The sequence below is a fragment of the Hibiscus syriacus genome, unplaced genomic scaffold, assembly GCF_006381635.1.
Source record: "Hibiscus syriacus cultivar Baekdansim isolate YM2019G1 unplaced genomic scaffold, ASM638163v2 tig00111356_pilon, whole genome shotgun sequence".
Taxonomy (NCBI): domain Eukaryota; kingdom Viridiplantae; phylum Streptophyta; class Magnoliopsida; order Malvales; family Malvaceae; genus Hibiscus; species Hibiscus syriacus.
This window is the reverse complement of record NW_024063068.1, coordinates 919706-991794: the sequence shown is the minus strand read 5'-3', so window position 1 is coordinate 991794 and position 72089 is coordinate 919706. Positions and strand designations below refer to the sequence as shown.

Here is a 72089-nt window from a genome sequence, read left to right as displayed (position 1 = left end):
TTGGTAGAGAATTCTTATAGAAAATTTTCTAAGTAAGTTTAATGAATTTATATTTCCTTTTAAGGTTGATGATGTTGAAGCGGTTTTGGGATTGAAATATGAAGGGATTACTATTTAAGAAGTGATTGAAATGGAGGATTGGAAAGAACTTGCTTCAAAGTATAAAATAAAGAGTAAGGTTTCATATGTACAAATTGAGGGAAAAATAAAAAGCGGTGATTATGATGGGGATGAACTTAAGGTAAAGGTATTTTTGTACATTGTTAGAATATTTCTTTGTCCAATGGGTGATACATGCCTGAGGAAGGACGATATGAAGTTGATTTGCACGAAAGGGTTGAAGGGTAACTAAATAAGGCAAAATTTGTCCATGAAAAATTGTTAGATGGAATAGTTAGCTTTCAAAAGCTTAGAAGCCACATATACCTAAAAGGGTATATAAAAATATTAGAGGTAAATGAGTATTAAAGATATGTTTGGTTATGATAATTTTTAAATATGACAATAAATTTATTAAGTTCATTATAAATGCATATTCTATTGTCTGATTTCTAGTAGGATACTCCAAGTGTGCCAACATAAAAAATATGTATTGCCACGCATTCTTGCATGGGGCAAGGAAGATGTGGTTCGAATAATGAAAAATTTTAAAATGGAAAAGAAAAAGAAGAAAGAAAAGGTAATAAATTTAAGATTGTGATATTAAACATTGAAAAACTCGTTTAATATTGTCATTTAATTTTGAAGGTTTTTTTTCATATATGACGAGAAGTTTGAATATAATGATTTTTTAAGGGGGTGGTATGCATGATAGATGTTGGAGAAACTTGAAGTTGTTATGCTTGAGTTCTTGGAGATTAAACAAGTTGTTTCTGATTATTTTGATAGACAAGTCAGAATTAAAAAGGTGATTGAGACCCTCAAGTATGAAAGAAAAGAGTCTGATGAAAAATTGGATGAAGTGTTAAATGAAGTTGGTGAAATTAAGAGTGACATGAATGAAATGAAGAGTTTTGTTGTTGAAATTAATGGTAAAATGAAGGAGAATATGAGTTATGTTGGATCAATAGAAAATAAATTCATTGATGGGATTGATGATTTGAAAAAGGATGGATTGGTGATCGAAGTTGGTGAAATTAGGGTTGAAATGAATAATATAAATAGTTATGTTGGATCAATTGAAAATAAATCTGATGGTTTGAAAATTTTGATAAACAATTGTTGGATGAAGTGAAGAAGCCAAAGGAATAGTCCAAAGGTAATTAGATTAAGGAGATGGATTCTGAAATCGGGACACCTGATAATGTGATTGATGAGATGGATTATGGTTGTCTTGCACCACAGAAGAAGAAAAATGTAAGATAATTGACAAAAATTCAATTTTATATTGTTTCTCATGTTCTGGTTAACATAAATATAAATTTAGGTTGCACTTGGATATACAAAAAAGGTTAGTGGCAAAGCAATGGTTCTTGGGATGGAAACATGAAAAATTCGTAAGACTCGAAAATGACGAAGAAAATGTTATGTTAAGACATTAAATACTAAAATTTTAAACAATAGTTGCATAAGTACTTGTATTTCTAACACCCTCAGATCGATACGGGTGATAATTTGATCCAAGGTGCCCCATTAGGGCCACAGGAGTGACCCACTCTGAAAATATAGGAAAATAAGACTTCAATCAATAAAATTTTAAAATCATATAATAATCTCAATATATAAATATGTCCAGACATCTTTTTGATATTAAAAGGAATTCTATAATACAAAATATAAAAACAAGTTTCACACTCTAATATGAAAAAAAATTGTAACCTAAAAAAAATTGTAACCTACATTCCCCTAATTACATGTGCCACACTCCACATCCAACGCTAGAGGAACTCTCAAAACTGATGTCGATAAAAGCACATAATCATTTCTTTCAACCTGAAATAGTAAGTCATAGAGTGAGCTTTGGGAAAACTTAGTAATATAGAACTACTAAAAGATGAAAAATGATAAACAAATATACGGTAATACATGAAAGTTTCCTTAGTGATACATGTATCTACAAGTTCTAGAAAAGTATTGAAAATTTATTAATTGATCATCAAAGTAATAGTCAGGAAGTATCTAGATCGGAAGAGTTAGACAAAGATAGATTTGAGAGATTTAGTTGAAAAGTTTAGTATGTTCCATCAGTCCAAAGAAAACATACATATAGTTCCAAATTGTAAATATTTCAGTAAAACAAACTTTTAAAGAGATGACATATTTTAGTTTAAAACCACATGACTGCCCTCCATCTAAACACCAGAATGTGTAGGTTCTCCTGAACCATACACCCACCTTTACACCCGGTAAGGCCCTTATACTTATAGCATAAGGGCCTGCGATAAGGACTTACCCTGTGAACAAAGTAGAGGAGCCTACAGTTAGGGCTTACCCTGTGCACAAAGCAGAGGAACTATTGTAAGGACTAACCCTGTACACAATTCCGATGAGCATACAGAAAGTTTTTACAAGTCATAGACTAAGCCTAAGGCACTCCCTCTAATAGTAAGCAGCCCCACAATAGTAAAACGATAATATAAAGAAAAACATGATCCAGATTTATTTTGTATTAGAAAACAGAAATCATAGTTTTTTTTAATTCAAATAAAAAATTCATATGTTTAAAATAAGAGAAAATATATTCGTTTTTAAATCTCTAAAAATATTTAGATGGATATGGAACGCGCTAGAGGGCTCAATTTATTTCTTAGAAGTACTTGATAATTTTAAGAAAAGGGAGGTAGAACTTCATATAGATATCGATATGATTTCATAAATGAGATCTCTATTAAAAGGGATTTGATAACTAACATATGAGTTTAGAAATTTATGGTCAAATACATTAGGACCATTTAGGATTCAGATATCTCATAAGGGTGCTCAAAAACTATGACCCAAAGTTTTTCTAGATTTCAGTGTTTAGGTTTGTAGGGCATTTTAGTCACTTTGATTTTCAAAGAAATCTTGGTAAGACGACTTAATAATGATCAACTATGATTTATAGTATTCGAATTTCTTACAACTTATTCGTTTCCCAAGTCAAATCGAACTAGCAAATCCCATTATTTTGGTACTTATCAAGAGTTTTAATAGGAATGCTTCACAGATGTCAATTCCTTAATATGACTGCACTATGAAGTTAAACAATTCACCTTCACAAATCTTCCTTAAACGAATCCCAAGGAGACACAAACTGTTTTCATAAACTATTCATCCTTATTCTTGTATAGTAAGAGTATTTTGAAAGGCTGGTATACTCAGGTCGTACTCAATTATCCTTATGGCCCTTCAACGTTTAAAGTGTTACTGGTATTTTAAGAACTCGTCCAAAGTCATGAACTTAATCCAAGTTATGAGGGTATTTATGTTATTCCAAAACTCGAGGATATTTCAGTCATTTTAAAGCTTAAGGGTATTTCGATCATTTTTAATAAATTCAGTCATATAGAGTGTTTTCAGTAAAATAGTCTTTAGGTGTTACCCGAGAATTAGAAAATTTTTATCATGTGCCTTCTAAGAGGTTAGAAAATGACTGTCAAAATATTTTGAAATAGATCAGGAATTTAACAAGTAAATCGATAGTCTTATCATACCAAATCATAGTTCTTGGGTTAACTGCACTATAGAAGCAATATGCGCCCTTTTAGAACCTTATGGGTACTTTTTTCATTTCTCATCTGAATTAATGGTATAAGAACCCTTAACAGGAAAAAATCAAAATATAGTTTAGAGGTTAACTTTACTCAACTTAAAATTTATACTAGTCCTCTAGTTCCTTATACAGGTCATTCGAGTCTAAATTAGTTTAATAATATAATACAAAAAATCAAAGTAGGTTTAGAATAATCAAGCATAACACATATCCAACTCATATTTATTTATGCACTGACCAATTACCAACATGTACATTAAAGCATGCATAGGATAGTAAAATATTACCTCGATTTTTCTGCTACATCGATCAGTTATTTAATACCACCCGATCACCTTTAAACTTGAATTCAACATTTCATAATATCTTTGATACATGACAGAATGAATTCCATCAAAAACATAGCTGAAACACAAAAATTGGATTGAATCAAAAAATAAAATGACAAAAAATAGCTTACCAACTTGAAAAATGGACCCCAAAAATGGACCTAGAATGCAAAAAACATCAAGTTAGGTGATATCAGAAAAAGTCAACGCCCGATCAACGCTTGATAAAAGGTAGTTAACAAAGGTCAATGGCTCAGCCTGGGAGCTCAACTTGACTTAGCAACTCAGCTCGGTGGCTTAGCTCAGCTCGACGACTCAACTCGGTGGCTTAGCTCGGTGACTTGACTCAGCGATTCGTCTCAGATTGGTCAAACCAATTCAGAACAATCTAACCAGTTCAGTAGACTCTCTAGGTGATAGATGAAGCCCCCATGTAGAGGGTGACTCTTAGGACGCGTGCGACGACTACATTTATCAAAATTTTACCAAAATTTGCAGAATAGAAATTTGAAGGTTCAGAAGTCTCTTAACGATATTGTTTTGCTATGAAGAATGGTGGAAATGCCAAAATCCAAATGACAGAAAATTTGTTCTTGTCACCCCTCCTCACATCGGTGACATTAAAGATTTCGAGAACACCGACCGACTCCTCACAACTCCGGGAACACCATGGTGTCAACGATATCGATGACAGAGCTAAGATCAAAGGCAAAACATTGTTTATAGTTTGTTGGCTAAAAGTTTCCAAAAAATGAAGAAATGAGAGAGGGATTTTGTACTTCCATAAATGGAAAGTTTTAGTTTTTGGGGTTTTAAACCCGTAGTTCGGTGTTTGCTCCACTGTGATTGTCAAGTCAAAGACATTGTGATGAGTTGAACCCTTTAATTAGTTCAATGAAGACTAATGTCAATAAAGTTGAATTCAACTAGCCAAAATGGCAAAAGAAGTTTTTGAAAAAGAAGACATGTTATAGTCTATTTCACACATGTACACACAGAAATCTGGTTATTAGATCTATGTTTTCACACTGCTTTATCAAGGATTTCAAAGAATTGAAATGGAAGTATTCTAGAAGGTATAGTAACCGTTATGTTAGATTGTGTCATTTTGTATGTATCTAGTTAAAGATACCAAGTCAAAGAAAGTGAGGTATGTGACAATGTTCACAAAGAGAGAAAGGATTGACATCTAAAATAGATGTAACCATAGAAAATAGGAAAGTTGTCCTGAAACCAAACTAAATTTTGGATACTTGTCAAAGAGCTATAATTCTTAAACATTAAAGAATTATTGATTCTTTTGATATTCTTTGAACTCATGCTTATGATTTGATTCTATTGTAAACCTGTAAGAAGCAATACTTTACAAAATTCTTTCATTCTTCGATAAAGAAAGGAGGAAAAATATTTTCAAACAGGACAGTCTCAAATGAGGAAGGTCCTTAAAGCAAGTTGTTGCCTATTCTACCTCTATTAAAGAAAAAGAATGAGCAAGGCCAGAATGATGAAGAATTTCACTTTCTTGAAAGCAAGTGGTACAATAAGCCAAAAAGTCTGGAGAATAGAGCTTGTAACAATCTCCTATGACATTATTAGCAACTCATCAAGAAAGATTATCCTATTTAAAAGGCACACTTATCTCATGCTGATGACGATAAGCATCACCAGACAAATTAACTTCCCTCAGCCACCAATCCATTTCCCTTAACAGATCCTCCAATCACAGAGTTATAAGTCCCATTAGTTGTATTATGGGAATGAACAAGTCCACTACCTGCACTATGGTTATACTGTGATACTGGCTCAAGTTTTGATACATCATTGATGCATATTTCATGTCGATCATTTTCCTTGTCAGGATTATATTCATTATGTCCTTCAAAAGATTGCTGAACTTGAAATTGAGAACTTATAGGTACAAAATAAGACATTGGAGCAGATTCTATACTTGAAGGCCTTTCATATGGGATAACTTTGGTTACAAGATTCCAAAAGTAGAGATAACCAGTTTTACTATCAACTAAACCTTTCCATGGTTCGAGAAGAGTGGGATATGGAGGTGTGTATCTTGGAGCAACAGAAGAGGCAATCGTTGTAGCAGTCAATTCAAGAAAAGGCACCAACAAAAATCCTCGAGTCCATCCCGGTGATGTGTATTTCTTCCAGTAAGGTTGTTACACGGGATACCACCGACAACAAGGTCAAATCTGCCAAATCTACTCATTAATTGCTCCAACCAATCATCATTCGGTTCTTGCACATCTGCTTTCAAAGGTATGCTGAGCCGGTAGAGGACCGATCCACATGAAAAAACCTTTAAAGCACCGATCCTAGATAAAAGAGACATGACTTTGATACCCTTGGGGAATATGTCTCTTAAGATCGAAAGATGATAAGCCATTGTGTCGGCCTGTAATAGATTACCAAGCGATTTATACCACTCTATCCGACTAGATCCTTCCAGATCCAAAAAATGGGCACCACATTCAAAAGAGGCACATATCTCAGACATTTTCGTCAGAATGATTGATTACTTCTTAAGTTTGTGACAACATGAAGAGAATCCTTCAAGTTACTTAACAACAATTGTTTTTAATGATATCCAAATGAGAGCATTCAAGATTAACAGATTTGGGGCACAAATAGAGCCACGAGTACCCACAATGGGGCATTATTCAAGTTGGACCTCTTGGAAATCATGAGATTCAAAGCCAATGAACACTGAGAATAAGCTTTACAGTTTAGAATGTTGAGACATCTTGAAAGCCCATTTCAGACATAAATGATCCATGTGGGCATTTTGAAAGCTTACATCAGTATGAAAATTTGGGACATTTTGAAAGCTCGCATCAACAAGAAGAAAATGCTAGGGCATGCTGAAAGCCCATTTCAAACAGAAACAGGAATGTTTAATGCATTCTGAACGTTCATATCAGTAAATGTTGGGGCATGCTGAAGGCCCATATCATCTTATGGAAAGATCATAGAATTGAGCAAATATTTCCAAAGAGATAGAAATATATGAAGAATAAAAATGGCGAAATAGTGACAGTCGAGCTGATTATACATAATTGCTTTGTTCATCATACAGTTGCATTATTCTAGTGATTCGATGCTGACAAGCCCAAAGAATCCCACTTGTGGTCTCACTGAGTTTTATTATTAAGTGACGTCCTACAAAAAGCTCCGAACACTATACAAAGAGCTTCACTGACAAGAAATCTGGGCAGAAGCCACAGGAAAGGATTAATGTGTTATCAAATGTTTTACAAACATCTGGGCAGAAGCCACATGAAATGATGAATGTGTTGTTAAATGTTCTACGAACCAGTGATTATGGTGTTAAACCAATGTTGCAATCATATGGTATTTCCATTTGTTGACCCAAGATGAAGTTTGACTTCTTTAACCCCAAGGTTAGAAGTGACATATGATGAAGATTTCTTTCCACAGAAGGGGAGCTGAAATTTTAACAACAAGAAACTAGTGGAGCCAACTAAGATTGAACAATAGGTTGTTATTAAACATCTCTACATGATATGGTCTGAATGATTTTGTTCGAGATCCAATTAAATGTGGAGACATGAAAAGAATTAGGATAAATCCTCCTCGTGATGTGTTTCAAGAGTCAAATCAGAATAGACACTGCTCTCCTAATTAATATCTGCTGAGTTTGGGCATATCTACATCTACATTCTTAAAAGATAATAGATTCTCTTTTCAAATATGAAAGCTTTATTGGATTTCTACACAAGTCCAGACGAAGAAAGCTGATGAATTATGATTACAACAAAAGTTCCATAAATGAAATATTTCTTCTAAGACTTTAATTAAACAAAAAAGACAAAAAGATACAAGTTGATCAAATGGTTCTTCAAAAATATAGCATAAGTTGCTACATTGATATCGTAAGGTAACCATGGAAATAAATGAACAAGTGAAGGAAAACCGAGTTCACCACTTTGAAGTCAAATGAAGATTGCATCAACATTCATGCATTAATAAGAACATCATTTGCATAATAGACAATGCATTACATTGATACATTTGATTGCATTCAAATGTGAAGTTTTTACAGATCTTCGTATGAAAAAAAGATTCATGATGAAAAATACCTTACAAGAAGAAGGTAGAATTCAAAATCTCAAATGCAGGAATCACACAAACATCTGAAGAATAGATGGATGCAATCCATAGAAGAAGTATTATTTTGAAATGGGGCATGTTACCCAATCAACAAGTTATTTTGAAAAATGAGAAAATGATTTCCAAAGTTTCTCATTTAATATTTTCTGAAAATGAAATTGTTGAATAGTAAGAAAACGATTTCCAAAGTTTCTTACTTAGTAAACTATTTCCCACATTTGTAAGACCTTCAGTGCATGATGTTTTCAAAACCTTCGGGTTATCTGTAAGACCTTCAGTGCATGATATTTTCAAAACCTTCTGGTCATCCATAAGACCTACAGTGCAGGATGTTTTCAAAGACTTTGGGTCATCTGTAAGACCTACAGTGCATGATGTTTTCAAAACCTTCGGGTTATCTATAAGACCTACAGTGCAGGATGTTTTCAAAACCTTCGGGTCATCCATAAGACCTACAGTGTAGGATGTTTTCAAAGCCTTCGGGTCATCCATAAGACCTACAATTTAAGATGTTTTCAAAACCTTTGAGTCATCCATAAGACCTACAGTGCAGGATGTTTTCAAAGCCTTCGGGTCATATGTAAGACCTTTAGTGCAGGATGTTTTCAAAACCTTTGGGTCATCCATAAGACCTACAGTGCAGGATGTTTTCAAATACTTCGGGTCATCTATAAGACCTACAGTGCAGGATGTTTTCAAAACCTTCGGGTCATCCATAAGACCTACAGTACAGGATGTTTTCAAAGCCTTCGGGTCATCTGTAAGACCTTCAGTGTAGGATGCTTTCAAAGACTTCGGGTAATCTGTAAGACCTACAATGCATGATGTTTTCAAAACCTTCGGGTAATCTGTAAGACCTACAGTGCATGATGTTTTTAAAACCTTCGAGCCATCTGTAAGACCTTCAGTGCATGATGTTTTCAAAACTTTCGGGTCATCTGTAAGACCTTCAGTGCATGATATTTTCAAAACCTTCGGGTCATCTGTAAGACCTTCAGTTCATGATGTTTTCAAAAACTTCGAGACATCTGTAAGACCTTCAGTGCATGATGTTTTCAAAACTTTCAGGTCATCTGTAAGATCTCTAGTGCATGATGTTTTCAAAGCCTTCGAGTCATCTGTAAGACCTTCAGTGCATGATGTTTTCAAAGCCTTCGGGTCATCCATAAGACTTACAGTGCAGGATGTTTCAAAAAGCCTTCGGGTCATCCATAAGACCTACAGTGCAGGATGTTTTCAAAAAGTCCTTCGGGCCATCCATAATACCTTCAGTGCCGAATATTTGGAAATATCAATTTATCTCGCTTGAGATTGTTTTTCTTAAAACATTTCCAGAAAGAGTTCATAATCCGAAGAACTCGTCTAAAGAGGAAAAAGGAGTTCATAAACTGATGAACTCATCTGAAGAGGAAAAAGGAGTTCATAATCTGAAGAACTCGTCTGAAGAGAAAAAAGGAGTTCATAATCTGAAGAACTCATCTGAAGAGGAAGAATGAGTTCATAATCTGAAGAACTCGTCTGAAGAGGAAAAAGGATTTCATAATCTGAAGAACTCGTCTGAAGAGGAAGAAGGAGTTCATAGTCTGAAGAACTCGTCCAAAGAGAACAAAAGAGTTCATAATCTGAAGAACTCATCTGAAGAGGAATAAGGAGTTCATAATCTGAAGAACTCATTTGAAGAGGAAAAAGGAGTTCATAATCAGAAGAACTCGTCTGAAGAGGAAGAAGGGGTTCATATTATGAAGAACTCATCTAAAGAGGAAGAAGAAGTTCATAGTCTGAAAAAATTATTCAATCTTTTGTTTGATTCTATCACAGAAGGAGATAGAACAACAACAATATTTCCATTCTAATCAATAGAAGTCGAATGAAAAAATTATTGTCTTTTCGTCTTTTCTCTATTCTTGTTAACACAAGAATGAGCAAAGAGGGGCAGCTGTAGACACTAATTTTCCCATTATTATTATTATAAATATTATTATTTTTAATATTCTTATTCTTATTATTATTATTAATTATAAATAATTACAAACCCAACAGTAAACCGATGCCCGTTTTACAAATCCCGGAGCCCAAGCCCAACTCGATCCAGGCCCAGATGTCCCAGTAACACTTAAAACTCATTTAGGGTTCTACTAGGGTTTTTAAACTCTAGCTCCTACGTTGCCGGTGGGATTGAAGATGAACAGTCGCCGCTCCACTGCCAGATGGTCCAACCATCCACTGCCGATGCCTCCACTGCCAGGTGCCTCAGCCAGCTTATGCCACACCCCGTCGAAGCCTCCAGAAGCGCCACATCACCACCCACATCGAAGCTTTAAGGTGAGTCACCACATAGTTTGGTGATTAACCAAAGACCTCCCCAATATCCGGTCCGAAGGGCGTACGTGGTGGCCTATAAATATGGCCACCGATCCTGCCAAGAAAAGAAAGAAAGAGAGCAATACACCAACAACACACGAACCCAACAGCAAAAAAAGCAAGCGATGAGCAGAACCAAACATCAACAAAGAACCATTCGAAAGCAAGGAAGAAAAGAGAGAAGAAATATACCATGTAGGAGCCTCCAAACCGCTGTAGAATCACCGAAAAAAGTCGAACGTAAAAACCTAGATCTACTAATATTAAGGGGTTTTTAGGAGAAATAAAGGCCATATTCGACTTTAGCTTGGGAAGATCTATATCTTGGGGGTAATATTGTAATTTCTGGCCACCATTTACGGTGGTCGGTGACCGGCCGGTGTCTGGTTTCCCTCCGGCGAGGGAAACCTAGAGAGAAGGCAGAGTGTTCTCTCTTTAGAGAGAGAACCAAAAGAAAGAAAAGAGAGAAATGGCCTTTGAAGGCCGGTTATAGGGTATTTATACCCTTATCAAAATGACACCGTTTTGATGAGGATATGTGTGTAATTTCCCGCGTGGGTAAACTACTTCCGCAGCCACTCCAAGTTTGTACTCTTTACAATTTAGTCACTGCAATCGACTTTTAATCATTTCAATTTAGTCTTTAAATTTTATTTTATTATATTATAGCCCTTAACTGTATATATATATATATTTAAGGTAAAATATTTATTTATTCCCTTAAACTTTAATAACTTTTATTTTGATCCCGAATGAATTTATTATGGTTAAATTACACTGTTAATCCCCATGTATTATAATAATTTGAATTAGGACCATAAGTTTTATATATTTTGCAATTTAATTCTATAGTTTTGATTTATTTTATTTTGGTCACTATTTAATTGCATTTTATTTTATTATTGTCCTTTGTTTTTCAATACTTTAAATATAGTACTTTATTTATTTATTTGTTTGTTTGTTTATTTTTTTTATTTATGTTTAATTCACTAAATATTTACATGAAATACAATATAATAATTTCATAATTTGATTAAATAATAATATTTATTTATTTTTAAATACTCAGAAAGGGCGGTCTTAAAATCACTAGTTGTCATATTCTGGTATTTTAAAAATAAATAAATATCATGCTTACTTCATTTGTATTTAAATTATTATCATATTCTTTTTAATATTCATTTATTTTTTAATATCAAAGAAATGAGATGTCTTAAAGCAACTAGATGTCCATTTCAGATATTTTTAAATGAATAAATATTTTATTTATAAAAATCATTTTATATAAGTTTTTCTTTAAAATTATGCGATTAAATCTAGAATAAGATTATCATAAATTAAATTTATATTCAAATTCTTAAATTCTATTATTAGAGACAATTTATAATCGACATGAACCAATTTTGGGCGTTTTGGGGGTACTAATCCTTCCCCAAACGTAATTGAACATTAATTAGGGATGGCAAACGGGTACAATTTTGTGGATTATGCACCGCACATGCTCCAATTGGGGCGGGGATGGGTATAATTTTAGTGGGTAGTGGGCGGGTAATGGGTTTGAGACCTTACCCGCCCCGCATCCGCCCGCCCAACTAAATATACATTAAATTTTGGACCATTATGAATTTAAGTGTAATTTTAGAGACTAATTTATAAATCTTAATATTGTATAAGATATAACTTGTAATTTAACAAAATATTAGGGATAAGTTTATGCATAATTTTTTTTCTTTCAAACCTCTCATTACTGCGCCGATCTTTCAAACCCCTGGTCTCCACTCTCCAACTTATTCAGGTACGTTTCTTCCCTTTTTACTTGAAATTTAATTTTTGTAAAAGTCATTTCCGTAGTAATTTCATTTTAAGCTCCTCTGCATTTTATTTTAATAGTTTAATTTTTATTTGCTTGTACTGATTTTTAATTATTTTTTAGATTCATCTCAATGTTTGTTTTAAGCTTAATTTCTTAATGTTCTGCAAATCATTATCTTGTGACTGAGCACCCACGTTTTAGGCTAACAGAGTCAGATCATTGCTTTTCAAACCTCCATTTTTAACGCCACTGAATAGAATTAAGCCCCATATATAGTTATCACCGATCGTTGGCCTGAGCTTGAAGTACGAAACAATACACACATATATGATGCATCCCCTATTCTCATATTTGGTTGAAATCATCATGCATTTATTGAAGAATCATTGTTGTTGTTGTCTTTTGTCTATTTGTGGCTGTGTGATTAATATGTGTTAAAGTTGAGATTGATAGAATTGGATGTCTTCTATATGAATTGGTGGATGAGTATGGATATAGAAATGGTAAGAACCAAGAAAGTAGAGAAAAACCAAATCTGTTGGCTTTTTTAATACCGAGGGCAAAGGAACAATGTTGAACGAGTTTGCTGAATTTGTAGAGCAAAATAATAATGCAATTTTAGAAAAATCCAATTTGGACAGGTACTTAGAAACTGTCAACATACCATTTGTTGATGATTTTGATTTTCTTAACTAGTGGAAAACAAATGGAAATAGTTATCCAACTCTCCAACAAATAGCAAAAGATATTTTGAGCATTTATGTCTCCACTGTTCCATCAGAATCTGCATTCAGTACAGATGGAAGAGTAATTGGTCCTTATCGTAGTCGAATACTTCCGGAGACGATTGAAGCATTAATGTGTGCTCAGAATTGGCTTTGGGCCGATATTAAAGGTAATATTATTATTTAGTTTATATTAGTTGTCAAATTGTGCTTACTTATCTTATTAAAGTTTAGTTACTAACTTATATTAGTTTTGCTTTCTATTATATATGTAGGTAGTAATGAATTTAAATTGGAGCGCTCTCAATTGGAGGAAATAGAGAATGATGATTGTAATACTGGAGTATCAGATGTCATAGGTATTGCCTGAAATTTGAGAATGTCGTGCCAAAGAACAAAAATATTCGTGCCCGGGCGAAAACCGGTTACGACAAGTAGGATTCTGGAGTATGGAGGTTTAGCTCTGATCAAGCTAGTAAATCCTTACGGACCTAAGGAGACCCTTGGGTAGGCCCATAAGCCCCAAGGTACTCCCTTAGGGTGGCTCTTTTGCTATGTGCTTAGGGTAAGTCCTTATGGATGCAATTCTGAGGAACTATAAATGGTGTTCAGTTGGAGAATATTACTGTGTTTTTTTAAAATATGTGTTAAACTAAAAACATTTTTAAAGGATCTATATACGTTACTCTATTTTGTTGGAACACACTAGACATCCTATTCCGATCTCCTGAAAAACTTGGTTCTCTGAATGTTTCCTCTAAACTGAAATATTGATGTCTTTTACTCAAAGAAATAATAGTGGAACCTCGGTTCATCCCAAAAAACATGTAGACGTCTAAAATCAACAAGGAAATTTTATTACTTTCCATTTATATGCATTTCCTTCAGCATCGCTTGGTAGTTCTGTATTATTGAGCTTCCCAAAGCTCACTCGTTTACTCATCATTTCAGGTTTAAAGGATTGAACCAACGTAGCTACCAACATCAATAAAGGAGTTATGCCGGCGTTGTTTGCGGAGTACGGTGCATGTGATTAGAGGACATGTAGATTGTATTTTGTTTCTACATCCGGGTCTGAAAACCTGTTTTATTATAGATATTGTTAAATTATACTTTTAAAATATAAATTGTTTTACGATTTTACACGCTGTAATCCGAGATTTTTACAGTGGGCCACTCCAGTGACCTTAATGTGACACCTCAGATCGGATCGGGTCACCTGTATCGGTCTGTGGGTATTACAACAGAACACATACATTTTAAAGTACATGTTAATAACTTATTAACATATGCGTATAAGGGTAGAGAATTTCAAAAAAAAAAACTTTCAATTTCATAAGATCCTTATTCTATTTCATAAGATCCTTATTCTATTTCATAAGATCCATATCAGCCTTAACACTTCAAAATTCCATCATTACTTCATATTATAACTTCAATTCTCTCAATATCCAAATCAAAGAACAATTTACATAACCATTTTTTCAATTTCACAATTTAACTATCAACATGAATTCTTTTTGGAATTTATCCTAATATTTTCATAATATTCAAAATGGTCTCTTTCCATTTAACCTTGAATTAAGCTTCCATCAATTCATTTAAGCATTGTACATCAATTGCAAATCAATTTCCACAACAAATCCATTATTCCTACACATTTTGAATTGGTCCCTTAACCTTTTTCATGCTTCTGAATTGATCCAAACAACATTCTAAAGCTTGTACAATCATCCATTCATCATGTCAAACCTTAAAAAAATTCACAATTTTCTTTCTAATTTTCTTCATAGGGTCGAATGTATAATGGTGTCTTAGACATGACTTCCAACTTGATTTAACTATTCATTTACAAAACTAATATACATAACCTTTTAAAATTACAAATTAATCCATAAACTTTTTCTATGTTTATACTTTGCCACTAAACTTTCAATTTATTCATTTTGGTCACTAACCAAATTTTTGGGATATTACTTTATTGCATTGGAAAACAAACCATAAAAGAATATCAAGCTATTGAAAAATCACTAACAAATCGCAAATTAGAATCAAGCGACGTGAGAAAACTATCTACGAACATAAATTGTGTATCCAAATTCAATCCAATGATCCAAAGCAAGGAAGATCAACATGATAACAAATAAGCAACACCTTAATCAATCGTTACGATGTCAAATCTAGTTCTGAGAAAAAATAAACGAAAATAATAACCAAACGACATGATATATTATCTAAATTTATGACATTACATGTGATATATCACCCAAAGTGATGACATGATATATGTCACACCATTAATTAAATACATGTGAAAATATTACAGTAACATATATTGACCGTTAATAATTAATGATTTTCATCTAAAACAAATTTATTTAACCAAAAATTAAAATGTTAAAAGTTGATATTTTGAATAAATAAAAGTGAGAAATAAAATAATTATTTATACAAATATTCTATCATTATATATATGTAAAAAAAAAAAAGGCAACGTCACCTACTTCGTCTTAGGGTTTTCAGTCCACGTGGCATTAGAATCTAAAAATTTCGTTCGTGTTCTCCATTTTAGATCGACGACACAAAGCCATAGAAAGATTTCCTCTTTTCTTTATCCCATGAAGGGATTTTCGCGCCAAAATTAAGCTCTGTCATCACCATGATCACAATTCAACCCTCCTTCCCTCTCAAATCCCCCCTCTTCCTTCTTCTTCTCTCCCTCGCCTTCCTCCATTTTAAACCCTCCTTCAACCCGACCCGGAACCAAACCCTAGCCCGTAACTGTACCCACAACCGAACCACCCGTAACAACTACCTAATCCGGTTCACCGACTACAAATCGGCGTCCGATCATCGTTCCTACTTGGAATCCAGCCTTCGATCCGATGGCTGGGACTGGATCGAGAGGCGCAACCCGGCTGCTAAGTTACCCACTGATTTCGGGCTGCTTTCGATTGAGGATTCAGTGAAAGAAGCCGTGGTCGAGGAAATTGAGAATCTGAGATTTGTTAAAGATGTGAATGTTGATATGAGCTATAACAGGGGACTACTTGCTGGTGGTGCTTTTAAGAATGGGCAAAAACGACCCGGAAAGATTTTTACTTCGATGTCCTTTAGTGAAGAAAAGCATTTCCACGTTTCGGGTTTAAGTAATTCATCGATTAATTGGAGTCGCCATCTTTTGATGCAGGTAAATTCCCCCAAAGTTGAAATTTTATTTTCACGAGAATTTTACAGAAGAAAGATATGGAATACTTATGTTGTCATTGCAGAGGTCTCAAGTTACTTCCCAGTTCGGAGCAGATGCCCTTTGGCGAAAAGGGTATACTGGTGCTAAAGTCAAAATGGCTATTTTCGATACCGGAATACGCTCTGATCATCCTCATTTTCGAAACATTAAGGTATATATATGTAAGTGGTAAAATGCTGTTCTTTAGAAAGCAAACTTTGGTATCGATGAAGTTTGTTAAAGTAGTTTGACATTGACGACCAATCTTGTTTTACCGAGCTAATAGTGTGGCTTTCAATTGGGAACTTTAATATTCACTAATGGATCAAACTTTTCAGGAACGTACTAATTGGACTAACGAGGATACTTTGAATGATAATCTCGGACATGGGACCTTTGTGGCTGGTGTTATCGCTGGTGAAGATGCAGAATGTCTTGGTTTTGCACCGGATACTGAGATTTATGCTTTTCGAGTTTTCACTGATGCACAGGTAACGCATGTTGGTATTAAATTTTTCTTTATTTTGTGTTGTGATTGGAAGTTGGCCCCTGACCCTTAAAAATCTCACCTTTTGTGTCTCCTTGTTTCTTCTGCAATCTATATACTTGTCTGTTTGAAAATGACTAGGATGAACGACAGATATCTGAAGCTCTTTTGAATTGCTTATTACTAGAATAATAGAATTACAAGACATTTCAGCTGAGAAACAGATAATGACAATACCCTAGAATTTTCTTTTAACATTTGATTTATTCTATAACGTTTGGTTCGATTGTGAGAATTTTGTCCTCAGCTTATTGCAGGTGTCATATACATCCTGGTTCCTTGATGCTTTCAACTATGCTATTGCAACCAACATGGACGTGCTAAACTTGAGCATTGGTGGACCGGATTACTTGGATCTCCCATTTGTGGAGAAGGTACCACTCCCGTGGCCTGTGGATCTACTGAGGCTTATGTGTCAAACATCATTTTATATTTTTTGTTTTGCAACTGCAAAATTTCAAATAAAAATGTTGGTTTTCTGTTTCGCTATTTTGGATGTTTTTTGACTTTGGCTAGCTTTTCTAGCACATGGAAATGCTTCAATCATAATGCTTTAATTCTTTATTTAAGTTTGTTGAATTTTTCTGCAAGATTTTTTGTCTGTGTTTAATCCATGTACTTGCACCCATAAATCTATACCTCTCTTAAATTATCATTCAAGTTTTAGTTTCTCTTCTAATACTTTACATTTTGAAGGAGATTGCTTGTCTTATTTGTACATTAATTTCCAAATAAGGAAGGGCCACTTGTGGTTTACCCACTTTGGTGGTGAAACTTGCAATATTTATGTACACATACACTTTACCATATGTTCTTCTTCTTCTTCTCTCTCTCTCTCTCTCTCTCTCTTAAATATTATGCATCTGAAGACGTTTCGGTTGATATTTGTTGCTTTATGGATCTTCAGGTTTGGGAAATAACAGCCAATAATATTATTATGGTATCAGCTATCGGAAATGATGGGCCACTTTATGGCACTTTAAACAATCCTGCTGACCAAAGTGATGTTATCGGTGTTGGTGGCATCGACTATAGTGACCACATAGCTTCATTTTCTTCACGTGGCATGAGTACTTGGGAAATTCCTCATGGGTAGCATATCCTTCTATTCTACAAGATTAACCATATTTAGTATTTTGTCCTTATCCTACTTGGTTTTGAATCATTAAATAAGTATGTTATATTTGTGCCTCTCTTCCTTTTCTTCTCTTTCTTTTTAATGCACTAACTTTTCCAACCCATAATCACGTTCTCATTTTAAGAAAGAACGAAAAAAAGCAAGAGTGTCTCTCTTGGTTCTTGACTCAGTTTAATTTGCTCAGGCTGCATTTGCATTGTTGACTTGGAATTTCTTATCAGTGCAAGCCTTCTGCTACAATTTTTTATCTTAAAGTGTTCAGGTCTAGGGATTACCATATGTAACTTACCCCTTCTCATTACTGATCCTATAAAGTTGATAAGAACCTAGGGTTTTATCAGAAGGGGATTGGGAAAATTAACAAGAAAAAGTAAATTTTGATCACTTCGAAGGGATCAACCTTCAAACATTTGCCAAAAGGCTTTTTGTGGAGTATATTTTATTGCTTGAGAGAAATAGTCAAGAGCATTACATATTCGTAGGGTTTATAATCCTTGGTGACCAAGAATTAGAGTTCTTGAACAAGGAAATAGTAAACATTTTAAGGAAATTAAGTATTCTAATATGAATTCATAAGATGAAAGAATAAATTATTTAAAATAGTAAATCCCTAAAATCAACAATTCTATCAAAAGTCTTCCAATTCTCGTTCTCATGTTGGCTATTTTTCCTTTTCTCTATGATTAACACATGGAGATTTAACTTGGTTAATCCCCTTCGCAGTTACGGTCGTGTCAAACCAGATGTTGTGGCTTATGGACGGGAAATTATGGGATCTAAGATCAGTACTGGATGTAAAACCCTATCAGGCACTAGTGTGGCAAGTCCTGTGGTTGCTGGTGTGGTATGCCTGCTTGTTAGTGTCATTCCTGAGAACAAACGAAAGGAGATTCTGAATCCTGCAAGCATGAAACAAGCACTAGTTGAGGGTGCTGCTAAGCTTGCTGGTCCTAACATGTATGAACAGGGTGCAGGGAGGGTAGATCTGTAAGTTCACCCATTCATGGGGCTTCTCCCTTTGAATATTCAGAATAATATCTTTTTGAATCTATGTAGTATGTAAATAATTGATTATTTTTATTTCTTTTTCAGATTAGAATCCTATGAAATCCTCAAGGGTTACCAACCTCGAGCAAGCATATTTCCTAGCGTTCTTGATTATACAGATTGTCCATATTCCTGGCCCTTTTGTCGGCAGCCACTTTATGCTGGTGCCATGCCTGTGGTATTCAATGCTACTGTGCTGAATGGAATGGGTGTCATTGGCTATGTTCAGAGTCCACCGACATGGTATCCTTCAAATGAGGAAGGAAATCTTCTAAGTATTCGCTTTACTTATTCAGAAATTATCTGGCCTTGGACTGGTTACTTAGCACTGCACATGCAAATTAAGGCAGAAGGTGCACATTTTTCCGGAGTGATTGAAGGTAATGTAACTGTTAGGATATACAGTCCTCCAGCTCAAGGAGAGAGGGCTGCCCGAAGTAGTATTTGCATTCTTAAGTTGAAATTGAATGTGGTTTCAATTCCTCCACGATCAAAACGGGTTTTATGGGATCAGTTTCACAGTATTAAATATCCTCCTGGATATATTCCAAGAGACTCATTGGATGTGCGGAATGACATTCTTGATTGGCACGGGGATCACCTGCATACAAATTTTCACATTATGTTCAACATGTTACGAGATGCTGGCTATTTTGTTGAGACGCTTGGTTCTCCTCTAACATGTTTTGATGCTAGCCAATACGGGACTCTTTTAATGGTTGATCTTGAGGATGAGTACTTCCAAGAAGAGATTGAAAAGCTCAGGGATGATGTCATTAATACTGGGTTGGGATTGGCTGTTTTCGCTGAGTGGTATAATGTCGACACAATGGTGAAAATGAGATTTTTCGATGACAACACAAGGAGTTGGTGGACACCAGTAACTGGAGGTGCAAATATTCCAGCACTAAATGATCTTTTGGCTCCATTCGGGATAGCTTTCGGGGATAAGATACTGAATGGCGATTTTACTATTGATGATGAACAGAGTCGATATGCATCTGGTACAGATATATTGAGGTTTCCGAGAGGTGGGTATGTACATAGCTTTCCTTTTTTGGATAGCTCGGAAAGTGGGGCCACTCAAAATTTGTTGCTGAATTCTGGCATGAACAAGGTGATTAAACATAGATGGTCTTTAAGTTATTTCGGTAGATGTGACGTTTTCTCTTTTAATAATCAATGGTTTGCAAAAATTGAAATTTATGTCCATCTATTGGCATATGCAGGCAGACTCACCTATCCTTGGATTGCTAGAAGTCGGTGAAGGTCGCGTTGCTGTATATGGAGACTCCAACTGCTTAGACAGCAGCCATATGGTTACCAATTGCTACCGGCTTCTAAGAAAAATACTGGATTTCACTGGTTCAAATATTAAGGATCATGTGCTTTTCTCGAAGTCTGCTAAGCAAGATACGCCATTGTATGAAGATGACAACCACTTATCGTCTAGAAGAACTGACGTAAATTTCTCTCTCTATTCTGCTGTGATTGGAAAGGACTTAATCTGTCGGTGCGACTCTAGATTTGAAGTATGGGGAACTAAAGGTTACAATTTACACATTAGGGGAAGAAACAGAAAACTACCAGGCTATCCTGTTATTGATTTGGGGGGAGGCTTAAATTCAACTGTTGATACCATGAAATCTAGGCATTCCAAGTTTACAGAGAGAAATAAGGACAATTCTTTCGGAAACAGGTACTTGGGCGAGGTAAGAAGCAGAAGATTTGGCCTAACAGATCCATTCTTTTTATATCTTGAATCTAAAGACTCATAAACTTACCTCTCATTTTCGCAGCTGGATATGCCGGAACTAGTTGCTAGTCAGTGGCTTATACCTGTAGTAGTTGCAATTACAGGTTGGTGAACGTCTTATATATACATATACACGCATATATAGCTTCTTGCTTTTTTTGGACTAGTATTAGATTAATGTCTCTTCTGTTCTTCAGGCATTGTACTGTTCTTGAGCATTTGGCGGATTCGACAAAAACGAAGGAGACGGAGGCGATCCAGCTCTGCTTGGTCAGCTAATCTATAGTTAAGGGGTAGGTTTTTTTTGAAGCTAGGTTTTATCTTCTCATAAATTTGCTAATGTACTGTTTACAGTTTTGACATCAGCAGGCACCACACAAGGTAATCTTGAACTCATACATGCAGTTTAGTAACAATTTTCACGGCTTGTATCTCTGTGTGTTTGTCTGTGTAATGGAAATGAAAGAAGGAAAAGACTGTATGTTAAGCTTCAATTCAAGTACATTGACAGGGAAGATTTAACTACAAATGAAAGGAGGAGCAAATCTGATATTAGCATTTAAGCTACAAATAAAAGAATCAACCAAATTGTATCCATTGTTTACTAGTTGAGCCCGGAAGGGTTTGAACCTCGTGCTCCGCTCGGCTTACTAGTCGAGCCCAGAAGGGTTCGAACCTTATTCTCCGCTCGGCTTGCAGTGCTCTCGACTAGCACCAGTGTCCAATGCCATCCTCATTGACTCTTCTATGTACAGGTATTGTTGCTATGTCCAGGTTTTGTCCCTTCACTAAGATCAGACGATGATGCATCTTCTTCTTAAGTGTCCCTACTCTCTGTTCGGTTACAAATTTTGGGTCAGTAACAATGAATGGAACATGGAAGAAGTAAATTATTAGTTCTAAAACTATGGTATCTATGTTATTCGGATTCAAAGGATCTTTTGTGGGTCTTGCACAACCAACTTACATTAGTGAGATGATTCTTAAGCTAAAATTATAAATCCAAATAAACTTTCATTAGAGTAACAGTTGTATGAAGATATTGACCTTTTTAATTCTAACTCAAAGTAATCCCGATTATGAAACCTTGATCTGAAAAATCTGAGGTTCTAATTAGGGGTGCACAAAAAATCCGAATATCCGAAAAAAATATCCGAAACCGGTTTTGGGAAAAACCGGTTTTTTTTTAACCGGATCGGATTTTTTTAAACCGGTTATTTTAACCGGTTTGGAGAAAAAAACTCAGATCGGTTTTTTAACCGGATAAAAAACCGGTTTGAAAAAAACCGGTTAAAAAACCGGTTTTTATCCGAAAAAAAAACTGGTATGGGTTTAAAAAACTAGCCGTTAATATAGCCGTTTGTGACCGTTTTTTTCTTTAAAAAATTACTATTTTACCATCCTAAACATGTATAAATAGGTTGGGGATGTATTTGGTTGATTACAACTTTCTCAAATCTTATTACACAACACTTAAACATCTCTCAAATCTTAGTTTTGTAATTTTTTATTCATCATGAGTAACACTGTTGATTCTTCCGTCGGGGGAAACCTTGAAGTCGTGAGAGTGATCGAACACACTCGAAACAAAGATATTTGGGATCACTACGATTTATGTGAGATGTCAAATGGCTCGAGGAGGGCGCGTTGTAAACTTTGTCTAAAGTTTCTTGCATCGGAAGGAAACACAACGTTGAAGAACCATTTGACAAAATCATGCAAGGCACTTCGCTCAAGATCGGATCCTAGTCAATCGAATCTTACACCGCAAGGTGGTGTTTTTGTTTACGACAACGAAAAATTACGAGAAGCGTTTACAAAGTTCGTGATTACAAAAGCATTGCCGTTCGACCATTTTGATGATGAAGATTTCACGACAACAATTCAACAACTAATGCAACCACGTTATACTCAAGTAAGTCGTACTACCCTTAGAAGAGATGCTATAAAAATGTGGCGTACGGCGAGGGAAAAAATGATTTTAGGATTCCAAGAACACAGTTATGGTGTGTCGCTTACATGTGACGTTTGGAGTTCCCCTCATAATATCGGAAATTCTTTTTTAGCCGTTACGTCACATTGGTTAGATCAAGATAATTGGCAAATGATGAAAAGAACAATCGCGTTTGAATTATTCGGTGAGCCGCATACCGGTGCTAATTTATTTACACTTTTAAAACGGGTAATTTGTCTTTATAAATTAGAAAATAAAGTTTTTTCTATATCCTTTGATAATGCATCGAATAATACAAACGCGGTTCCAAGATTGAAAATATTACTTTCACCGATTTTAGACGGTGCGTTTTTTCATACCCGTTGCGTTGCACACATAATTAATTTATCCGTGCAAGCCGGTTTGGAGGTTATTGAGCCAATTAGATTAGAATTTAAAACAATGATAAAATCGATTCTTTGTAACAACAACAAAAGACTAAATGATTATAAACGATTTTGTAAGTCTGTTAATAAAAAAGCTTTGGGTCCTAATTTGGATTGTCCAACTCGTTGGAACTCAACTTGGATGATGATGCATACTGCCTTAAGGCAAAGGGAAACATTGCAAACATTTCACGATCGGCTTTTCGAGAGGGGTCATGTCCCAGACATTTATCCGGATTCGAGTTGGGAAACTATAGCCAAAATAACCGATTTGCTTGAGGTTTTAAAAAATGCAACAACTTTTTTATCCGGTGTTTATTACCCTATTAGCCCGTTGGTTCTTAATCAAATATTTTTGTTGGCTACCCGACTAAATGACTTTGAATTTGAAACCGAAGTTTTTCAAGAAATTGGCTTTGCAATGAAGGAAAAACTTTTAAAATATTTTAAGGAGATTCCCCCCATTTTTACTTGTGCCGCCGCTTTAAACCCAACGTTAAATGTTGGTGGGGTTGAAACACTAATTGAACAAATTGCGTTTGCTTTTAATCTAACTGATGATGAACCCAACTTTGTCCAAAACCAAATAAATTATTTTAACAAATGTTTTCGAGACATGTTTGCAATTTATTTAACTAAATACGGATCAAGTAGTGTAATACACGATCAAATGAGAATGAATGCAGAATCATCTAGTAGACGTCCAAGTAACATAAATTTGAATCTTTTTAACACTCTTGTAAATTTTCAATCCAAACGATCACGTACTACCACCCCAAGTAGCGAGTTGGGAAATTACATGTCATGCGATTTTCTATCAAAAATGACATTTGAAGAGTTTGAAAGTTTGGATATTTTGGCTTGGTGGAAAGAAAAGGAAGCACAATTTCCGATTCTAGCCGCCATGGCCCGTGATTTACTAACCGTCCAAGCTTCTACGGTAGCTTCGGAATCCGCTTTTTCTGTTAGTGGCAGGGTTATATCACAACGGAGATCAAGACTAAGTCCCGAGTCGGTGGAAGTATGCATTTGTTTAAAGGATTATTTGGATAGAGCGGCTCGTAAGCAACATATCACCACCCTAGAAGATGCAATTGATGCCGATTTGGAAGCAAACTTACACATTGAAGAAGTCGAACTTGGAATATCCCCTCCAAACGAAGAAGGCGAAGATGATGAAGAAGAGATGGCAATGTAGTTTATTTTATAACTTTATTTCAATTATCGTAAACTTTGTTTCAATTATCGAACTTGAAGTTTTTAAGTATTTGAATTTATCGAACTTGGAAGTTTTTAAGTATTTGAATTTATCAAACTTGGAAGTATTTAAGTATTTCAATTATGTTGAGTTAATTAAGTATTTCAATTAAGTATTTGAATTTATCGAACTTGAGGTTTGATGCTTTCTCTTTGATTCTCTTTTGATTCTAGTTGCTTGATGTTTCTTGTCTTTGATCAATGACTTCTAAGCTTGCTTAAATACACCTTGAATCACTTCTGAACGTTAGTGATAATTAATGAAGATAATATAGCCGTTTAAGTGTGAAAACATTTAATAAAAATGCTTAGAGCGTGGGGGAATCGGTACCCTCTCATAGAGAATCGGTTCCCTAAGTGTAAAATTCAAATATTTCGACCGTTGAATAGGGGGGAATCGGTACCCCTATGGGGGAATCGGTTCCCTCCGAGCATTCTGGAAATCTCGGAGCCAAACCATTCAGTGAGGAATCGGTACCCCCTTGGGGGGGAATCGGTTCCCTATGAGCAATCTGGAATATTAAAATCGGTTTTTTTATAACCGGTTTTTTAAAAAAACCGGTTTTTTTAAAACCGAAACCGGTTACACCGGTTAGGATATCCGGCCCTCCAAACCGGTTAGAAACCGAACCGGTTATTTTATAAACCGGTTTTTTTCTATGGGAAAAAACCGGATCGGATAAAAACCGATCCGGATCGGATTGAAATCCGAATTATGTGCAACACTAGTTCTAATGTAGCTTTAAGTGTGAGCGTTCGATTGAGTTGAGTTAAAAAATTTTGAGATTCGAGTTGATGAATCACATCTTATAAGTTGAAATTAACTTCAAATTTTTTCGAATCGAGTCGAGTTATTTGAGTTTTTATACAAATTTAATTGTAATTACTGATATTATTATGGCACATATCGATTTCAATTTTTTGTCTTTCTTTAACTATATATGGTACATATTAATATTATATTTTGAAAGAATTGATGAAAGTATAAAAGAGTCAAGGAATTGATAGGAAAAAAGAGTTTGTAAACAATTGTAATCAAAAGACTAAATTGAATAAAATGCAAAGTTGAGGAATTAAATAAAAAGGTACATTATATATATCATATTCTTTCCACATTATAATGTTATTTAATATTATATTTTGAAGTAATTGATGAGAGTATAAAAGAGTCAAGGAATTAATGGGAAGAAAGAATTTGTAAACAATTGTAGTCAAAAGATTAAATTGAATAAAATGCAAAGTTAAAGGATTAAATAAAAAGGTACATTTTTAGGGAAAATGAATTGAATTTATATAGGTATTCTATAGCGGTATTGGAGCATATGGTTCAAATCTGATAAAAAAAAGACTTAAAATGAATGATGAATTGAAGAAATAAAGAAACTATGAAAGTTAGGGAACTAAATTGAAAAATAAAAAATTTGTTATGAAAAAGAGGAATTGGGAGTACATATGTATTTTATGATAGTTTACGAGCACGTGGTTCAAATTTAATAAAAATTGACTTAAAATAAATGAGTAATTAAAAATAAGGAAATCAAAGTCTAAATTGTGAAATTATCAAAATAAATAGTCAAATTTTCCATTTTTTAGTGATTCGGAAATTTAAAATTTCAACTCAACTTGAAGTCAAAAATCGAATTGATAATTCGAATTGACTCTAATAACTCAAAGTTTAAAAAAAAAATCGAGTCTAATTGAATTTTACTCACCCTTTGTATAACTGAAATAATAAACGAACTAAAGCTGAAATTAAAATCAACTCAAAATGATATAAAAGTTTATAACTCAAATTAACTCGATCTAGATTAGTTGACTTAAACACATCCAAGTCTATATAATTAACAAGATTATGTTTAAGACGTGCTTAGATAGTAATCACGGTGTAAATGCATGAAAATGCAATTATCATCTTAATAATTTTAAGAGAGAGTAATTAAAAGAAATTATGGTTTTTAATATATATTTAAATAATCAAATATAATTATACTTTTTTATAGAAGCAACCAATTTTACACAAAATAGGAAATATCTCAAATTATAATAAAGATTTACAATCACAATCGTAAATTAAGAACATAATTAGGAAATCTTCCTATAATCATTGAAACAAAACTATTAACTTAAGATCACATAAGAACAATATAAGGAAAGATTAAATCTAGCCAAGAAACTTGAACAAAGATAAATACAAACATATCTGATGGCATCGACAAATGAACCACAGAAGGGGATCAAGCTATTGAAAGACCACCGACAAACCGTAAATCAGACTCGAGCATCGTGAAAAGTTATCCACAAAAGCAAATCGAGTATCCAAATCCAATCCGATAGTCCAAAGCAGAGAAGGTCACAATATATCAAATAAGCGATATCTTGAACAGTCGTGACGATATCAAATCAACCCTTAGAAAAAAATAAATAAAAAACGACCAAAGAAATTAAAAACATGCCAAAAAGCATAAGAGAACGTGTCATAAAGGCTGATGAAAACGTGTACACAGGCATGCTTATTGAAAATTAAAAAACAAAAGACAATAAATATACGATATATAAAAGAAAAATAAATAAATATTAAAGTTGTTGCTGACGCCGATCAACAAAGACAAAAAAATAACAACAAAGATGAGCGACATATCAATGAGAGAAAATTAGATTTTTAGGGGTTTTCTAAATCTACTAAAATATAATTATACTTAATTTAACGGTATTCGTACGTTAATTATTATTATTCAAACACATTATAACAGTGTAATTATTCGGTACACTCGAATCTAATTAAATATTTATTTCCAAAAGACATCATAATATATATTTTTTATTAGTGTGAGACGATTTTAAAATAATATTTGTTCAAAAGACATTCAATAATTTGACAATAAACAAATAATCTTTTCTTCAGACGTTATGCTTGAATTTGAAACCTTTAAAAATAATAATGATCTCTTTAACTATTGAGTTTACTTGATTCGTGTAACATAATAATATTATTATTATTTTATTAAGAAGAAAATACATAGGTTTCCAACTACTTAGACTATTGCTAGAATCTTCCTCACAACAGTCTTGAATCTCTACTGGAATCTGATTGTAAATTCGTAAGCCTTCAGGCAACCTCTAAGCTATTCTCGCCATACCATCAACAGCTCGATTAGCTTCCCTTGGCACATAAAAAATTTGAATACATCATTCGCGCCTCACCATCTCCATTATATGCGGGGCTATCATAGTGCATTCTCTCTGTCCTTCTCACCACGAAGTATATTGACTGCCTCCATGCTATCGGTTTCCACTATCAGCCTTCGAATATTGCAATCCCATGCCATCTAAAGACCTATATAAAGTCCACATAATTCAACATCTAGCACCGTACAACGTCCAATACCCTTCGACAATCCCGTTATAACACCCTATATCCGAATAGGCCTAAAGTGTCACATTGGACTACCGAGGCAACCCTTGATTTCCAAAACCTGCTCTTTTTCTTTTAAAACATACTCTATGGTATCATAGAACATATAAAACAGTCATTAAAACATTTTACAAACCAGAGCTCCATGACACATAATTTAAAATCTAAATAATACATCTGGATGTTTATAACTCGAATACATAAGTAAAGGTTCTATGAATACATATACTCACTAAAGCTGCAGTACAATACTCTAAAGGAGATGCTAGAAGTCCTACTGCGACAGTGCTCCATAAACTGCTCCAGCTACTAACCTGCCAACAGAAAACATCCGAAGGCTAAGCTTACAAAGCTTAGCAGTATAATCGCTAATCTAGAGCAGCACAGGAATTTCATAAATATAAGTGTTCTAAAGATTTGGTACTTAGCAGTAGGCACATACATGATTTTGATCAAGTGCTACTTACTTATTAAGGCTTAACTGATTTTCACTGAAATAAGGGTCACATGCTTCCCTTAGTCCTCGGACAAGGGCCTCGCCATGAGTACGCCACTATCGGGTCTCTACTCATAATAACTCAACTCGGCATTATCTAAATGACTCTGACTCTGTTGTGCATTTTCTATATGCAATACTAACTAGTATTTGGTCTCATAAAGCCATCAAGCACTAGCAACTGTGTATATCACATTCGACTAACCCACCCCTCGCGAGTGTTAGGCCTTGCGCCCAAATTAGTCGTCAAAGTGCCTCGCACACTTACTATGACTCTGTTGTGCATTTTCTATATGCAATACTAACTAGTATTTGGTCTCATAAAGCCATCAAGCACTAGCAACTGTGTATATCACATTCGACTAACCCACCCCTCGCGAGTGTTAGGCCTTGCGCCCAAATTAGTCGTCAAAGTGCCTCGCACACTTACTATGGTGTATCCGGGTAAGGACTTCAAACCTGCAAACCACCCCTCATAAGTGTTAAGGCCTCAAAACATAGTTAGTCATATAAGTGTCTCATGCACCTGCTTCAGATGTTTTCGGATATCCTATACCACTAGACGATCGTCACCGTCTGAACTAGACGAATACGACTATACATGCATACCTAAGGCCCAGAGGCCACACAAAACTGACATCACTAACTGACTTCTCGTGAGTGTTCGGGCCTCGCGCCCTCACTAGCTCTTGAAATGCCTCGCGCACTGACAAAGCCCCACTAGGAAAACTAAGGTAACTTGGGTATACCTTAACATAAATAGATTCACTAAGATGAGGTTATTGTTATTTAATACACTGCTCCATTCTATTCACTCGCTACTTAATGGTATTTTAATCATTCTCTGCCTCTAGTGAAGTCTCTACACATTCTCGGGGTTTTACGATGTTTTTGTGGTTGTTGATCATTGGTTGTACCATCCGCTAGCCTGATACCTGACTTGGGTTCAACACTGGGTAGCGACTCTAGTCACCCTTATTGAACTTCCTTTAAATATCCCTTGAATTGAAAGGGCGACTTACACCTCCTAGGTTCACTTATGTTCTCGAAGCCTAAGCTTTCTGCTATTTCTGCATCTAACTTGCTCATTGTGCCACTGGTTTGTACATTCCCCTGCAACGATCATCATTCTTAACTATTTGTATACGTGCTCGACTAAAGATATTTCAACGTATTTCGCTTAGTATTGTTGTATCCATTGTAACCCACCTTTAAACATCTTCCTTAACACTTATTCTAGTATTTTACACATATTTGATCTCATTTATGATCATACTATGGGTCTAGGTCCTCCCGGGCAACATTTTAAGCATTTTTGGACATTTTGGGTAAGGGTTTCGAAACCACCTTAGGGGGTTTTGAAACCATAGTGAAAATTTGCATTCTAGACAAGGGGTTTCGAAACCAACTTGGGGGGTTTCGAAACCTTTGAAGTAGATTGCCCTATTTATTATGAGAAAGCTCTCCAAATCACTCTCATAACTTTTCCAAGGTTCCCAAATGTTTAATAAAGCTTATGGATGTTATTTAGGGTCATCTAACACTATAAAAACATTAACTTTTTAACAAAAACATCATCCATGGCAAGAATCAAAGATAAACCCTAATATACCTAATTACTTAAATCTTCAACAAGCATTATGGTTATAGAAATCATGACATCACAAAGGATTAGAAATACACTACCTTGGTTAAAGAATCTCAAAATGAAGCTCATTTAGCTAGCAAACACCCTATACCAAGTCTTGGATGTAAAACCCCCAATTCTCTTACAACCAAAGAACTCAAAGCTTTAAATCACTAAAACGATGCTGTTGGAAGGATTAGGAATGAAATTGAAGCTTAAAAGAAGTAGAGAATAGTTCAAGGGACTTACCTTTGACCTAAGGAACTTGGAGAGGAATAAGAGAGGAAAATGAGAAGGAAAGAATAAATGAAGAAGAGAAGAAGATGAAAAGAAATATAAAACCTTTAAATTGGGTTATTTATGCTTTTGGTCCTTTTCACCTTTTTACTAAACAAAAATCCATTTATGGATAATTGGACTCTAAATTGATCTAATTAAGCTCAATTTGGCACAACAAGGCCCAAAGACTTAAAATATGAAATTCACAGGATCAACTTACCTCTTGGATAAACCCAAAACTACTAATCTGAACTTTGAGGTGTTAGGCCCATAGTCCAACTGTCCAAATTGTTTTGGATTAGTCCCCACACGTTGCCTATTCGGTGAGTGACTCCTTCGCCCCATCGGTATTAAGCTTGTGCTAGCCATCCGACGGTATACTCTACTTAGCATTTCTATCTACCTGATTTCCCCCATTAGCTCCCCAAGCCGTTCTTTTATTTATCGCTACAATGGTTTTCGTTTTCATACTATACCCTTGTTGCAGTACATTTCCACACACAACCTCTTCTGCATCAAATATCAATTTATTTCGATGATTCCAAAAGCAGCACACTAGCGATCCAAAAAGAATATCTCAGTTCTCCTCCTCAACAGGAAAATAGTTTGGTCTATGCACATTCTTAATCACCCAGGAGGCTAAATCACTCTCTGTAAATTCATGTAAGAGGTGGGGTTTTATTACCTCTCTCCATGTGGCCATTTCTACAGGGCACTCCCTCAAAATGTGTGAACTACTCTCGACACTTGCTCCACAGATCGAGTAACTTTCATCCATTGGTAAATGACGTCTAACTCGTTCTTCATTAGACAACAACCAACCTTTACAAATCTTCCAAAGCAGAATCTTAATCTTCGAAAGCCCATGATAGCTTTTTACCACATCCCAAGGTTTAGTCGAGCTCATGCTGGGCAGGGACAATCGAATTGTATATGCACTCACAACGATAAATCTTCTTTTATCCACATCCCACCCCACTACATCACTTCCACCATCCCCTAATGGTGGCCAAACAACTTTCAAGTTCCCAAAAACCACCTCCGGTAAGTATTCTTTTAAAAAATCCAAATTCCACTCCCCATTATAACTTACCACTGAAGACACCATAATACCTTTTGGAGGTATCATTGTGTGCGGTAAAACATAATGAACTAATGGTCCTAAATCCCCAAGCCATGAATTATACCAAAAGTCTATCGATCTACCATTGCGTAAAGTCCAAGTAAGATTTCGTCGAACATCACTCCAAACCATAGAAAGTCCACGCCACAACCGAGAACAAACCCTTCGATCAAGACTCATAGGGACCTGGTCGCAAATTTTATACTTCGATCGAAGTACTCTCACCCAAAGCTTCGAGTAATCAGCAACTAAAAGGAATGCCAATTTCATTAAAAATACCTTATTTTGGCTATGGAATCTCTTAATTCCAATTCCTCCAACTTCCTAGGGTTGAAACAGATCCTCCCACTTCACAAGATGCATTCCCCACTTATTCGCCAATCCACCCCAAATGAAAGTTCGAATTAACCTCTCAGGTTCCTCACAAATCTTCTCTGGTAAGTAACTTGTTTGTATTGCATACGAAGGGATCGCTGATAGCACCGCTTTGGCAAGTATTATTCTGCCAGTAAAAGAGAAGTGTCCAGTCTTCCACCCATCTAATCGATCTTTAACTCGTTGAATGATATAATCATATGTGGCATAGGAGACACTATTATGAAGTGGTACTCCCAAATACTTCTTCAAGTTTTCCACTTTAGTAAAACGAAACCCATTAGTGATATTCACCTGAGATTGCTCCTCAACATTTCTAGAGAAATAGATATTCATCTTTGAGAAAATGATTTTGTGTCCAGAGGCTCCACAGAACTTTGTGAGAATGTCCTTTATAACCGATAGCCGTGACATAGAACCCTCCGCAAAAGAGTACAAGATCACATGCAAAAAAAATAAATGGGACAACAAAGGTCCATCCCTACTTACCTTAATCAATTTGCATCTTCCTTCATCCACTGTTTTCTGAATGATTGTGCAAGCCTCTTCATACAAATAACAAATAAGTACAGAGAAAGGGGATCTCCTAACCGAATTCCCCGTGAAGGCTTGAAACTTTCTATTTGTTGACCATTCCAAAGGACTTGTGTTGTTGTCGATGAGACACAACTCATAATCAATTTGCTTAAAAAAGGAGGGATACTCAACTCAGTTAAAATGTCCACAATGAAATGCCATTCCAATCTGTCATACGCCTTTTCTAAATCAACCTTTATGACCATCCATCCCTTTCTCCTTTGTTTTTCTTCATCGAATGTATTATCTCCTATGCGATAACAACATTATTAGATATACAACGTCCTGGTACAAAGCTTGTCTTATTTTCCATAATCCATTTAGGAAGTAGAGGCTTAAGATGAGTAACAATAATCTTTGTAATTGTCTTGTAAATCATCGTACGTAGGTTGATGGGTCGGAACTCAGGAAAAATTTTCGACGTTGTTACCTTTGGTATAAGAACCAAAATTCACCGATTAATCTCCACATAAATCTCCCCTTATTAAAATAGTTGCTCACAAAGCTGCATATATTTCTCCCAACGAGACACAGTTATGCTGAAAGAAAGAGGCATGAAAACCATCAATACCTGGAGCCTTTGCAGGGTTTATATTGAAGATAGCAACTTTAATCTCCGCATCACTAACTTCACTCTCCAGTGCTTCTAATATCCTTCTCGAAAAATTATAGGAAGCCCCCTCACACTATAAACTATTGCCGGATTACCTTCTGAAGCGAATAACTTTCGAAAAAATCCCACTACTACTTGTCTGAGCAAGACTTGATCAAAGCACCACCTTCCATCTATAATTTTTAAAGAAAGGATGGTGTTTTTCCTTCTTCGGTTCTTCGCGCAAGCATGGTAAAATTTAGTATTTTTATCTCCATCAATAACCCAATCGCATTGATTTTTTTTCGCCAAAGGTTTTCCTCCTACTCCAACAACATTTCAAGTTCTGCTTTCATTTCAGTCTCCAGTGATGAAAAATAACTTGAATCACACAAAGAAAGTGCTTGGTCAATGCCACGAAGCCGAGCCATTACCTTTCTTTTTTTTTTCCTGCCAATATCCCCAAACCTGTGTATTCCAATTACTTAGAGCTTCTCCAAGGCAAGCAAGATTCCTCTACGCATCACGATCAATCTCCCAAGAATTCTAAAGCACCTCATCGAACCCCGGGTGATCTTGCCACGACAAGAGAAAGTGGAAAGTGGAAGCCATATGCTTCGAAAAAGGTGCCATTGGTCGTATTAAAATGGGGCAGTGGTATCATCCCAACTTTTCCAAATGGATGACATGGGAATCAGCAAAAGAATGCAGCCAACTCTCATTTGCAAGATACCTATCGAGCCTTTTTTATACATATCTATCCTTTGATGTAAGGATCCTCTAGACCAGGTAAATGGAAAACCTTGAAACCCATATCTACCAAAGCCATATCAGACACAAAGTTGCCAAAGCCCCTACTCGGAGCCCATCTACCCATAGTGCCACCTCTTCATTCCTATGAGTGTAACAGTGCATTAAAGTCGCCCCTAGAATACAATGACACCCATCTGTGGGATCCAGCACTTTGAGGTGCTCCCAAAGATGATTCCTAATAGATAATGAGGGACTTGTATACACCATAGTAACAAAAATGGGTCAATTTAGATCCGTATGATGTACTCTCATATGGATGAAATGATTAGAGATCCGCAAAACCTCAACCTTCACCTTAGTTTTCCAAAACATCCAAATACCTCCACTATACCCATGAGCCTCAACATGAAACGAATTATCTAAACCCAACCAGCGAATAACATCATCCGCTTTCCTCCCATTAACTCTAGTTTCCAGCAAAGCTACACGATAAGGGTTATGAGTTACAATAACTTGACGAACAAACAACGAAATCGAGGGCTAACCGCTCTCTAATAATTCTAACACAACAAACAAACGACCAACCATCTCCATCCCTTTATTCACCACATGGGCAACAGTTCTACATTCAAATTATTCTCGATGTTAGACTGTTGATATGCGTATGGTTCTGGTCTATGCATGTGCTGTGCATTCACGTGTATGTGCTTTAAACAGGTGATTAGTTTGTTAAAAGTTAGCTAAGGCTGTTAAGCAGTTAGAGAGAGTTTGTTGAGCCGTTATTGAGCCATTGTACACTTATAAATTGCTGCTCATGTTGATAATAAGAGATATGCTTTTCCTGTGTAATCACCTATTCTCTCTACTTCTCATTATGGTATCTTTCGCCGGAAATTCTGGAACTCATCTCTAAAGCTTTCGCTGCTCAGTCTTTGTTGGTTGGTCATGGAGTCCTCCAAGAGCTTTGCGCACAAGAAAGTGAATGTTGTTCTAGATGAAATGAACTTTCTACTATGGAAACAGCAGATCTTGCTCACCGTGCGAAGTCACCGGCTTGAACGGTTACTGACCGGAGATCTGAGGCCACCACCAGAGATGATTCTTGGTGATAATGGTGCGATAACTGTCAACGATGCCTTCGAAGAGTTCGTCGCTCAGGATAGCGCATTAGCGTCCTGGCTCCTTTCTACTATCAGCCCCCATCTCTTACCGCAGTTTGTTGGAGCAGACTCGGCTGCTACGGTGTGGAGTACAGTACAGCAGTTGTTCTCCAGTAGGTCCACGACTGCAGCCATGGGCTTACATTGCAAGCTGCAATCACTGAAGAAAGGGAATGAAAGCATGAGAGTCTATCTTACCCGTGTAAAGGAAGTATGCGATGCCCTTGCTTCCTGTGGAAGCGCTGTTTCACATGTTGGCCACATAGCCAGCGTCTTGAAAGGATTGCCCAGAGAGTACCAGCCGTTTATGGCGGTTATCACGATGATGAAAGAAACTTTGTCTTTGGAGGATCTTTACACCGTGCTTCTGGATGCTGAAGCTCAACTAGCAGGCTTCGATGAATCGGTGGATTTGCTACCTATGAGTGCTAATGTAGCTCAACATGAGGCCGACTTTTCTGACAATGGCCGGCGTGACTCCAGATCCTCACGATCGTCTTCAGTAAACCGGTCGGCTGGTCGTGGTCGAGGACGGACCCGAATCCAGTGCCAGCTATGTGGCAAACTAGGTCATCTCGTTGATCGTTGTTGGCACCGATTCGATGAAGACTTCATGTGCGTGACTTCTGACTCTCGTGCTTATAAGAATCAGTCTGCTAACAGTCATTACTCAGTTGCTGAATCCCCCAGCTCGGGTTGTGAGTGTTGCAAGGGACGCTCTCAGTCGGCAGCAGGGTCGTCGCAAGCCAATCTGGTCTCCAAATCGACAGATCTATGGGTAGTCGATTCGGGTGCAACGCACCATGTTACTCCCGATGCCTCCAACATTACAAATTCTACTGAATTTAGAGGCCCAGGTAAACTCACTGTGGGAGATGGAGTTCCCCTTAACATTAGCAGTATTGGTAAATCAGTTTTGGATTCTTCAAGAACCTTAATTTTGAATGATTTGTTGCATGTACCTCGTATAACAAGAAATTTACTTTCGGTCTCCAAGCTTGCTAGGGACAATACAGTTTACTTTGAGTTTCATGCTGCAAATTGCTTTGTGCGCGATGAATCTACTGGAGAGGTTCTACTACGGGGAGAAGAAAAGGGTGGACTATATACATTTGCCTTTGGTTGTGCACTTAAAGAAGGACCACGTGCTGCTGCACATCTCGTAGCAACAGACGTTTCTCAAGCCCAGTTCGAGCTTTGGCACCGGCGTTTAGGGCATCCTAATCAGTATGCATTAGACAAAATAGCTAAGGAAATCAATGTAAAACTTGATTCTGAAAGTAATAAAACGTGTGTGGCTTGTCACATGGGGAAAAGTCACAAGCTTCCCTTTGCACGTTCTGTTACTCAGTATAAAGTTCCTTTTGAGTTAGTTTTTTCAGATTTATGGGGTCCTCCACATGTGGCTTCTAATGGTTTTCGATATTATATATCGTTCGTAGACGCATGCACTCGGTTTACATGGGTTTATTTCTTAAAAGACAAGGCTCAAGCTCTACCAGCCTTTCAACTTTTTCACAAGCTTGTTCTAAATCAGTTTGGAGTGACAATTAAAGCTATTCAAACTGATTGGGGGGGAGAATATTGATCGTTCTCTTCATTGTTAGCCCAAGCTGGTATAGTACATCGCTTGTCCTGTCCCCATACATCAGAACAGAACGGTGTCGTCGAGCGTAAGCACCGTCACATAGTGGAACTCGGATTGGTTCTGCTGGCTCAGGCGTCTTTGCCTGTTCAGTATTGGTCATATGCCATGGTAGCTTCTGCCCACCTTATTAACCGATTACCTACTAAGGTTCTTGATGGAATGTCACCTTTTGAGAAGTTATACAACAAGAAACCTGATTATTCTCAGCTGAAATTGTTTGGGTGTCAATGTTTCCCTCACTTAAGGCCATTTCAAAATCATAAGTTGGAGTTTCGTTCGCAGGCTTGCACATGTCTTGGCTTCAGCCCTAAGCATAAGGGTTATCAGTGCCTTGCAAGCAATGGACGGGTTTATATATCACGCCATGTCATATTTAATGAGTTAGTGTTTCCATTTGCAGGTAAAGACACTGGAAAGGTGCTTCACAGGACACCAACGTGGCAGGCTCCAAAAATTCCAGTTGTTTCTAATATCAAAAGATGGCATCAAGTAGTTGTTCCAGTCGATGCTGAAGATAGTGTGAATGAGGAGGAGGTTGAAACTGCTGCAAATCAAATGCAACAACACACAGTTGAAACTGCTGCAGATCAAATGCAGCAACATACAGTTGTAACTACTGCAGATCAAGTTCAACAACAAGCGCCGCCTGAAGTTGTGGCTGAAATCGTACCTGTCTTAGACACCGTTGAAGAGGTTGTGCCGGTTTTAGAAATTACCACGACTACAAGTTCCGATATTAATATGACTGATGCTGATGAACATACTGGCACTGAAATAAATGCGTGTGATAATCTGCCCAGTGAGTCTGGAAACAATGTTGTAGGCTTGCTAAGGCAAAACTGTCACCCCATGGTGACTCGCAGCAAGCGTGGGGTATTCAAACCCAAGTCGTACGCCACCTACTTTGAAGATGAAATTCCCGCCTCAGTTCATGATGCATTGCAATCTAATAACTGGAGAGCAGCAGTTCAAGCTGAACTGGATGCTCTTATAAAAAATAATACATGGTCAGTTGTAAAACTTCCAGCAGGGTGAGTTCCAGTGGGCTGCAAGTGGTTATTCAAAATCAAGCGAAACCCTGATGGATCTGTTCATAGGTATAAAGCACGGTTAGTTGCGAAGGGCTTCTCACAAGTGCCTGGTTATGACTTCACTGATACCTTTAGCCCGGTTGTGAAGTTTTCCACCTTCAATATTGTGCTAGCTCTAGCTGTAACAAATGGGTAGGAATTGAGACATGTGGACATCAATAATGCGTTTCTTAATGGGGACTTAGAGGAAGATGTTTTCATGAAACAACCACCGGGGTTTGAGCAAATGGCTGAGGATGGAACTCCTCTTGTCTGCAAGCTGCACAAGGCCCTCTATGGTCTTCGCCAAGCGCCCAGGAACTGGCATACCAAACTTAGAGACAACCTTGTTGAAATGGGATTTACTGCATCCCGAGCAGATCCTTCATTGTTCATCAGCAAGGGGCATGGCAGTGACATTTATATATATTAGTGTATGTTGATGACATCGTTATTACTGGGCAGTCACCATGCAAAATTCAAGAGGTAGTGCACTTGCTTAGAGAACGGTTCTCTCTCAAAGATTTAGGAATGCTTAGTTACTTCTTGGGAATAGAAGTACATCGTTCAAATGGCACTGTTATGCTAAGTCAAAAAAAATTTATACTTGAACTTCTAGAGAAGGCAGGAATGAAGGGAGCTGCTGGTTGTGGCACGCCGATGATCTTGGCTTCGAAGTTGTCAGCAAACGAGGGAGAGTTATTGACGGATGCTACAGAGTATCGCAATATAGTAGGCTCATTGTTGTATGTATGCCATACACGACCTGACCTAGCTTATAGTGTTGGAAAAGTAGCTCAATATATGCAGGCGCCACGTGAAGCACACATGATTGCAATCAAACGAATATTGAGATACTTGGCTGGTACTATTAACTATGGGTTGTTGTTTCGACCAGAAGATGACTCCTTGATGATTGCCGCATTTGCTGACGCAGATTGGGGCGCGAATGTTGATGATCGAAGGTCCATATCTGGTTTTGGAGTGTTTGCAGGCAAATGTCTGGTTACCTGGTGTTCTAAAAAGCAAAAAACTGTGTCAAGATCAACCATGGAGGCTGAGTACAAATGCATAGCAGACACTGCAGCAGAAGTGACTTGGATAAATTCTCTACTTGTTGAACTTGGTCTTCCACAGCGACAAGAACCAGTAATATGGTGTGATAACACAGGGGCAGTAGCAATAAGTACAAACCCTGTTTATCACGCTCAGTCCAAACACATCGACATGGATGTCCATTTCGTTCGGGAAAAAGTTGCTGCTGGCCTGCTGAAAGTAAACTACGTTCCAGCCGCACATCAGGTTGCAGACGGGTTCACCAAAGCTTTGTCTAAGACTGCCTTCGAAGAATTTCGCAAAAACGTGTGTGTGGTGTCTTTAGTCTAGTTGCAGAAAGAGAAGAAGGAAACAGTAGGGGGAATGTTAGACTGTTGATATGCGTATGGTTCTGGTCTATGCATGTGCTGTGCATTCACGTGTATGTGCTTTAAACAGGTGATTAGTTTGTTAAAAGTTAGCTAAGGCTGTTAAGCAGTTAGAGAGAGTTTGTTGAGCCGTTATTGAGCCATTGTACACTTATAAATTGCTGCTCATGTTGATAATAAGAGATATGTTTTTCCTGTGTAATCACCTATTCTCTCTATTTCTCATTACTCGATCACTCATGTACCTTATCCAGGTTGTTGCTGATTATATTCTTTTCCCCAAAATGTTCAACTCCTCTCGTCGTTGATTTCACCCATGCAGAGGGAAGAGGGCGATGAGGTGTTTTGTACTCTCTATTCCTATTTACTTTCAATCCCTGCTTGCATGTATCCTTCCCCCTAATACACTGCCCGACTTGAACGAACATACCCGCCCACGGATGCTGACTCGGTTTTCTATAATACCATCTTTAATTACTATTACTGAATGGTTGCGTCCTTCAATATTTCGTTTCTGAATGTTAATGTGCACATTCTTCCCTTCTACCGAGGGGAAACAGTAAAATTCCCACCATCTGTAACACCCCCAACCTTCGATCCGAATACGAGTCTGAGATGTCAAATTGACTTTTTCAACTTTGACTCTTGACAAAATTCAAATAAAATTTAAAACTTTCATTAAAATAAAAGCGGTTGATTTACATAAAATGATCAAAATAACCAAAATCGATCAGAGCATATTCAACTAAATCAATTAGTACATACCAACTATATTCAAAATAACAAAACACATTTAAATTATCTATTTTTTGATCTGAAATTTTGTAAAAGAGATGCTGATCTGTCTAGCTCTTCTTCGCTTCTCTTCTCGATTCTGTAACATATGTGTGAAACAATCACACGTTAAGTCTATGACTTAGTGAGGCATTAAACTTATAAAGGAAAATCTAAATGCTTAAACATATATGAACATATCATCTTATAATGCCACATCAAAACAATATAACATTATATATATAACATACTATACACATATACATATACATATACATATTATGCATTATTTTAAATCTCTAATCTTATTCCACTATCAATATTTTTATCATTTATATCTTATAATTATATCCTCTTATATCTATTCTTTTACTCAACATATTATTCAATTAACCAAACAATACATACATTAACATATAAATCATATCACAATATATATTTGTTATTATCTCTTGATTAGCCCATGACATATGTGAGAACTATTGATATGTGAGTCTCTAGAGGTTGTGCACTAATGTTGTCACCACAACTCGTAGAATTGCACCGAAGTGCCGCGTAGAATTGCACCGAAGTGCCATATAAAATGTCCCTAAAGACCACGTAGAAAATTCCTTAAGAATCATATACATATACAAAGGATCAAGTATGCGTCTCAAAAGACATCACACATGTTCCAAGGAATACATATATGTCCCGAAGGACCGCGTAGACCCTCGACTCTTGGCATGCCAACTATACCTCTAGCTCTCAAGACACATAACATGGGCATTAATATTTATGTTTGTCACATATTCACACATTCGTATCAAATAAGCATATAGATCCCTTTCACATAGCTTATATCATACCTTCATGTAATCACACGTCTCTTGTCATATGTCTTATTATTATATTTTTATAAGATCACACGTAGTCAAGTAGTTCATTTCCATATAAATCACACATACACGTAGATCACTTGCACATAGAACATTTTCATAATACTCACATATCACATAGCTTATACTTGTTCTTATATCTTCTCATAACATATTCTCTTATAACTTTCTGTCATATCATTCTCACCATTTAATTTCACCTAATTCATAGTCATGTGGCTTATCTTATATACCTATATTCACATACCTTATAATTACCTAGTGTACTCCATTTCACACATAGTTACGTAATTTACTTACACATAGATCATTCCAATACCTAAATCATATAACACCCGATTCTTCCTCATAAAGTTATACTATATATTCTTATAATCTCATATTATCCTATAAGTAAATACTTATCTTGTCTCATTTTTCCATTTATTCTCATAATTATTTATACCATAACATATAATTTATATCACATATCTAATATTATTTGTATAATAAGTTAATCTATTTATTTAGTTAAATTTTACATAACTCCTATACCATAATTCCCTTTAAGTATACTTCTTCTCTATAATACTTATCTTATAGTTTGGCATCATCATTTATACTCAATTCCCTTCACTAATATATTATTCTCATATTACTCTATAGTCTAATCTTATTTAACTCATCACCCTTCTCATGTAGTCATATAAATCTATTATATTGATTCTTATAATTGATCACATTTACTATGTAACATGTATGGTCACCTATCATATAACCTATTTCACATTCTCATGTAATCATATAGATCATTCATATTAATTCCTATAACTTATCACACTATATGTATTCACACAAAATCATTTAATACATACTATAATATATATCACATATACCCAAATCAAGCATATGCATATGATCATAAATTCATGCATTCTAATATAGGAAATAGACTCGTCGCAAGTCTTATTTCCATTAAGCATAATAAACTAACTTGTATGCATTCACCTTGGCCTCACTAAGTTCAAATCCCCTTTTATGATTTTCCTCTCTTTCGATCGAATCTTAACTTGATGATCATCCCGGAACTTGTTCGTGCTCGATATCTACATGTTTATACATTGATACATATCAATATCTAATTAATGTATTCTAATCTATCATTTCCTAGACCAAAGGAAAGACCTAATTCTATTTTCCCTTGAAGTGCATCGGTACATTCTACAGTGTATCAATGCATCCCTTAACATGTGCATCGATGCACTACCCCATGCATCGATACACAATTTACATTCGATGTTTCCATTTTAAGGGGTGTATCGATGCACCCCCTATGCATCGATGCACCCACTGCATTCAATGTTCATTTATTTGAGAGTTCATCGGTACATAATGAATGTGCATCGATGCACACAACCCAGAAATTCCAATTAAAGCACGAAATTCACTTTCTTTTTAGCTTAACTCTTCATATTTCATTCCCTTTTATATTCTTAACTCACATACACATATTCAAACTCATTTCTATTCAATAATCACTTATTTAACCTCCATATCATCTCCTCCTTATGAAATTCAAGAATCATACCTAAATTTTAACATGTTACAAATCCAATTCTAACACTTCATACATGTTAATTAGATTGATGACAAGTCAAATTCACTCTTAAAACTCATTAAAGAACCCTCTTTCAAGATTTCACTTATTCCTCTCTTTTCTTTAATTCCCTCTATTCCCTTCATCTTATTGTTTCAAAACAATTTAAGCTCTCCTTAAGCTTAATTATCACTTAATAATCAAAACTCAACCTTAAATTTAACTAGAAACTCAAAATCAGAAAACTCACCTTTAGCTCTTGGTTTTCACGCATGAAGGAAGAAGAAAGATGAAGAGAACTCTAGAAACCACTTTGTTTCCTCTTCTCTTCCACGTGTAATATATATATATATATATATATAACCATTTTTAATTATTTTCCCTACAAATGACCATTTTGCCCTTCAATTCATCTAATAATTACTAACATCTTTCAAGTAATATTTCCAAATAATCATTGAACTATTCCATTCTTCTACTTTAGTCACCAAATTCTGAAACTTTACGATTTAGTCACTAACTCATAGTTTAGGATGTTACACCATCAGTTTGAACCCTCAGCAAGTTGGTTATCTCCCCTATTGGCTGCCTGCTGATCCCAACTTGCTCGTTTTGATTACGGTGGTGTCTTTTATCTTCAAATGTGTCACAATGGTTCCATTTCTATTCATAGTTTCCGTTTGAATTCCTTTTCAGTTCTATTTTATGACATTTGAATCCACACCAACACCTCCTGCACTCTTCATATTCACATTTGGCTCGCTATTTTCCCCTTCAGTAGGTATAGTATTAAGGATATCATATCTAGACACTACCTGTTGTAACGTCCTAAAGTCGGGTTTGGTAGTTAAGATCGGTTTTGGGTCGATTTTCGGATTTTCGATAAAAAGGAAGAAAATTTTATAAAATTCATATTTTGGTTTTAAAAATATTTTGGAAAGGTTTGAAGTGATTTTAGATGATTAATTTTAAATATGAAAGTTTAATTAAATGGTTTTGTGATTAAATTGAAGGAATTGGAAATTATAATTTCGGTGATCATTTTGTAAATTTTCACAATATCCAAAGTCTATGAAGTAATTATACCAAGGCTTATGTTTAGAGTTTTCGCGCCTAAATTAAAATGTTTTAATTTTCACCTTTTACCATTTTTCCATCTAGATTCATTTTAATCTAAATTATATTTCCTTATTTACTTGTTTTCTTTTACATGCTTTTCATTTCCTTCTCATTTTGCTTTTCCGTAACTTCCTCCATTTTCTCTCATTTTCTCCCAAACAAGTTGATCAATTCTTTCTCTTTTTCTTCTTGATTTCTAAATTCACTCATCTCAATTGTGATTTTAATTCTCAAGTTTCTCTTCTTGTTTTTAAAGCTTTATCATAATAGAGTTCCATCGATGATCTCAATTTCAATATATTTTCCAACAAGGTAAGGATCTTTTCCTTGGTTTTCTTTCAAGGTCCGAGGGCAAGTGACTAAGTGTTAATGATTCTACTGAATTGTTGATTTAATTGAAAGGATTTCTAAGATTTCAATTGATTTTCAGAGCTAATTAATGTTTTGATTTCTTGAATTGATTTTGAGGTTTTCTTAATGAAATGGAGTGGTTTTTGGAGTGATTATAATCATATTAAATCAGTTTTCTGATTTCAAATGATTTGGATGTTGATTTCTGAAAAATAATGTCAATTTTCATTATTTTTGGGAATTCGAGAATTTAGGTTTGTAGATGTTGATTGTAGTGGTTCTCGCTGAGTTTGTAGACACTAATTTTTGTCGACATATTTTTTCCTTTATATGTACATACATATTTATATATATATATACATATTTTAAAACTACGTATATAATATATAGTTTTTAATAGTTTTTAAAACTATATAATGTATAGTTTTTAAAAAAAAACATTTTAAAAAATATATATAATATATAATTTTTAAAATCATTTTGAAAACTTATATATATAATTTTTGAAAACATTTTTGAAAACACATATATTATAGTTTTGAAAACATTTTGAAAACATTTATATATTATATAGTTTTTAAAACGTTTTTGAAAACTTATATAATATTTTTGAAAACATGTTGAAAACATTCGTATATTATATAGTTTAAAAAAAACATTTTGAAAATTTATATATTATATGTTTTTGAAAATATTTATGTATATATATATTATTATTATTTATTATTATTTATTATTATTATTATTATTATTCATTTTTTAACTTATTTTGGTTTTGTTTCAGGTCCAAAACGAGGTCCAAACAAGTTAGAACGGGCCTGAACTAGCCCAACAAAGGTTTATGGTCTGAAAACCCTAGGCACGCATGTCAACAGGTGTCACACAAGGGATTCGAGGAGTCAAGCACGTCACCCAAACGGTCAGATTTTCCGGCCGAGATTCCCGGGACTGACCCATCCCGGGGTGTCCGGCCTCAACGGCCACGAGAGCCCCGTATTTCGGAACAGACCAACGACCCGTTTGGGTTATAAAAACCCTTGACCAACACAGTACAAGGGAGAATCATCAGAGAACACAGAACAGAGGGAGGCATCAACGAAACCGATCATCGACAGAACCAACAAAAAACCACGGAGAGAACACCATACAGACAATATCAACACAACAGAAACAACGATTGACAAGCGATCGAACCACCATAAAAAACCAGAGCAAATATCAACAAAATCCTCACAAAGATACAAAGCAAGAAACCATATAAAAACAGTACATCGGTGGTGCGTCAGAACCAAGAGGAGCCAAACACCCTCGAGACCCGAGGAGTCGTCGGAAAAGGTAAAGGAACCGAGGGGTTTTTCCAGATCTAGGGCGTTTGGCCCATTGCATGGTATTTTTTGTGGTCAAATTCGGCTTCGGGGCGATGGGGAGCGCATTCAGTAAGGTTTCGTTTATTTTCAGCCGCCGTTCGCGGCGGCCGGCGGCGGCGTCTGACGGTGGTCGGGAATCGCTTGAGGGGAGGAGTCTGAGAGAATTGAGAGAGAATGAGAGAAGCTTTCGTTGTGGGAGAGTTACAAATGAGATAAAAAGGCTTGTTTGCCTATTTATATACCAGGGGCCTCCTTGCAATTAGAAGATTTTTTAATTCTCTCCGCAGTCCCTGGATGTTTGAATCGCTTTACAATCTGGTCACCGTATGCAATTTGGCCCCCTTACTTTTTTTATTTTGCAGTTTATTTTTAGTACCTGGTTAACCCATCCATTTTAATTTATTTTAATTTAGTCCTTTAATTTTTTTCTTTCTCTTTCCCCTAACATTTTTGACTTTGTAGAGAAATTTCAATTGATCAAAGGTGAGTAATTCGAATCGAGTAATTTAAATTTAAATTTAAATTTTCTATTTTTCGCTATAAAGACAACCGGAAAATTAATTGGTACCGAAAGGGCGGTTCAAGGGTGCTAATCCTTCCTTGACCGTAACCAACTCCCGAACCCGACACGTTTCTGGTACAACGCAGATCAGGTAAGATGGTGTCCGACCCACCTAAATTCGTTTTAAAGTGGTCGGTGGCGACTCCAACCCATCAATTCAAGTCGAAGCCCAATTTCGGGGCCCAACTGAAAGACGGTTACGACAGCTTGGCGACTCCGCTGGGGACAGGTAAGTGAGTCAGGCTGAAATTAATTTCTGGTTATCTTTTTTAGCGAAAATTACAAGTTTAAATTTTAATTTGTTTATTTGATTCTAATTATTTACCTTTGATTATTTTTCAAATAAATAGTTGTACTGACGTTTTTTAATGGTTTCAGATTTTTTCAAAATTGTCATCTCTAAGCTCTAAACCCGAGCTTCGAACCCGTTTTAAGTGGGGGTGAAAGCGACGCATTCGTGTGAATTTATTCACCGCATATGCCTAGCAAGTAGCCTTCGGGATTCATATACCTTACGTCTTCGTGTGAATTTATTCACCGCACAGACATAAGGGAATGTGTCCTATCGAGTTTAACTTAGTCCACACAAGCTTATAATGGGCTTAGGACTAAGGGCCTGGCAAGCCCAAGGGGGCACCATCAAGGAGAACTCGAGTACCTTTTTAGAACCTAAACCGAAGAGTACGGGGAATTAGAGCCCACCCTAAAACTTCATTCCAAACCCTAGACTGCTTTTATTTCCTACTTTATTTTTTGCTCAAAGCATGCGAACTAGACAAATATGCGGTTAGGATTTGTTTGAAATTAGCATGCGGGATAGAGATCATGTCCGGGTAGGAATAATAAGCATGTGGGGTATATATCATGTGGGGTAGGACTTTTCATTTTTATCATTTTTTTATTGTTATCCTTATCTCATTAACTTTTTTTTTCTTTCTCCTTTCATTTTTGTTCTTTGGCATTTTTTTTATCATTCGCATCATTTAAAAGAGGTGTTGATTCCCCAAAAATATGTTTGTTAAAACATGAATAATCTGCATTAATGGACAAAGGGGTTGTAATACAAAGAGATAAAAAGTTCAGAAGCCCAGTCGTGGTCAAAGAATACCCAGAGGCAAATGTTGCAAGGGCAAGATGAGGAAAATGTTATTGACTCGGACGCTCCTATCGAAAACTACAAGAACAAGATGGTGAAACCTTATCTGAGCTAGATGACATTGCTAACGAATTCAAGAAGCAAGCTTCGGATAGTCTCTATCGATGAAGGGCTCAAATGGTGTTGCCGTTAGGGAACAGACTCGGTATAGAGTGAAAGACGGGGATGCAGTCCTTCGAGACCTTTTTGGGGTAAGCAGCTCGTCATCTGCACAAGTTTAGCCAAAGGAGTCGGAGCGGTTCGACAGGTTATTCAATCAGTGACAGACGAAGGCAGAAGACTAGTCGACATATCAGAAGCTGTCAATATTTTTTTTGTCTCTTAAAAGATAAAACACTTTTGTCCCCAATAAGGATTATTTATAATAACATACACATTTTTCGGATCAATGCCTCGAACATTTCATGCATCATGCATTCTTGCATATTTCACATAGTTTTCCTTCTTTTTTTTTCACTGCAGTCACATGAACTAATAAGATTTTTTCATAACGGAAGGGTACAAACACTGGACATACCTCCACAAGCTTCGGACACGTGTCATCCTCATTCAAACCGAAAAGTAGATGGAAGCCAAAATTACTCAGATCGAAGAGAACATGTTGAAGCTCCAGAGAGAGTTAGAAGAAAAGATAAATCAGAATAGCCAGAGTACCCTAGATGCAATCACAAAAGGCCAAGAGTCCTTGATCGATCATATCATTGCCAAGTTAGTTGGCTTACGTCATACAAGTGTGCCTGGGACAGGCTCATCGGAAGGGGTAACCATGCCACTTACCCCGCAAGTGGTTGTCTCACCCAGAATCTTACCAGGACTTCAAGATAATTCGGATAGTTATCGCATTACGAAATTTGAAGAAGAGGTCAAAACAACGAGGGTAGAAATTACCATTAACCCAGGAGGTAGAACGGGTGGAAAGCCTCCCCTGAAGAAGAAAGAAAGAGAGATCATCAACATTTCAAAGTCGTTTCCAGTCGCACCCTTTTGTAGGCAAAAACAAAGGAAGGAAAAAGAGCATTTTGATCCCATTCCCATGACATTCAAGGAGCTCTACCAACAACTGTTTGACGCACATGTGGTGTCACCCTATCCCGAGACACCTCTAAAGCCCCCATACCCCAGGTGGTATGACAAAAATGCGCACTGTGAATATCATGGTAGTGTTTCGGGGCATGCTATCGAAAATTGCCTCCCCTTTAAGAGGGTTATCCAAAGGATGCGCAACAGGGGTTGGATTCATTTTAATAATTCAGAATCACTCCACGTTGCACAGAACCCCCAACCAAAATATGAAGAGAATAAGGAAAGTGCAGTCACCGAGGAAAAATGTAAAAAGGCCAAAACCAGAGTTTCCGAAGTGAAGTTACCTCTTGCTTGGGTATGGAGGCAAATGATAAATGAGGGGTTTCTTGCACCACATCTTAGCACATCAGATTCCAAAAGTGACATCTATTGTTGTTATCACAATGAAGATGGACATGATGTACAAGAATGTGCCAAATTTAGAGCCTTAATCCAACTAATGATGGACAGGAAAGAGCTGGAATTTTACGATGAAAGCAATGACACTCCTAAAGCAGAAAGAGTCATGACAAGTGGGGCATCCTGATGAGGCCTTATTCAATTTTGAGACATCTTGTTTGAATTTTTTTTTGATTTTTTTTTCATGTTTGGGACTTGTTTTTGAACTTTCTTTGGATATTTGAATAAATTTATGCTACTTTAAAGATTGTAAGCAATGAATCACATTTGCAAACTCGCAATTCTTTGAATATCATCCGAATTAAGAAACTCTGTAAATGGTTCAAAGTTACAGATCTTTGACGAAGTAACATGATTTAAAAACGAGGACTTTGACCTTACCCAGAATATACACTCAAACACCATACCCTGCTCTTGCAATTAACCAATATAACATTTTCCTTTCATAAGGTGCGAACAACATGGGGCATCGTTTGCAAATGACATTACTATACTTTTTATTTAAGACGTTCAGTGATGATAATGATCTTCACAGATGGAATAGTCGAGTAGGTGAATCTAGTTTAGGCCAGTTGCTTGGAAATTGAACTCTAAAAGATGAGATTCCTTGACTTTCAAAAACACCTAGACTATAACAGGTTCTTCTTAACAAACTTAAGAAATTTGATCCGTGTACCCAGATTACACTATTATATATACAGTAAAACTTGAGTTGTCCCTCTAAAGCAATTGGTTAAATGCCCCGGCTTTATGGATAATATTCAGCTAGCCTGATAAAGGTGATTATACTATACAATAAAGCTTGAGCTGTCCCTCTAAGGCAATTGGTTAAACGCCCCGGCTTTATGGATAAGATTTCAGCTAACCTGATAAAGGTGTTTACATATTGGGCTGTCCCTCTAGAGCAATTGGTTAAACGCCCCGGCTTTATGGATTTAGCTAGCCAGATAATGGCAATATTAAATAAGGAGTTTCGGTAAAAATGGACTAAGGGAGTTAAAGAACACTTGTTATAGTCAACTTCACACGAGCACTCAAGGATTTTATTTTTAGACCAATATTTCTGCACTACCTTTGTTAGAGGAGCCTACAAAACTTTAACAAATGGAAGATTTCAGAGAACCGAAATAGAAGGTCTAGTAATCGATAATGCTAGTTGCCTCATTTTGTCCGCATCCAATTAAAAAGCCAAGCCAAGGAAAAGAGTCTGTTACAATGACAAAAAAAATGACATTTTTTTCTTTTTGCCAGAACATTAGAAAATAGGAGGCCAACCTAAAGCCGACTCATCCCTTTGAACATTTGTCAAAAAGCTGTAACTCTGAAATCATAAAAAGAGCTATTGCTTCCTTTGATATACTTTGAACTCATGTTTACAATTTGATTCAATTACGAACAATATTTTACAGAATTTTCATCCTTTTCCCTCCTAAAACAAGAAAAAAGGAGAAAAACATTTTCAAACAGGACAGTCTCAGATATGAAAGGTCTGTAAAGCCAAAGCCCGAAAAAGAGAATGGGGCACGATCGATTCCAAGGACCAGATTGGCAGACAAAGCACGAGACTCCATCCAAGAAATAACACATAATTTATTCATGTTGCATGCATCTTAGACATACTTAGGTGCATCACATCCATCATTTTAGCATGCATAATTTTGCAGCTTTCAGAGTCAAGCTTCGACTTCAGGATGAAGGCTACTCGACTTGCAAGCACCTTTAAAGAACGATGGTGTAACTCAGCAGCAAGAAGCTACACCTCAACCGACTTTACATATCTACAGATCTCAGAACCAATTTCAGATGGGTTCGAAAACCAATTCAGATCAAATTTAGTTTAGCTCAACTCAACAATGAGTAATATGTTTCCAGTTTATGTCTTCAAGCCAGATTTCAATTCCACAACGGAAGATATTTGGCTGTCAGAATTCATCAACGGGCTTTCCCATAAAATGGAGTCATCCAAAGATTGTCTTACTTGGTTCTCGCTCAGAGGAACCACCTGAAGAATCATGATCAGCTTCGACCCGTTCAGGGAAGCCATTTTTTTAAACAAACTATTTGCAGCATAGCTTAAGTCGAGAAGGGCTATCTACCAAAGACCCCCGAGTTCGATTACACTCAGCTTCGAGGGCACATCATTTACAGCATAACTCAAGGCTAGAAGGGTTATCTGTGACCAAAAGACCTTTGAGTTCGACTACGCTCAGCTCAACGGCACATCATTTGTAGCATAGCCTAAGTCGAGAAGGGCTATCTGCCAAAGACCCCCAAGTTCGATTACACTCAGCTTCGAGGGCACATCATTTGCAGCATAACTTAAGTCGAGAAGGGTTATCTGCCAACCAAAGACCTTTGAGTTCGACTACGCTCAGCTCCAAGGCACATCATTTGCAGCATAGCTTAAATCGAGAAGGGCTATCTGCCAAAGACCCCCGAGTTCGATTACACTCAGCTTCGAGAGCACATCATTTACAGCATAACTCAAGGCTAGAAGGGTTATCTGTGACCAAAAGACCTTTGAGTTCGACTACGCTCAGCTCAACGGCACATCATTTGCAGCATAGCTTAAGTCGAGAAGGGCTATCTGCCAAAGACCCCCGAGTTCGATTACACTCAGCTTCGAGGGCACATCATTTGCAGCATAACTTAAGTCGAGAAGGGGTATCTGTCAACCAAAGACCTTCGATTTCGACTACGCTCAGCTCCAAGGCATATCATTTGCAGCACAACTTAAGTCTAGAAGGGTTGTCTGCCAACAAAAGACCTTTGAGTTTGACTACACTCAGCTCAACGACACATCATTTGCAGCATAGCTTAAGTCGAGAAGGGCTATCTGCTAAAGACCTTCGAGTTCAATTATATTCAACTTAGAGGCAAATCAAGCTTACAGAATAGCTCAAGGTAAGAAGAGCTATCTGTCAATAAAATTATCGAGTTCGATTCCATTCAGCTCGATGACACATCATTCACTACTGTCCGGTTGCATTCGAAGCTTTCAAGTCGAGAATAAGACTCGGGTTAGCCGTGCCTTAGTGTCAAGAAACCGCTTTCCGACAGTATAGCTTAAGTTGATAAAAGCTATCTGTCAACGAATACCTTTCGAGTTCGATTTCATTCAGCTCAAAATCAACCACTGGGTAGAGTCCAGATACTATTTTCCATTCGAGTTTTAACCAAGGTCTTTAAACCGGGAAGAATACCAAAGTTGGCTATAATTTGGCAACGAGAAGCCACGTTCCGATTCAAATTCCGAACTACGGCTTCAATTCCATATCATTTCAAGGTGGACTCGACTTCGCAACAGAGGAGCCATCTGCAACTCAATTTGACAGGGAGTTATTTTTCAACTCTACCGAACGAAAATTTGTGTCTTTTTATCTTTGTCCTATTTTTCGTTCCACGAAAAAGGACAAAGAGGGCCAGCTGTAGACACTAATTTTCGTCGACATATTTTTTTCCTTTATATGTACATACATATTTATATATATATATATATATATATATATATATATATATTTAATATATACATATATATATATATTTTATATATTTTTAAAATATATATGTATAGTTTTAAAAAAACATTTTAAAAAATATATATAATATATAATTTTTAAAATCATTTTGAAAACTTATATATATAATTTTTGAAAACATTTTTGAAAACACATATATTATAGTTTTGAAAACATTTTGAAAACATTTATATATTATATAGTTTTAAAACGTTTTTGAAAACTTATATAATATTTTTGAAAACATGTTGAAAACATTCGTATATTATATAGTTTAAAAAAAACATTTTGAAAATTTATATATTATATGTTTTTGAAAATATTTATGTATATATATATATATATTATTATTATTTATTATTATTATTATTATTCATTTTTTAACTTATTTTGGTTTTGTTTCAGGTCCAAAACGAGGTCCAAACAAGTCAGAACGGGCCTGAACCAGCCCAGTAAAGGTTTATGGTCTGAAAACCCTAGGCACGCATGTCAACAGGCTCCGCACAAGGGATTCGAGGAGTCAAGCACGTCACCCAAACGGTCAGATTTTCCGGCCGAGATTCCCGGGACTGACCCATCCCGGGGTGTCCGGCCTCAACGGCCACGAGAGCCCCGTATTTCGGAACAGACCAACGACCGGTGGGGGGTTATAAAAACCCACGACCAACACAGTACAGGGGAGAATCATCAGAGAACACAGAACAGAGGGAGGCATCAACGAAACCGATCATCGACAGAACCAACAAAAAACCAAGGAGAGAACACCATACAGACAATATCAACACAATAGAAACAACGATCGACAAGCGATCGAACCACCACAAAAAACCAGAGCAAATATCAACAAAATCCTCACAAAGATACAAAGCAAGAAACCATATAAAAACAGTACATCGGTGGTGCGTCAGAACCAAGAGGAGCCAAACACTCTCGAGACCCGAGAAGTCGTCGGAAAAGGTAAAGGAGCCGAGGGGTTTTTCCAGATCTAGGGCGTTTGGCCCATTGCATGGTATTTTTGTGGTCAGATTCGGCTTCGGGGCGACGGGGGGCGCATTCAGTGAGTTTTCGTTTATTTTCAGCCGCCGCTCACGGCGGTCGGCGGCGGTGTCTGACGGTGGCCGGGAATCGCTTGAGGGGAGGAGTCTTAGAGAATTGAGAGAGAATGAGAGAAGCTTTCGTTATGGGAGAGTTACAAATGAGAGAAAAAGGCTTGTTTGCCTATTTATATACCAGGGGCCTCCTTGCAATTAGAAGATTTTTTAATTCTCTCCGCAGTCCCTGGATGTTTGAATCGCTTTACAATCTGGTCACCGTATGCAATTTGGCCCCCTTACTTTTTTTATTTTGCAGTTTATTTTTAGTACCTGGTTAACCCATCCATTTTAATTTGTTTTAATTTAGTCCTTTAATTTTTTCTTTCTCTTTCCCCTAACATTTTTGACTTTGTAGAGAAATTTCAATTGATCAAAGGTGAGTAATTCGAATCGAGTAATTTAAATTTAAATTTAAATTTTCTATTTTTCGCTATAAAGACAACCGGAAAATTAATTGGTACCGAAAGGGCGGTTCAAGGGTGCTAATCCTTCCTTGACCGTAACCGACTCCCGAACACGACACGTTTCTGGTACAACGCAGATCAGGTAAGATGGTGTCCGACCCACCTAAATTCGTTTTAAAGTGGTCGATGGCGACTCCAACCCATCAATTCAAGTCGAAGCCCAATTCCAGGGCCCAACTGAAAGACGGTTACGACAGAGTTATATGTTGATTATAGTTTTTGTTTATCAGCTTTTATTGTGGAGATTCATATGTTTTGGTTTGGAGCTTGCAGAGTTATGTTTCGGTAAGGTTTTCAATGTTTTCGATGTTTGCGCTCTGTATTAGAAATAGAAGATTCTGCTTTGTTTTATATTAGCTTTTGATGTGTTGATTTGCTTTGCAAGGTTTTTATTGTGCTGTTGGTTGAGGAAACTTGGTGCTTTGATTTTGGTGAACGTTGAGGTAGTGTTTGGAAGTGTTATCGATTTTCAGACAGCAAGGTGAGTGGCTCTCATTCTTAGGAAATGAACATGATTCAAGGTTGAGGTTTGTGTAGTGTTAAATTTGTTAATTTCGATATATTGTGTTATTTGGTTAATTATGATAATGAAATATGAATTATGTGGATTTACATATGATGCCACTTATGTTGGAAATGAGAATATGAATTGTGAATGTGATGTGTTGCAAATGATGCATAGGATTTTGGAAACGGTTTGTGAAAATCTATACATATTCTGAATATGAATTGGATGAGCTGAACTTTCTCACTATCCAAATATGTGAGTTGATCATGACAACCAAATCCGTGTGTGTATCTAAGTGTATTTGAATCAATATATGAAAACTATAGAATCATTGACAACTGCTCTTATGAATTGGATTAATTGGATATTGTTCTTAATATGACCTTTGGATATGAAAGACATGCCTAGGAAAGAGTACTCTATATGTTTTGTAATAGTGTGTGATTTAGGATTATACGGAGTTCGGATGGTACGTTGAGCATTCTTCTATTTTAACTCTTTATAATTATTTTGTTTCGTTCAATTATATAATAATAATATTATTATTTTTATCTCGGATTAATAATATTGTCTAACAAAAACTTCATATTTTTATATTGACACTTTAATATAAATTTCTTTTATGAATCAACTTACCTAGTGATTAAAGAAAATATTGTTGTTCCTAGAGATACTGGTTAGAGCACTAGCGACTGTAGTAGGGTCATTAAGCGTTTATTGTTAAATGATTGAGAGTATTTAAAATATATATTACTTTATAATTACCTTAGCTCAATCGAAAAAAAAATAAAGTAAAAATCTTTATGAGAATTTTTTTAATACACAATCTTATTAATTTTAAATTTAAAATCTTGACCTTGAAATTTTAAATTATAAACTTAAAATACTAAATTTTAAAATTTAAATAAAATATATAAAATAAAATAAATAAATTCATATAAATTAGAAATTACACAATTTAAATATATGATAATTTTTCAGCCTTAATTCGAAGAAAAAATAAAAGAGAAATACGAGATATGTTCCTATAAATATCTGGGCCCCACATGGATGATCTTGACACGTGGTGGGACCTACATGGGTTAAACGTGTCAACGTGATGGTCTCGCCTTAACCTTTAAGCATCGGGAAGCGAACACGTGTCCAACCCCATTCCCTACCTACAGTATTAATAATCAATAAATAAATAAATAAATTATTTTATATTATTAAATATTATTTTAAAAAATATAGAGTTTTGAGGCACATACGGGACCCACGATAAACCTTGTAAACCTTTGCTCTGTTATTATTGGGGTTTGTCTAAGGATAGGCATGTTAATATACGGTTAATATACGGTATTATCGGATATATTAAAAGATATTTAATAAATTTGGTTTAGCGTTACCGGAAATGTTGACTAATAATAATGTAGTAGGTCTAAGTCATGAAGAAATATTAAAAAATTGTGCAACCGGCAAACTTAACTTGTCGGTTCGTGTCGATCCAAATTAAAAATGTGTCGATCCAAAACTATATAACAGGTAAAACTATGACAAAATCGGTATTGAAATGATAAAACCGGTAAAGCGCTACCAGATACATTTAAAGTGTCGGTACTTTAATATAAAGATCGACACTTCGTGAATTTAAAAGAGAAGCAGTTTTAAATCCTATAAAGTGTCGATACTTTTAAAAAATGTATCGATCCAAAACGATATACCAGGTAAAAATATGATAAAACCGATAACAAAATGATAAAATCGGTAAAACGTTACCGGATATATTGAAAGTGTCGATACTTTATATAAGGATCGACACTTTGTGAATTTAAAAGAGAAGTAGTTTTAGCGTCTATAATGTGTCGATATTTTAAAAAAATATATCGATCCACAACGATATAACAGGTAAAAATATGATAAAACCGGTATCAAAATGATAAAACCGGTAAAATGATACCGGATATATTTAAAGTGTCGATACTTTCGTAAGCACGTGTAATAAATTATCGACACTTTCAAAGAAATAGGTAATTATCCTTTCGAAAGTATCGACACTTGACATAAAAGTATCGACACTTTTGTATTTGTATCGATTAAATATAAATAACATATCCGATGAAAATATAAAGGTCATAGCTAAATATCCTCTAAAAATAGATAGAACGGACGAGTTTTTGAAATCGAAGCGTAATTGTTGCTGCATTTCAGAAGGCGTTTCTAAAGCGAAGTTTGTTTGTTTGTTCCTGCAGTCGAATCGAAAAGTATGTTGTCGAAACCCTAATTTTTTATTATTACAGTAATCGCGATAGGGTTTTTATGTGTTGTTTGGGGTTTTGGAGTAAAGATGCATTTGACACCGATTACAGGTAGAAAGTGATATTCAAGGAAAAATATAAATGTCGATACTTTAATTAAATATTATAGGTAGAAAATGATATTATAGGTTGTATAAATGTGCCGACACATTTTGGTGTGGTCATTCAAATTCTTTTGAAGAAAACCGTTTTACCACAAGAGTAGTTATCTATATTTGTATATTGAATAAAGTGTATGTAACAAAATAATTTGATTTGCGTAAAATGATATATGAAGGAAAAATGGAGTCAATGGGTTGGAAAATTGTTGGTGGAGCAGATGACTTTGAAATTGAGGCCGAGACTCGAAAGCAACCAAAGGGTGGATATATGTACTTCTAGTAAGTATCAATGTCTTTTTGTTATTATTGTTGAAATGGTAATTGGATTAAAGTATGGATAAACTTTAAATTGATTACAAATTTTAAATGTTGACAGTATGGTCGAATGCAAAAGGATGAAGGAAGATGGCACACAGAGCGGTTCGGTATGTAAAATGAAATTGACATTGAGTAGTATTTAGTGTTAATGTATTGATTAAGAAACGTTTATGTTTAATATTAGGTGAAAAAAGATGTGAGGTCCAAATGGAATTCAATGAGTGATGCTGAAAAAGAACCTTACATCACACAGTCAAGGAATGATAGTAAAGAATACAAAGAACGGAGGAAAGCACATGAAAATAAGGTATTCATTAAACTTGTAAATACGTTGATACAAAATATATAAGAACTATAACATTATATATTGTTAAAAAATGTAGGAAGTGTCTACAAGATGCAGCATTAAAAGGGTGAATTCATTAATTAAACACCTTAAGGAGAAGGGTCAGTTGAATGTGCTGGGAGAAATAGGTTTTGGATCGTTGGTAGCAGTAAGGGATCGACCTATTCGGAGGGAATTGTGTCGATCCTTGATGGCGCAATTTGATGTCAGACAATGTATTGCTAAGTATGGTGATTTTTCATTTCCTATCGGGATCCCATGTGCTGCAGCCGTATTGGGGGTAGAAAATGAAGGCAAAAGTGTTGTAGAAGTCTGTAAGAGTAAGGACTGAAAAGCACTTGCCTCCAAATATGGTTTGAAGAAGAATGTGACATATGCTGAAATTGAAGAGAAAATAAAAAGTGGATCTTACGTTGGGGATGAGCTGAAGGCCAAAGTTCTATTATACCTTGTCGGTATCTTTCTTTGTCCAACGGGTAATACGTCAACGAACAAGGAACATATGAAGTTCATTTGCGATGAAGGCTTGAAGGGTGAATTCAATTGGGCTGAATATATCCATTCGAGATTGATTGAATCAATAATCACCTTTAAAAAGGGCAGCCAGAGATACCTCAAAGGGTGCATAGCAATCTTAGAGGTAAATGAGTTGAAGAACTTTTTTGTGTTTTTATATAAAAATATAAATTTTATTATAAATGCAGGTTGCACTGTTCGATTTTTGGTCGGGCTGTGAGGCAGTGCCGGCTTATGAAAGAACCGGAGTGGCACGCATCCGTGCATGGGGGAAGGAAGAGGTGGTTAGAGTGATGGTGAAGTTGAAGTTGGATAGAGCGAAGAAGCAAGAAAGGGTAATAAATGTAATTAAATAATATTAAGAATATAATCAATGTCTTAATATTGTAATTTAATTTTGAAGGTTATTGGCAATGATGTAGAGGAGGCAGAGGAGAAGAAATGAGAGATGGTTGTATTGGGGGATGACGGTGAGTGGGACGACGGTGAGGGAAAACATAGTAACTTCGACATTTTGATGTCTGAATTGGCTGATATCAAAAAAATCCAATTTGATATCATGCAAAGACAATCAAGAGTCGAAGAGAAACTTGATAGAGTCGAAGAGAAACTTGAGAGAGTCGAAGATACACTTGAGAGGCATAAAGGGGTAGTGGAAGGAAAAATAGATGGAGTGGTGAAAGAAGTAGAGGTGTTGAGGGGTGAAGTGGTGAAAGAAGTTGGGGTGTTAATGGGTGATATTAAGATGGTGACGGGTGAAAAATTTGAGGGAGTGGTGAAGGAGGTTGTGGAATTGAGGAGTGAACTTACGGGGGTGAAGGGGGTGGTTGATAAATACTTGGATGAAGGAGATCAATTGAAGGGTGAAATAAAAGAGATGAAGAGCTATGTAGAAAAAAATACGATGAACTGAAAAATATGAAGAAGAAAAGAGGGAGGAGGAAGAAGAAGAGATGGAAGAAATGAGGAAGAAGGAAGTCGATGTTATTTATACACCAGAGAGTGTTATAGCAGCAGATTTGGATTCGGAATGTCCTGCACCCCAGAAGAAGAAGCAGAAGGTAAGTTGAATAAAAGAAAACTTAATTTGATTTTTATTATGTTGTTGTGACAAAAATTTGTATGCAAAATTGTAGGTTGAAAAAGCGGATATTCCAAGCGGAATTGATGACATCGAAGCTGCAATTTGTGATTATTTATGGAATAGTGAGTTAGAATCGGAGTAAGTGAAATATATTGGTTTGTGAGTTATATTTAAATATTTCATGACAACATATTAATCCTAATGATTCATACAGATATTCTGTAATCTCAATGGGAAATCAATTCGCTAGTGTATACGACGTTGCAACGTTGAAGCCTACGGAATGGGTTGGCAGTGTGGTAAGTAGAAAGTAGAAAATGTTAAAACTTATTGAATATGTTCTGATTGTGTAATTAATTTTGTTAGGTTATTGATTTGCTCGCCTGGACAGTATGCTACGATTCTCAGAAGTCACTCCGGAGGATTGGCTACCTTCCATACCACTTAACGGTGAGTTAAATTAATAAATTGAGATAAGTAGTGTTATAGACGGTAAATTAATAATGTTTGTTGCGTAATTGCAGCAGCAGGCGTTGGATGCCAACAACAAAGAAAGTGTTGAGAGTATTGCTACCTTCTGGGGTCCCATACTGAATAACTATGTGAAATTCACCGATATCGACACTTTTTAATATTGTGTCGGTACTTTATGTCCAGATTGGAAGAAAAATATGTCGATACCTTGTCAAAAAGTGTCGACATTTACACATCGGAACCCAAAATTATAATGTAATAGATAATTTTGTAATATAACCGGTATAAATATACCGGTTTTATGAGCGAACAAGTCTACAACCTATATCGACACTTTTTAATATTGTGTCGGTACTTTATGTCCAGATTGGAAGAAAAATGTGTCGATACCTTGTCAAAAAGTGTCGACATTTACACATCGGAACCCAGAATTATAATGTAATAGATAATTTTGTAATATAACCGGTATAAATATACCGGTTTTATGAGCGAATAGGTCTACAACCTATATCGATACTTTTTAATATTGTGTTGGTAATTTTAAGTAACGCGGTTTTTCTTCCTTCATTCAAAATATTTATATGTACATACAATAGGAGTCATGTTGATACTTACGATATATGGAGATCGTTGTCATTCCATTCCGTCTTCGAAAAAATCATTTGATGTAGGCTGTGTGCTTGTACTCAAACTGAGCTTGACTTGAGGACATGTTAGTTTGTTATGTCCCTAACCGTTGCAGTACCCACATCGCCTAATTTTCTTCTCGACCTTGTTCTTCGGTACTTTTTTTTGCTTGCGTTGTTTTCGTTGAGGGTCACGAACATTGTTTACTACAATGCTCTGGTTGACTGAATCATTCAAACCAAACGAGTTTTCTAATTCTTCTATTAGTTTTTTCATCTCATCTCTTGCGGTTTTGAAAGACTCGTCTGTCTTTGATGCAATGTAGCATAACCTACTTGACGTTGAACGTAGAGCAGCGAACCTTGCCATTTGTATCACTTCTGGAGACACATTCAAATCAACATAGCTGGGTGCAGAAGCCTTCGCATCATTAGTCCACCTACTTTGAATCAAAGTCCCGGGCAAATATGTGTAGTCCAAGTGCTTCAAAATGTGAAGTTGATGGCGACACAGAAGTCCAACGGTCTCGAATTTTTTACAGGAGCAAATTAGAGTTTTCGTACGAGAATCAAAACTAATTTCAAATTTCCTATTTTTTTCTGCGTACTTTGACAAAATATAATGTTGACATTCATCTGATAAGGACTTAATCTCTGTCTCAATCCGGTACAATGTCTCCCGTATAAGTTCATCTTGGAACACACGAAAAGATTCGCGGGTAAAAATCGCAGCGGCATGGCTTTCAAGGTCGACCAGTTTTGTGATCTGGAAAGGCTTCGTATGGGAACTTAAGTAATCCGCTTTCAACTCGTTCATACGCATTCTACTAATTCCATCTTCAATTGCACGAACAACATCTAAATATGTCTTCTTGTGTTTCAGTGCAATAGCTAGTGAAGCATTCATAGACTCGCACCTTTGTGTTGAGCGAATATTGGCAAAGAAATGACCGGTTAGATATGCTTGTGCCCATAAGTGTCGTGTATTTCCCTTCTCAATCACCCATGGATGCTTTTGGACGTTGAATTCTGAAACGACCGAACGCCATTGAATATCAAATTCCTTGGTTGTCCACCAGGAAGCCATGCATTTTGAGAATGCTGCTGTAAACTTTGGGTCACCAATGTTAGCTTGTGCATTGCGAGAAAGATGCCAAGAACATAATCTGTGCTTAGCATAAGGGATAACAGATTTGATAGCCCTCTGCATTGCCCTATCCCCATCGGTGACAACTGAAATAGGTGATTTATTCATCATGGCTTCTAAAAAATTCTGTAGCACCCACTCGAAAGATTGAGACGTCTCGTCAGCGATTATGGCAGTGGCAAACACAATTGTGTTATGGTGATGATTGACACCAACAATAGGCATAATTGGTCGACCATACAAATTATCTTTGTACGTTGTGTCGAACGCAATTACATCACCGAAGCATGTGTAATCCGATCTCGATGTAGAATCCAACCAAATAAGATTATACAATGCCCCCGATTCGTCTACCGAGTATGTCATAAAAAACCCGGGATCATCATGTTTCTTATAATCAAAGTAGGCAATAAGCGCATTCACATCCCCATTGACGATTTCCTTTGCTTTACCTCTTTGAAGTGCATTGTAGAGGTCTTTATGTGTAAATCCAACATTATGATAGCCCCCTGCCTGCTGCGTTAAATAGTTCATTACTTGTGACGTGCCAACACCGACCTCTTTCAATGTTGTTGCCTCATCGATATCAGCCTTACTTACAGCTCTATTAGAACGCATAAATGGTGTCATAGCAGGTGTGCACAATGCATGATTATGTTTTTGATCAGACTTACTTATAACCCACTGATCGTTTGTATTTGTTGCTGTAACTACGACTCTAGCCTTACATCATGTTCAATGTGACTGGCATATGAGCACGTTGACGATCAACAGTATTGACTTTTGATACTCGAAACCCTTCTTTGGAACAATAAAATTCTTGTGTCTTCACATTCCCTTCCACGTCAAGCCGTGTTGTTCCCTTACGTGCACTAAACCCATGTTCCCGTACGAATCCCTTGTAAAAGTACCAAGCTTGATCACGTGAACAGAAGAGCTGACCAACCAATCTGTCAGATTCATCAACATTATGTACTTCATGGCATTCCTCGGTTGGCTTAACATTGTCTACATCAGTATTATCCATGGCAAAAATTTTGTTGTGCAAGTTCAGTGGTCCAGGAGTTGATGGAGATGTAAGCAAAGGTTCATTTTGAACATGTTTCAGTCGTGCTGCTTTCAATAGGATGTATTGGTAGTGGTAGTTAAAGGGTGGGTACAACATTAAATTCGCAGTACATATTTAGGTATATACAATAACTACAAGTATATATTATCATTAAATTTAGGTATGTACCATAACTACATATTTAGGTATGTACATCTTTTGAGTGAGTTTTAAGATATTAATTTAGTAATTATAGGCGTCTAATGATTTATTTTTTACGTTACGGTATATATTATTATTAAATTAAAAACAATAAACATATATATTAAATATTTATTATTATCTTTGGTTAATATTGTTAAATTTAAATACTAAATAATATTTTATAAAATATCAAAACAATCAAATAATTTTTTGTGTAAATGAAATTATTAAATTAATATTGTAGGTGGAAAACATGAAACACTATTAAAAAAAATTGAAACATAAATTACATAACTTTAAAAAAGTATCGATCCTTTTTATAAAAAGTATGGACACTTTCAATATAATAGGTAAAAATATGATGTAATATGTAGCGCTTATATAATGTAATAGGTAGCGTTTATATAATGTAATAGGTAGTGCTTATATTGTAAAGTATCTATCCTTTTTATAAAAGTGACCATACTTTTTTCACGGATGAAAATATTAATTTAGGGTTATCTTTTGAGTGAGTTTTAAGATATTAATTTAGTAATTATAGGTGTCTAATGATTTATTTTTTACGTTACGGTATATATTATTATTAAATTAAAAACAATAAACATATATATTACATATTTATTATTATCTTTGGTTAATATTGTTAAATTTAAATACTAAATAATATTTTATAAAATATCAAAACAATCAAATAATTTTTTTGTGTAAATGAAATTATTAAATTAATATTGTAGGTGGAAAACATGAAACACTATTAAAAAAAATTGAAATATAAATTACATAACTTTAAAAAAGTATCGATCCTTTTTATAAAAAGTATGGACACTTTCAATATAATAGGTAAAAATATGATGTAATAGGTAGCGCTTATATAATGTAATAGGTAGCGTTTATATAATGTAATAGGTAGTGCTTATATTGTAAAGTATCTATCATTTTTATAAAAGTGTCCATACTTATTTCACTGTGGAAAACATTAATTTAAGGTTATCTTTTGATTGAGTTTTAAGACATTAATTTAGTAATTATAGGCGTCTATTGATTTATTTTTTACGTTATGGTATATATTATTATTAAATTAAAAACAATAAACATATTTATTATTATCTTTGGTTAATATTGTTAAATTTAAATACTAAATAATATTTTATAAAATATCAAAACAATCAAATAATTTTTTGTGTAAATAAAATTATTAAATTAATATTGTAGGTGGAAAACATGAAACACTATTAAAAAAAATTGAAACATAAATTACATAACTTTAAAAAAGTATCGATCCTTTTTATAAAAAGTATGGACACTTTCAATATAATAGGTAAAAATATGATGTAATAGGTAGCGCTTATATAATGTAATAGGTAGCGTTTATATAATGTAATAGGTAGTGCTTATATTGTAAAGTATCTATCCTTTTTATAAAAGTGTCCATACTTATTTCACTGTGGAAAACATTAATTTAAGGTTATCTTTTGAGTGAGTTTTAAGATATTAATTTAGTAATTATAGGCGTCTAATGATTTATTTTTTACGTTACGATATATATTATTATTAAATTAAAAACAATAAACATATATATTACATATTTATTATTATCTTTGGTTAATATTGTTAAATTTAAAATCTAAATATTATTTTATAAAATATCAAAACAATCAAATAATTTTTTGTGCAAATGAAATTATTAAATTAATATTGTAGGTGGAAAATATGAAACACTATTAAAAAAATTGAAACATAAATTACATAACTTTAAAAAAAGTATCGATCATTTTTATAAAAAGTATAAACACTTTCAATATAATAGGTAAAAATATGATGTAATAGGTAGCGCTTATATAATGTAATAGGTAGCGTTTATATAATGTAATAGGTAGTGCTTATATTGTAAAATATCTATCATTTTTATAAAAGTGTCCATACTTATTTCACTGTAGAAAACATTAATTTAAGGTTATCTTTTGAGTGAGTTTTAAGATATTAATTTAGTAATTATAGGCGTCTAATGATTTATTTTTTACGTTACGATATATATTATTATTAAATTAAAAACAATAAACATATATATTACATATTTATTATTATCTTTGGTTAATATTATTAAATTTAAATTCTAAATATTATTTTATAAAATATCAAAACAATCAAATAATTTTTTGTGCAAATGAAATTATTAAATTAATATTGTAGGTGGAAAACATGAAACACTATTAAAAAAAATTGAAACATAAATTACATAACTTTAAAAAAAGTATCGATCCTTTTTATAAAAAGTATGGACAATTTCAATATAATAGGTAAAAATATGATGTAATAGGTAGCACTTATATAATGTAATAGGTAGCGTTTATATAATGTAATAGGTAGTGCTTATATTGTAAATTATCTATCATTTTTATAAAAGTGTCCATACTTATTTCACTATGGAAAATATTAATTTATGGTTATCTTTTGAGTGAGTTTTAAGATATCAATTTAGTAATTATATGTATCTAATGATTTATTTTTTATGTTACGGTATATATTATCATTAAATTAAAAACAATAAACATATATATTACATATTTATTATTATCTTTGGTTAATATTGTTAAATTTAAATTCTAAATATTATTTTATAAAATATCAAAACAATCAAATAATTTTTTGTGCAAATGAAATTATTAAATTAATATTGTAGGTGGAAAACATGAAACACTATTAAAAAAAATTGAAACATAAATTACATAACTTTAAAAAAAGTATCGATTCTTTTTATAAAAAGTATGAACACTTTCAATATAATAGGTAAAAATATGATGTAATAGGTAACGCTTATACAATGTAATAGGTAGCTTTTATATAATGTAATAGGTAGTGCTTATATTGTAAAATATCTATCATTTTTATAAAAGTGTCCATACTTATTTCACTGTGGAAAACATTAATTTAAGGTTATCTTTTGAGTGAGTTTTAAGATATCAATTTAGTAATTATATGTATCTAATGATTTATTTTTTATGTTTATATATTATCATTAAATTAAAAACAATAAACATATATATTACATATTTATTATTATCTTTGGTTAATATTGTTAAATTTAAATTCTAAATATTATTTTATAAAATATCAAAACAATCAAATAATTTTTTTGTGCAAATGAAATTATTAAATTAATATTGTAGGTGGAAAACATGAAACACTATTAAAAAATTGAAACATAAATTACATAACTTTAAAAAAAGTATCGATCTTTTTTATAAAAAAGTATAGACACTTTCAACATATTATAATGTAATAGGTAAATTTGCAATGCTATCGGTATAAATATATCGGTTTACTTATAAAATAGGTCAATATAAGCTCTACCTATTACATTATATAAGCGCTACTTAGTATGTTATTGTGCTTTATAATATTTCCGGTTAAATAATATAACATATCCGGTCTAAATTTTAACCGGTCACTTGTTTAACCGGTCACGCCGTATATTAGCCGTTTTTTAGGCGCCGTACCGCAGAACTACCCGCACCTACCCTGCCCGTCACGTGTCAAAGTGTGATTATTTTTGGACTTTCGTATTTAATAAATTGATTTTTATTTTGTCAAAGAAAAATAAATAAATTATTGATTGATTATTTTCGTTTGTTCGCAAAATGTTTCTTTTTCCTCTTTATCTTTTAATTCATTTTAGTTAAATAATAATAATTTGATACAAGTTTTCTTAATATTTTTAAGGTAGAGGAGCATGTGAGGCCCTCGTTTAAAAAAAACTAATGTGTCATTCATATTTTTTTTATATTTAACAAGACTCTTAAACTTAGAAAATAGATATAATGTAGTTAAAACCTTTGACCAACAGTTTCTATCGAAAATGTTACGGTGCTCACATAGCATTTTATGGTGTTGACATGACAATTCACGGTAACTGGTGATGTGATTAATAATGTGACAGATAAATTAAATTAGTTTTTTAATCAACTGGTAACTAACTTATTTTTACTTATTTTTTTCATTAAAAATATTTTAAATTTTAAATTTTTATTTCTAATTTAAACCATACAAATATAGAAAAAAAAAACTTTAATATAAAAATATTAAAAATAAAAATTTTATTGCTAGAAGATTATATATAACCAGAGTGATTGAAAATGTTATTGTTAAGTGATTTATTCAATTTAGAGATAAACTCTAATGTGATTTTTTTTATTTAGCACTATAATTATATTGTTATGTTCATACATATCAAATTTACTGTAAGTTTTATTTTATTTTATTTTATTTTATAAATACGGATTTTTCTATTCTTTGAAAAATTTAAAAAATAGAGATAATAAAAAATCTTTAACACGTGAATTTCATATTTAGTGAATTTTATTTTCCTCTATCATGTTATATTTACTAAAATGCTCTTTTTAATTGTATAATTATTTTTCTAATATTTTTGAATTTGTATTTTATGATAATTTATACATAAATTAATTTTATACTTTTAAATTTTTATTGTTAATAAGAATTTATAATATTTATTTAGTTCAATTTTATAAAAAAAAAATTAGTGAAATAGAATTAGAAATACATTTAGAGTTTATGTGTCTTACATAATTTTTTAAAGTATGAGGGTCTCACATACCTTTTTTACCTATTCTCAATGATGTACTCCCTTGATCGCATAATTTTTGTCTTATGTTTACTAACCATAAAGTTTTAGAAGATAAGTTTGACTATATGTTAAGTTATATAAAATGAAGAAAATAATAAAATTATCCTTAAAAATGTTTGATAGATTTATTTTGATATGTGTAAAAAAGTGAGATATAAAAAGGTAAAACTGTAAATATAAATTTTTTATTTATTGATTTTTCTAATAAAATGTTTTAAATGAGATAATTTTAAAAATCAAAATTAATAAACTAGAGGGAGTTTATATATATTTTTATTGACTTTTCTAATATAATATTTTGAATGGGATAATTTTATAAATTAGAATGGACAAATTTAACAGGATAGAGGCAATATATATACACTGTGTGTGTGAATATTTTTCCTTTTTATTCACATGAGTATAATTTTGAAATAGGAGAAATATATTGTGTTTTGAAGGTCGCGCAGCCATATCATTCGTTAAATGTTCCTAGTTCTTGTCGAAGGTGAGAACACCAACTACCCGTAGCTTTTGAGACCTGTTTCTACTTGCAATACAGTTAATTAAGGTGTTGAAAGTACAAAGTACATTTGGGCTATGCTCCCGATAACCATTCACCAAAACTAACATATTAGAACGGACAACCCATAATTTACTTTCGGGTAATTTTTTTTATTATATTTCAATTATAGATTTAATTTTTATTATTTTTATCTCATTAAATGATTTTAGTAATAAAATAAAGTGTTATTCCCCTTAGGCGTCTTGAGTTTAAGTAGATGTGTATACATTGTCAACGATCAAGAAATATTTTAAATAGATATTATATTTTAATTACAATAGATCATTCAATTTTTATATTTTTAAAATTTTAATTTTAATTTAAATATAACAGTAAAACATATTAAATTAAATTATATTATTAATTTATGTAGTATGTAAAAGGTATAAATTTATTTATTCTTCTTTAATTTCATCATTTTATGTATTTATAATTTAATTATATTATTCATATATAATTTGAGTCAAATCTAAAAATTTAGAATTTAAAAAATGTATGAATTAATAAATTAATAAATGAAAATATATAAATTAAATTTACAATTTATATAGTACATAGACTAATGATATAATTTGACCTTATTTATTTATTTATCAATTTCTGAAAAATGTATTTTAATAACTTGATTTAGTTGAATTATAAATAATTATATATATATATATATATATATATATATTTATATTGACGAAGTACTTACACCTCAATAGTGTTTTTATCTTGATATTTTTTATTTAAATATTAATTAAGAATATATGAAAGTAGATTAAGTTTACTGTAAAACTTTACTGTTAAATAATAATACACATGTTTTAAAATTACTTTTGGTACACCTCAACTCACATTTGTGAGGGCCTGATTTCAATTATTTTCATGTGCTTATAACAATGCTTATTTTAAAGTAATTATTTTTCTTTAATTGTAAATGCATTAAACAAAAAATAGTATTTCATAAAATAAAGTTTATGTAATATTTAAAAAATATATATAATTAATATTTTCCACCATTTTTTTCAGTGATTAAGCATGATAAAATATAAGTTTTTAACCTTATAATTAAGTACTTTTAATTATATATAAAAATGAAAACAAATACAAATTGCGGAAAATCTAAAACTAAAATGAAAAATCAATAAGAAAGGTAGAATACAAGATATTTCACGTGAAGCAACCAACTAAAAGCCACCCCCTAATAGAGAAAATGGATAAGGCGGTGGCACACGCGCCTCCACCCCTGCCGCCGTCATTTCTCCTAAATAACCCAATGGCCCATTCGTATCACCATACCCTGGTATACTAATCATCCCCGACGAAGACATCATCATGCCGTTTTCAATCAACAGCGGTGCCAGGAGCGGCGACTGGCTCATGACAGTACTGCGATCCCCGGGCGACTTTAATGGCGAAATTAATTCAGGATGCCATCCTTCATCTTCAGATTTCCCCGAATTGCTCGAAACTGCCGCTCTTGAATAAGGAGAATCAGACGGAGAATAATACGACGGCGGCGACGTCATCTTCAAGCGCCGCTTTTTCTCCGCCGCGAGTAATCCGTTCATCTCCTTTTCGACCCTCATACGGCAAAGGAGATCAGGATCTTGGGCGACCTTGTGAAGGAACGCCACCATCTGTTGCGGCTGTCCCTCCGTCGTCTCTAACCGCCTGTTCATCCCTTGCAGCTCTTGTTCAAAAGTCTTCTGTTCCTCTTTCAGCCTCGATATTTCCCTTGAAACATCGTCATCTTCATCAAAATCCTCGGCTTTCAGTTGTATGTATCGATTTTTCCCGTGCTTTCTCCTCACAACTTTCTTCAACAGCTGCTTTTGGCCTCGAAGAAACCATTCATTTGCAAATTCCCACGTATCTGGATCCACCTTCCGAAAACCCTAATCACCAAACAAATCATCAGCTCAGAAGCATTCGATATAATATACATGTATTCGATCGAAATTTAGAACATACATAGGTATTGAGCTGGCGAACGAAGCTGGAAAAATTGCTGTTTTTGAAGTAAAAGGGCAAGATCTTCTTGGAGAAATCTAAAGGGTCGATGACCAAGAAACTGTTATTAGCTTTGCCCCAAGTGATGAGACCGTCTGTCATCTGATCATTAACCATCTCATAAGTTTTGGCAACAAACGGCGCAACGACGTCGTTACCCTCCATGATCAAACATGCAAGACGAAACGCAGATTCTTAGTTTTATTTTCGTCGCCTTTTACCTTTGGTTGTTTTTCTTTATGAAAATATCCAAGAGAGGCTTCAACTATTACTGTGTAAGTGAAAATATATAATGGATGCGATGTTTAGTGACGTATTATCGTGGTTCCAATAATATCACTTAGGATAAATTATAAATTTGATAACTGAATTTTACTCTCTCTTATATTTCACTCACTAAACTTAAAATCTTTTTAATTTCTTCATTGAATTTAATACATTCGATTTTTTGGTCACTCAGTCGTTAAATAGTTAACAGAGTTAAAATAGGTTGTTATATAGATGCAAAGCGATGTCATTGGTGAATTTTTTTAATACGGTGTCGTTTTTAACGTCATTAACTATTTAATGGAGGAGTGATCAAAATAGGAGAGAGAGTGAAGTTCAATGACCAAAAAATCTAATATATTAAGTTTAGTGAGGAAATTAAAAACTTTTAAAGTTCAGTGAGTAAAATTAAAAAAGAGCTAAATTTAATGATGAAATTTGTAATTTACTCTATCACTTAAAAAACATATTTGGACCAAATTGGTTCAATAAAAAAACTATATTTGATTAAATTCGTCGATAGTTAAATGGTTAAATGAATAGTTTTATGCATATTAAACGATATATTTTATTAAATATTTAGTTCAATTAATTTAAAATTTTTAATTAAACGGCGTGATTGATTTTTTTAATAGCAGATAAGGATATGATATTTTTTAGGGTAAATCACATAAATGACCACATAACTATGGGTTGGGTCGCGAAATGACCACTATTTTCAAATTTACGTTAATATGACCACTAAACTATTTAAATAGTTTCAATATATCACCTACCGTTAACACTTAACGGAAGTCTTTACGCGACAATTAACAAAATTGATATAATTAGGGCATGTGTGCTTGTAAAGTTACGTGTTAGAGGCGTTGGAACCCTGCTTTGTTTTCTTCCATTTTGGTTACAACATGTGTATGATTTATTTCCTTGTATTTTCATTTAATGCAATTTGATCCTAATTTTGTTTTTAATTTGTCTAATCATGTATTATATTTGTAGATTAAATCCCCTAGATTTTAGAATTAATTAATTTGATCATAAGATTAACTTTAATTCTTAATTTTTAAGTAATTCCTAATTTAAATTTAATTTAATAATTTTATTTCTCCAATCAAGTTGTGGCACATTTCACAATCTTATGATTATAGTTTGAATATTAACTATAATATATAATACATATTTTTCATCATTAACTATATATATATATATATATATATATATATATATATATATTATAATTTGAATATTAATTTTTAATGATTTCATATATAATCATTCAAAAAAACATAAGAAAACAATAAATTTAGTTTAAAAATATTATAATCTTAAATCAATTATAAATAAACTATTAGATTTATTTTAGTGATTTAAGTGTTGTCATATTCTCAATTGGCCTAGACGTAAGTTCTCACTCATCCGTTTTTTTTATTTTTTTTATAATGTAATGTAATGTAATGTAATGTAATGTAATGTAATGTAATGTAATGTAATGTAATGTAATGTAATGTAATGTAATGTAATGTAATAATATAATATAATATTGTAATGCCTCAAATATTGAATAAGGGACTTTAATAAAAGATTTCAAATTTGGGGATTTATTTGTATAAATGCTAAAAGATGAGAAAATGATTTGGAATAATGTTTTGAACTAAATTGTATAGATAAATGAATATAGAGGGCATTTTGGTCTTGTAGAGGAAAATGAATTTAAAATTTATTTTCTTTGGTATAGTGTTAAAGGAAAAAGGAAAGGGGAAAACTAAGTCATAAAAGCTCTCTCTCTCTTTTATCTCATTTCCCGCGGAAAATACTCTCCCCCATAGCTCAAAGGTGAGATTTCTAATGGCTAGTTAATCCTTTCATTTTTGGTTGGTTATTGAAGCCTTAAGTATGATAGAAGCTTAAGGAAGGATTAAATGGGATTAAAACTATGAGATAGAGGAAATAAGAGAGATTTTAGAAAATGGGTTTTGAAATGATATGTTATAATATGAGTTTTTAATGATGTTTGTTAGTATATTTGACTTGTCAAATATATAAATAAGAGATTAGAAGAATTGGATGAGTTTAAAAACAAGTTAGAAAAAGTGGTGTGATTCTTAGATTTGAATGTTCTTGGAATATTTTAGATGTTTTAGGAAGTTAAATGAAAGAAAGTCGGTATGAATAAGTAAATTCATAGTATTAACGGGTGTAAACGTAATGAAATTTGACCCCATTTATGTAATAATAGGTTAAAAACTGGAAAACCTAGGCACGTGTATCGGTATTGATAGAACAGTATCAATACTATAGGCTTAAAATGGGAAGAACAGCTGGGTAATATGGTTACTCATTCAAGAGGTATCGATACCGAAAGGGGTATCGATACTGTGAAGAAGGTATCGATACCATTGATAACATAATGTAAAAATAGTATCAATATTGTATAAGAGTATCGGTACCATAGTATAGTAGTATCGATACCATGGTGGGGGTATCGATACTATTGAGCCAGAAATGTTAAAAATAGGCTTAGATTGATATAGAAAGTAACTAATATGTACTTTTGAGTATTGTTTAAGTAAAATTTTTAGGAAATATACTAACCATTGATATTGTACATAAATTTAATGGATGCTTAAGTAGATCGAAATCAAGCTCCCGAGATAATAAAAACAAAGGGCAAAGGT

The 72089-nt window shown here is 34.5% G+C and overlaps 2 protein-coding genes across 4 annotated transcripts; one reads left to right on the top strand and one right to left on the bottom strand.

Annotated features, from left to right (window-relative positions):
- The first annotated feature begins 15648 nt into the window (after positions 1-15648).
- Positions 15649-24013, top strand: LOC120159316 (subtilisin-like protease SBT6.1). Of its 3 annotated transcripts, XR_005519338.1 has the most exons (11): positions 15649-16255; positions 16338-16466; positions 16633-16785; positions 17099-17215; positions 17749-17933; positions 18703-18966; positions 19072-20143; positions 20256-20738; positions 20826-20886; positions 20980-21135; positions 24000-24013. XR_005519338.1 is itself a non-coding variant. In XM_039169934.1 (10 exons), the coding sequence occupies exons 1-10, from the start codon at positions 15725-15727 to the stop codon at positions 21066-21068; spliced, it is 3084 nt and encodes a 1027-aa protein (XP_039025865.1). In that variant the 5' UTR covers positions 15649-15724; the 3' UTR covers positions 21069-21258. The 3 variants fall into 3 exon arrangements, 2 of the variants coding, with proteins under 2 accessions (XP_039025865.1, XP_039025866.1); XM_039169934.1 differs by lacking the exon at positions 24000-24013 and having other exon boundaries at positions 20980-21258; XM_039169935.1 differs by lacking the exons at positions 15649-16255; positions 16338-16466; positions 24000-24013 and having other exon boundaries at positions 16682-16785; positions 17089-17215; positions 20980-21244.
- Positions 24014-68190: 44177 nt separating this feature from the next.
- On the bottom strand, positions 68191-69354 carry LOC120159274 (heat stress transcription factor C-1-like). Its single transcript, XM_039169906.1, has 2 exons — positions 69112-69354; positions 68191-69035 (listed from the first exon to the last, which is right to left on the bottom strand). Exons 1-2 carry the CDS (start codon positions 69313-69315, stop codon positions 68325-68327), a joined length of 915 nt encoding a protein of 304 aa, XP_039025837.1. The 5' UTR covers positions 69316-69354; the 3' UTR covers positions 68191-68324.
- Between the last annotated feature and the right edge of the window lie 2735 nt (positions 69355-72089).

Bases quoted from the DNA above. Each gene is read 5' to 3' on its own strand.
- LOC120159316 (XM_039169934.1), top strand. From the start codon at position 15,725: ATGATCACAATTCAACCCTCCTTCCCTCTCAAATCCCCCCTCTTCCTT. The intron at 17,216-17,748 runs GTACCACTCCCG...ATGGATCTTCAG, and splicing joins ATCTCCCATTTGTGGAGAAG to GTTTGGGAAATAACAGCCAA. The intron at 17,934-18,702 runs GTAGCATATCCT...TCCCCTTCGCAG, and splicing joins ACTTGGGAAATTCCTCATGG to TTACGGTCGTGTCAAACCAG.
- LOC120159274 (XM_039169906.1), bottom strand. From the start codon at position 69,315: ATGGAGGGTAACGACGTCGTTGCGCCGTTTGTTGCCAAAACTTATGAG. The intron at 69,036-69,111 runs GTATGTTCTAAA...TTTGGTGATTAG, and splicing joins TTCGCCAGCTCAATACCTAT to GGTTTTCGGAAGGTGGATCC.